Genomic DNA, 72089 nt, shown 5'->3' on the forward strand with positions numbered 1-72089 from the left:
TGCACCAACATTCGAATTATAAGGGTCTCAGAAGAAGAAGAGAAAAAGAAAGGGAGTGAGAAAATATTTGAAGAGATTATAGTAGGAAACTTCCCTAATAAGGTAAAAGGAAATAGTTAATCAAGTCCAGGAAGCACAGAGAGTCCCTTATAGGATAAATCCAAGGAGAAACACACCAAGACACATATTAAACAAAGTATCAAAAATTAAATACAAAGAAAAAAATGTTAAAAGCTGCAAAGGGAAAACAACAAATAACATACAAAGGAATCCCCATACAGTTAACAGCTGATTTTTCAGCAGAAACTCTGCAAGCAAGAAGAGAGTGGCAGGACATATTTAAAGTGATGAAAGGGAAAAACCTGCAAGCAAGATTAATCTACCCAGCAAAGATCTCATTCAGATTCGATGGAAAAATTAAAACCTTTACAGACAAGCAAAAGCTAAGAGAATTCAGCACAACAAAACCAGCTTTACAAAAAATGTTAAAGGAACTTCTCTAGGCAGGAAACACAAGAGAAGGAAAAAATCTACAATAACAAACCCAAAGCAATTACAAAAATGATAATAGGAATATACATATCAATAATTACCTTAAATGTAAATGGATTAAATGCTCCAACCAAAACACATACACTGGCTGAATGGATACAAAAACAAGACCCATATATATGCTGTCTACAAGAGACCCACTCCAGACCTAGGGCCACATACAGACTGAAAGAGAGGGGATGGAAAAGGATATTCCATGCAAATGGAAATCAAAAGAAAGCTGGAGTGGCAATTCTCATTTCAGACAAAATAGACTTTAAAATAAAGACTATTATAAGAAACGAAGAAGGACACTACATAATGATCAAGGGATCAATCCAAGAAGAAGATATAACAATTGTAAATATTTATGCACCCAACATAGGAGCACCTCAATACATAAGGCAAATACTAACAACCATAAAAGGGGAAAATGACAGTAACACATTCATAGCAGAGGAGTTTAACACCACACCTTCAGCAATGGACAGATCATCCAAAATGAAAATAAATAAGGAAACACAAGTTAAAAATGATACATTAAACAAGATGGACTTAACTGATATTTATAGGACATTCCATCCAAAAATGACAGAATACTCTTTTCAACTGCTCATGGAACATTCTCCAGGATAGATCATATCTTGGGTCACAAATCAGGCCTTGGTAAATTTAAGAAAATTGAAATCGTATCAAATATCTTTTCTGACCACAATGCTATGAGACTAGATATCAATTACAGGAAAAAAATCTGTAAAAATTACAAAAACATGGAGGCTAAGCAATACACTATTTAATAACCAAGAGATCACTGAAGAAATCAAAGAGGAAATCAAAAAATACCCAGAAACAAATGGCAATGAAAACATGACGACCCAAAACCTATGGAATGCAACAAAAGCAGTTCTAAGAGGGAAGTTTATAACAATACAATCCTACCTCAAGAAATAAGAAACATCTCAGATAAACAACCGAACCTTACACCCAAAGCAATTAGAAAAAGAAGAACAAAAAAACCCAGAGTTAGCAGAAGGAAAGAAATCATAAAGATCAGATCAGATAAAAAATAAATGAAAAAGAAATGAAGGAAATGATAGCAAAGATCAATAAAACTAAAAGCTGGTTCTTTGAGAAGATAAATAAAATTGATAAACCATTAGTCAGACTCATCAAGAAAAAAAGGGAGAAGACTCAAATCAATAGAATTAGAAAGGAGAAGTAACAACTGACACTGCAGAAATACAAAGGAGCACGAGAGATTACCACAAGCAACTATATACCAATAAAATGCACAACCTGGAAAAAATGGACAAATTCTTAGAAAAACACAACCTTCTGAGACTGAACCAGGAAGAAATAGATAATATAAACAGACCAAACACAAGCACTGAAATTGAGACTGTGATTAAAATTCTTCCAACAAGCAAAAGCCCAGGACCAGGTGGCTTCACAGGCGACTTTTATCAAACATTTAAAGAAGAGCTTACACCTATCCTTCTCAAATGCTTCCAAAATATAGAAGAGAGAGGAACACTCCCAAACCCATTTACAAGGCCACCATCACGCTAATACCAAAGCCAGACAAGGATGTGACAAGAAAGAAAACTACAGGCCAATATCACTGATGAACATAGATGCAAAAATCCTCAACAAAATACTAGCAAATAGAATCCAACAGCATATTAAAAGGATCATACACCATGGTCAAGTTGGGTACACCCCAGGAATGCAAGTGTTCTTCAATATACACAAATCAATCAATGTGATACGCCATATTAACAAATTGAAGGAGAAAAACTATATGATCATCTCAATAGATGCAGAAAAAGCTTTCGACAAAATTCAACACCCATTTACGACAAAAACCCTCCAGAAAGTAGGCATAGAGGGAACTTACCTCAACATGAAAAAGACCGTATATGACAAACCCACAGCCAATATCGTTCTCAATGGTGAAAATTGAAACCATTTCCGCTAAGATCAGAAACAAGACAAGGTTGCCCATTCTCACCACTATTACTCAACATAGTTTTGGAAGTTTTAGCCACAACAATCAGGGAAGAAAAATAAATAAAAGGAATCCAAATTGGAAAAGAAGTAAAGCTGTCACTGTTTGCAGATGACAGGATACTACACATAGTGAATCCTAAAGATGCCACCAGAAATCTGCTACAGCTAATTAATGAATTTGGTAAAGTAGCAGGATACAAAATTAATGCACAGAAATCTCTTGCATTCCTGTACACTAATGATGAAAAATTTGAAAGAGAAATTAGGGAACACTCCCATTTACCACTGCAACAAAAAGAATAAGATACCTAAGAATAAACCTACCTAAGGAGACAAAAGACCTGTGTGCAGAAAACTATAAGACACTGATGAAAGAAATTAAAGATGGTACAGAGGGAGACATATACCGTGTTCTTGGACTGGAAGAATCAACATTGTGAAAATGACTATACTACCCAAAGCAATCTACAGATTCAATGCAACCCCTATCAAACTACCACTGGCATTTTTCACAGAACTAGAACAAAAAATTTCACATTTTGTATGGAAACACAAAAGACCCTAAATAGCCAAAACAATCTGGAGAAGGAAAAACGGAGCTGGAGGAATCAGGCTCCCTGACTTCAGACTATACTACAAAGCTACAGTAATAAAAACAGTATTGTACTGGCACAAAAACAGAAATATAGCTCAATGGAACAGGATAGAAAGCCCAGAGATAAACCCATGCACATATGGAGACTTTATCTTTGATAAAGGAGGCAAGAATATACAATGGAGAAAAGACAGCTTCTTCAATAAGTGGTGCTGGGAAAACTGGACTGCTACATGTAAAAGAATAAAATTAGAACACTTCCTAACACCATATACAAAAATAAACTCAAAATGGATTAAAGACCTAAATATAAGGCTAGACACTATAAAACTCTTAGAGTAAAACATAGGCAGAACCCTCTATGACATAAATCACAGCAAGATCCTTTTTGACCCACCTCCTAGAGAACTGAAAATAAAAACAAAAATAAACAAATGAGATCTAATGAAACTTAAAAGCTTTTGCTCAGCAAAGGAAACTATAAACAAGATGAAAACACAACCCTCAGAATAGGAAAAAATAGTAGCAAATGAAGCAACTGACAAAGGATTAATTTCCACAAGATACAAGCAGCTCATGCCACTCAATATCAAAAAAATCAAACAACCCAATCCAAAAATGGGCAGAAGACCTAAACAGACATTTCTCCAAAGAAGGTATACAGATTGCCAACAAACACATGAAAGGATGCTTAACATCACTAATCATTAGAGAAATGCACATCAAAACTACAATGAGGTATCAGCTCATACTGGTCAGAATGGTCTTCATCAAAATATCTACAAACAATAAATTCTGGAGAGGGTGTGGAGAAAAGGGAACCCTCTTGCACTGTTGGTGGGAATGTAAATTGATACAGCCACTATGGAGAACTGTATGGAGGTTCCTTAAAAAACTAAAAACAGAACTACCATGCGACCCAGCAATCCCACTGCTGGGCATATACCCTGAGAAAACCATAATTCAAAAAGAGTCATGTGGGCTTCCCTGGTGGCTCAGTGGTTGAGAGTCCGCCTGCCGATTCAGGGGACATGGGTTCGTGCCCTGGTCTGGGAAGATCCCACATGCCACGGAGCATGTCCATGAGACATGGCTGCTGAGCCTGCGTGTCCGGAACCTGTGCTCCACAACCGGAGAGGCCACAACAGTGAGAGGTCCATGTACCGCAAAAAAAAAAAAAAGAGTCATGTACCACAATGTTCATTGCAGCACTATTTACAATAGCCAGGACATGGAAGCAACCTAAGTGTCCATCAACAGATGAATGGGTAAAGAAGAGGTGGCGCATATATACAATGGAATATTACTCAACCATAAAAAGAAACAAAATTGAGTTATTTGTAGTGAGGTGGATGGACCTAGAGTCTGTCATATAGAGTGAAGTAAGTCAGAAAGAGAAAAAAAAACACCGTATGTTAACACTTATATATGGAATCTAAAAAGAAATAATAATAATGTTCTGAAGGATTAGGGGCAGGAAAGGAATAAAGACACAGATGTAGAGAATGGACTTAAGGACATGGGGAGGGGGAAGGGTGAGCTGGGATGAAGTGAGAGAGTGGCATGGACATATATACACTACCAAACGTAAAATAGATAGCTAGTGGGAAGCAGCCACATAGCACAGGGAGATCAGCTCTGTACTTTGTGACCACCTAGAGGGGTGGGATAGGGAGGTGGGAGAGAGACACAAGAGGGAGGAGATATGGGGATATATGTATATGTATAGCTGATTCACTTTGTTATAAAGCAGAAACTAACACACCATTGTAAAGCAATTATTCTCCAATAAAGATGTTAAAAAAAAAAGCCTACAGGATTTGGAAGAGATTTTTTTTTGCCTGATTTGTGAGAGGAGAGTGTTTGCCTGAAAGAGAGAGTAATGGGAAAGTTCATGGGGGAATAGGAAAAGAAAAAAGAGTATGTCTTGGAAGACAGTCCCCTTTCTTAACTCCTTAGGTTCATGCAGAGGCTAAAAAGAATGGAAGGGGTGTGTGTGCGTGTGTGTGTGTGTGTGTGTGTGTGCGCACGTGTGTGTGTGTGTGATTCAGGGGCATGGAAGCACAAGCCACACCAGTGCCTATTTCACAAAGGGCCATGCAGTGTGGGGGGCAGCCCTTTTCCCTTCTATATGAATAAAACAACTTTGTTGTAGGAAAGAAGTGAGAGGCAACACTGCTGAGGGTCCAGGAGGCTCTAGCAGCCGTGACAAGGTGAGACATTTATGTACAAGGCTTCTAGAGCTGTGGACCACACAGTAAGAAGGAAGGACAGGGCAAAAGATCCAGAAAGGACTATATACGTGTTCATATGAAATTTTCCTGAGGATCTCCAGAAACAGTGAATGAGACATTGAGGGGCTGGAGTGTTTAAGTCATGCACATTGAGACAAAATACCAAGGATATTTTCTATTTGCCATAACAGTGACAGGGTAGTACCTTTAGAGTGATAAAGTTTTGAAAAACTCAGGGTCTACAATGAAGTTTTTGGAATCTAGAATAAGCATTTTAAAACGGTTCTATGATCTAATTGGCAATAAAACTAAGCTTCTGTTAGAGCACGGTGCAAATCTAATTCTATGATTCTTGGTAATTGTGAAATTAAGTTTAGTCAGAAAGCTTCATTTCCCTCTATTTCTTAAACCATGATCTAAATAAACACTGCTTTTTAGAATTAATCTCTCTTTCCCACACACACTTATAGAATTGTGATTGTTTCTCTATAGCGGCAATTATCACAATCCGATTTGGGTTAGTCTGTTATGTTTATGGCTGACTCCCCACGAGACTGTGAGCTCCTGAAGGGCAGTGACCTTGCCCTTTCATTATGTGCTTCTCACAACACCCCTTAGAAAGCTTTGCATGTTATATTCATCCATTCACTGAAAACATATATGGAATATCTGTTTGGGGCCTAACACTGTCCTCCATAAATGGTTCAGTGAATTAAAAACAAAAAACTTCTCATTTGTGGTAATGAAGCTATCAGAAAAGCTAAGATGCTTCTCCAAAAATGTTTTTTACAAGAAAGGAAATTATAAAAAATCTGTTGGAAACTTCCCTGGTGGTCCAGTGGTTAAGACTCCGCACTTCCACTGCAAGGGGCACAGGTTTGATCCCTGGTCAGTGAATTAAGATCCCTCATGCCACATGTCCAAAAAAAATCTGTTGGATCACCTTTAAATATTTTATTTAGGACGTTTGCCTCTACATTCAAAAGGGAGGTGGACCTACAATTTTCAATTTTTGTACTAACTTTGGTATTTATATAAGGTTTGTAAAAGACTTGTACCTTATGTTGAAAACATTGCATGTTTTAAAAGATATTTAATAGTTTTTACACCTCTGTATCTGTTTTTTAAGTTTAGTCAAGTTCATTGGTAAGACCATCGGGGTCCAACATGTGAAAATTTTGGAGACCATCACTCCTGTTCTCATAACAAAAAAGCTGAACAAACTAAAAATCAACAACTCTTCTTAGATCCATCAGAGAATTGAGGTAACAGAGCAAACATCTGCCCCCAAAACTGGAGAGACAGATAAATACAGAGAATCACTGTTTATTGGGAACAGAAGCCACAGGGCCCAGGAACTGGTAGGAACACATAAGTGGTAGTTGACCAATTGCTGGAGACTGAGCCTGGACCCGCTTAGAGATAAAGAAAAGAAAAAAAAAGATACAAAAAAGGCTCCTGTGGGCCCAGGAGTAGGAGGATCCCCACACTTCTGTGAGTTTTACCCTCTTGAGCCTCACCAGCTTCTCACAGTGAAGATCAGAGAAAAATCCCCTGCTGCTTCTGGCAGAGGAAGGGGAAAAGTAACTATTTTGAAATATGCCCAAAGCATTCTGTTCTCCTTAACAAAGTCCTTCTTTCCAGAGAAATGATTTTACCAGACCTTAGCTGATACGCAACGAGGGAAATGTCCAGCTCCATTTCCTTCTAACTTTTCATACGGGAGAAGGGAAATGCAAAACTCCAGTGCCTTCCTGTCTCACTGAAAGGGAGAAAAGTTAACAAGTATTTGTAAGGGTCACAGGCCAGGGCACAGACCCACGAAAAGACAGAGACCCGGTAACAGAGTCATAGAACACTTCCCCTTCACACTTACTGCCACATCAATAGGACTCCTTCATAATAACAGGGGATTATAGCTGAAAGAATTGTAATGCTCAGATTTTACTTAAGAAAGAGACTCTAAGAAAGACCAAGGGCCAGCAAATGATACAAAACAAGGTCAGTAAATGAAATGTTAACCTCTGACACCTACAGATACAGCAAACAGTAAATGTAGCCTAACTCCTAGCCAGATAAGTATAAAACCTGACAGTAAAGGTCTGTTCACTCTAGTGTTTCTGTTCAATACATCATGTCCAGCTTTCAATAAAAACTATGAGATATGATAAAAGGTTAAAAAGACAAACAACACACACACACACAAAAACCCCACAGTCTCAAGAGACAGAGCAAGCACCAGAACTAGACTCAGAATTGACTAGAATTTTAAATAATTATAATTAGGATACTAAGAACTCTAATGGAAAAGTAAAAAACATACAAGAACAGATGGATAATGTAAGCAGAGAGACAGAAAGAATCAAAACTAAATGCTAGAAATAAAAAAGTCTGTAACAGAAATGGGGAATGCCTTTGATGGCTCATCAGTAGAAACAGCTGAGGAAAGGATCAGTGATATAAGATATGAAGATATGTGAATAGAAATATCCCAAGCTGAAAGCAAAGAGAAAACAGACCAAAGAAAAGGAACAGGTATCTAAGAATTGTGGGACAATTATAAGAGTTGTAAGACACATGTAGTAGGAATACCAGAAGGTAAAGAAAGAAAAGAACGTAAGAAATATTTGAAGTGACAATGACTGAGAATATTCCAAAATTAGTGACAGACACCAAACCTCAGATCAAGGGTCAGAGAACACCAAGGAGAGAATGTAATAAAACTACACCTATGCATATTATATTCAAGCTGCAGAAAACTAACAAAAAAGAGAAAGTTTTGATAAAAAAAGGCAGAAGAAAAAGCATAAGGATTACATCAGACTTCTCTTCAGAACCATGCAAGTGAGAATAAGGGAAATATTTAAAGGATTGAAAGAAAAAAATATCATCAACCTAGAGTTCTACATCCAGTGAAATTATCCTTCAAACATGAAGAAAAAATAAAGACTTTCTCAGACAAAAATTGAGGGAATTGGTTGCCAGTAGACTTGCAGAAAATGTTAAGAAGTTCTTCAGAGAGATGGAAAATGATACAGATGAGAAAGTCTACATAAAGGAAGGAAGAGCATTAGAACCAGAACAAATGAAGGTAAAATAAAGTATTATATTTTCCTTATTCTTAGCTGCTCTAAAAGAGAGCTGTTCAAAGTAATAGTAGCAACAATGTATTGGATAATTATCACTTATGAATAAATGAAATGAAGGAAAGAAGAGTTAGAAGGGATGAGAGAGAGAAATTGGACACACTCTGTTAGCAGGTCCCTGCAGTACTTGTGAAGTGACATAGTGTATTCAAAAGTAGGCTTAGGTTAATTGTAAATGAGTATTGCAGAATCTAGAGCAACCACTAAAATAATTTACAAACAAGTATAACTGATATGTTAAGAGAGGAGAGAAAATGGAATCATATGCTGATTTACAATCAGAAAAAGTAGAAAACAATATGAAGATAACAAAGTAACAAAGGATAAGTGTGACAAGTAAAACAGGGTTAAAAATATGGTAGACATCTATCCAACTGTATGAATAATCACTTTAAATGTGAATGGTCTAAATGGTAAAAGACAGAAACTGTCAGGGTAGATCAAAAAGTACATGACTGTTCAGTAAGAAACTCACTTTAATTATTAAAAAAAATAGATTAAAAGTAAAGGGATGAAGGGGGGCTCCAGCGGCGGCTGGGGTGAGTTCCCTGCAGTGCTTATCCAGCAGCCAGCACCCAGGCCTCATGGGCAGCCTCTCATGGGGTGCACCAGGCTGCGGAGGCTGGTGTGCAGCCTGCCAGTCCTTGGCCACACCTGCTTGTGTGTCCTAGCTCTGAAGGGCCCGCCTGGGCCTGGAGCGATTCTGGTCAAAGTGAAGCCAGATGGCCTGCAGCAGTGGCTCCTTGCGATTGTGATCCAGGGCTTTGAGAGCAGGGTCCTCGGGCTGGTGGGGCCAAAGACACTGCAGGCACCAGACAGTGTCTTGGCTGAGGTCTACCACTACCAGGAGGAAGCCCTTTTACCCAGCCCTCATCAGCTACATGAGCTCTGGCCCCTGGTCCCTATGGTCTGGCAAGACCCCCATGTAGTCTATACCACAAGGGCCATGATAGGAAACAGCAACTCTGCTGAGGTTGCCCCTGGCACCATCAGGGAAGACTCCAGGGAGACTTCAACCTCCACATCAGAAGACAGCAAAAGGGGTTAACACTCAAGGACTGGTGGGAAAATGAGGCTCCCAGAAATGATCTGGACTGATTCATGAGTGTGTGGGAACATCATCCAGGCCAGTGCCTTGTGTAGGGGCCCAGAGGGAGATCCATCTGTGGTTCAGGAGCAGGGAGCTGGTGGACTGGGCGAAGGAAGGCAACCACAGCAACATCTACTCAGCCCAAACCCTCAGGCTGCTCTGACTCCCTAGCATCCACCCAGGACCAACTACCTCTGTTGGAAAGAACTTGAGCTCACACTCATGCTCTGCCCATCTGTCTCAGACCATTTCCCTGTCCACCTTCAACTTCACCCCAGGACAGAGTGGTTAGAGCAACCAACTTTATTTGCCTTTCCGCCTCCTAAACTAGAAAGAATTTGGACCAAATCCCTTCTCTACCAAAGTGCTGGACAACTTTTTGAGTGTTTCCAAATGTGGGCTTTGCCACTTCTCATTCCCCAAAGGGGGGAACGTTAAAATTCACTGTGCTGTGAAAAAATTTTAAAGTAAAGGGATGAAAGATATACAATCCTAATATGAATCAAAGGAAGCAGAAGTGGCTATATTAATGGCAGATGAACAGACTTCAGAAGCAAGGATAACTTTCAGGGATAAAGAGAATCATTACATAATGATAAAGGAGTCAATTTGCCAAGAAAACATAATAGTACTTAATGTGTATGTGCCTAACAACAGAGCATCAAAATATATGAGGCAAAAACTGACAGAATGTCAAGGAGAAATAGACAAATTCACTATTATAGTTGGAGATTTCAACATTCCTCTATCAGTAACTGACAGATCCAGGAGGCAAAGGAAAACTCAATATTGTTAAGATATCAGTTCTTCCCAATATGATCTAAAGATTCAATGGAATCTCAAACAAAATCCCAGCAAGTTATTTTGTACATGTTGACAAACTGATTCTGCAGTTTATAGTATATCAAAAAGAAAAAGACACAGAATTGCCAAAATAATATTGAAGAAGAAGTCTATAGACTGACAGTGTGACTTCAAGACTTACTATAAAGCTACAGTAATTAAAACAGTGTGACACTGGTAAAATAATAGACAAATAGATCAGTGGAACAGAATAGAAAGCACAGAAATAGGCCCACACAAATATAGCTAACTGATCTTTGACAAGGAATAAAATCAGTTCAATGGAAAAAAGGATGATCTTTTTAACAAATGGTACTGGAAAAATGAGACATCTACAGGGAAAAAATATGACACAGACCTTACACCTTTCTAAAAATGAACTCAAAATGAATCATAGATCTAAATGTAAAATGAAAAACTAAAAAACTTCTAGAAGATAACATAGGAGAAAATCTACCTTGAGTTTAAAGACGACTTTTTAGAAACAATACCAAAATCACAGTCCATGAAAGAAGTAAAGTTGATGTCAGACTTCTTTTAAAGGAGAAAAAATTCTGGGGACTTCCCTCATGGCACAGTGGTTAAGACTCTGCCTGCCAGTGCAGGGGACATGGGTTTGAGCTCTGGTCCAGGAAGATCCCACATGCCATGGAGCAACTAAGCCTGTGCACCACAACTACTGAGCCCGTGTGCCACAACTACTGGAGCCCAAACGTCTAGAGCCCATGCTCCACAACAAAGAAAAGCCACCACAAAGAGAAGTCCGTGCACCGCAATGAAGAGTAGCCCCCACTCTCCACAACTAGAGAAAGCCTGCGAGCAACAACCCAATGCAGCCAAAAATAAATAAATAAAAATAAATTAAAAAAAAAATCCTGCTCTTTGAAATATACTTTTAAAATAATAAAAATACAGGGGCTTCCCTGGTGGCGCAGCTGTTGAGAGTCCGCTTGCCAATGCAGGGGACACGGGTTCGTGCTCCGGTCCGGGAAGATCCCACATGCCGTGGAGCGTCTGGGCCCGTGAGCCGTGGCCTCTGAGCCTGCACGTCCAGAGCCTGTGTTCCACAATGGGAGAGGCCACAACAGTGAGAGGCCCTCATAAAAAATAAATAAATAAATAAATAAATAAATAAATAAATAAATAAATAAATAAAAATACAAACCACAAAATAGAAAAAAAATATTTTTAAAACCCACATCTGATAAAAAAAAATGGTATATAAAATGTGCAAAGAACTCTTAAGACTCAACAATAAAAGAGCAAACAACCCAGTTAAAACATGGGCAAAAGATCTGAATCGACAACTTCACCAAAATATATACATATATATACACACATTTATATATATATATAAATAGATAGATCTTTTTCTTGTCCCCATTTAAAACTGTAATAGAAATATCTAAAATAAATATGGCTCTTGAGATATAATTACAAAACAACTCTTTTCTCTATATATTCCTTTAAATATATGTTAAGGTATCCCCTGCTCCTGGATGAAAACTCAGGCACACCATATATTGTTAAAATTTTCTTCAGTTGTAAAATCTTTGATCCTGCAGGTTTCAAACACAGTCTGATTTTAGTCATTTAAATGTCCATTTCTGTGGGTAGGAGACAACTTTCAATCTCCTTATAGTTGTTACTTCTCATCCAGTTCAGACTTTGAATTGGTAGGAAGCCTGCCATCAGAAAGTGGGGCTTTCTTTACTTCTTCTCCTTCTAGCCCTCCTACTCATGCTCCTCTGTCTTATTGTTGATGGTCTCTGACTTGAAGTAAAGGGAAAGGACAGATGCAAGGGAGCAGGAAATTTCTGACTTACTAATACTATTGTAGTGATCTACCAACAGAACTCTGTTGACTCAGAAGATCTTTAAATCTGATTCTTTCCTTCCTGGAGCATGGTTGTGAGTGCAACTTGGGAGACTCTCTCAGGTACATTTTCTTTGATGTGGGTAAATCTGTCTCTATTTTATGGTCACTTCCCCTTTCTTGGATCTACAGGTATTCAGTAATATCTGTTGTTTCTCTATATATGGTCTGCCATTCCTCCAGAGTCTTTTTGGATGGACCTAAAATGACTTCATGCCAGCTCTCTTTTCCATGGCCCACAGTTGAACCCTCAGAATACACTTCGTTATCCTTTTCTCTGATAAGTTCCAAAAATATAGGCCATACTACAAAGCCTGTTCTTTTACTCCATCCTTAAAGCACCTAAAAAATTAGTCTCTTGCCACTTAGATTTCCCAGGATGGATTCAGATACACTGGGTCCCCTAAATTCTTGGGGTTCACATAGTAAGTTCTTTGAGTGGTCTTGTTGAAGTCTTTTTCATTTATGGGGTGGGGTTCTCCAAAAATTCTCTACATATCTCATCTCTAAATCCAACCTTTTTATACCTTTCTTTTGGGCGAAGGATGGAAGGGTCATATAATTGGACTTTGGTCACCTCCTTTGAAAATCTCATCCTGACCCAGCACCTCACCCTGGAATGTAATATGCATGGTCTCAGTAATTTACCTAAAACCATTTTAGCATCTTGTTACACGATCTTTCTTTATCACTTACTTTTATGTGCGTGTATCTCAGGGTTTTTAGATGAAACTAACACTAGTTGGAAATTAGTTAAGCAGCATATAAATTTATTTAAGGGTATTAAATAGCTCACAAAGAATGTTCACAGAGAACAACCAGATACTCAGGCTCAAGGATTACTTTACAGGAAAAACTAAGTCACAATGCAATGGCTATACTACTGAAGAATAGAAGTGCTGCTTCTTTTTGGCACAGACACCCAAATCTCACAAATCCCACTAGAAGCTGGATGCCAGACTGCAATTAATCTTTGTGAAATGCCAAAGCCAATCTTTGTGAAAAGCCAATGCCCAAAGATTGTGAGTTATTTTCTCACTTCCCAGTTAGTCACATATATCTGCCATAATCTCAAGGGATGCTGGGAATATCTATCCTGTGGATGAGGGACTTATAATGGGGAGAGTCTCCAAAGAGGAAAGCTGTCCAAAAAAGATGAATGTTCCACAAAAAGACAAGTGCCTACTTTTGTGTGTCACTTTCAAATGATAATAGCTGGATTCTTTTTAACCAGAGAGCATGGACCTTAATAGAGAAATTTATCACATTTACATTTATTGTGATGTTGGGATTATTCCTGTAACCATACTTAATATTTTCTATTTGTAACACTTTCTTTTTTTCCTTTTTTTTGTTGAATGGTTTAATTTTTGGGTTTTTTTGCTTCTGTTTGTGTGTGTGTGTGTGTGTGTGTGTGTGTGTTATCAAATTAATACATACATTAGTAACAAATCAAGTAGTACAGAAGGGTTTTTGAGAAAAATCCATCTCCTGACTTTATACTCCCCATTCTCCAGATGACATTTCTTATAATTCCAGTTTTAGTTTTTTCTAATAGTAATATCATATCTCTGATAGTTATTTTTATCTCTGTTCCTTGATCCATCAAATATACATAAATATAAGGTTTAGAAATTTCTAATTTAATTATTCCCTTAATTATTTTACATAATACTACTTAGATTTTTTGGAAGAATAGTATGATATAAGTAATGTAGATTTCTTAGGCAGGTATTAAATAGCTCAATAGGTATTAATTATCATTTTCATCATCATTGGTACTTTTAGACAACTCACTATTGACTGTTCTCCAGATCCATGTCTTCTTCCTCTTGGTTTACTTGCTGATTTTAATGGAAGATTTCTGGAATAGCCACGAGTCTTTTTCTCATGTCATTCTTCAGTACTGGAAATTTCCCCTCTATTATTCCTTTAATAATTTTTTTCTTACATCTTCTTAGCTCTCTTATCCTGAGATTTCTATTATTTGCATGTTGAATCTCTAGAATAGGTCTTTATGTGTCTTATCTTTCCTCTCATATTTTTCATTTTGTCTTTTTCTCACACCTTTTTTAAACATTTGTACCTATCATATCCTTCTAGTCTCCCAGCCCCTGCCACATTACATGTTGAGATCATCTGGGATTTGAGATCCAGATGGTTAGGTTATTTTTTATTAGATTGTGCATAAATAATTTTTAGAATTAACTAAATGTTTTATGTATTTCTTTGGACTGAAATTTTGCTTGCTTATTTCCTAGTTTCTTTGCCCTTTTTATCTCATGATTTTATTGTGCATATGTATGTCTGTACATATGTGTATTTATACTTCAGGTCTTTTTCTAAGGATTTTTTTAGAGTTTATGTGTGGCAAATTTTTTTAGACATTTTAATTCTAAACGTCTTTGGTAGGTCTTTCAAGTTTCAAGCCACTTTCATGAAGTATAGAATTTTAGGTTCAAAATCATTTCCTTCAGAATAGTCAACATGTTGCGCCAGTGTTTTCTAATATACATGGTTTTTGATGAGAAGCATGATGTCAATTTGATTTTCATTGCTTTGTAGAAAACCTATTTTTATCTTTCTGGAAACTAAATTTTCTCATTATCCTCAGTGTTTTTTAAAATTTCTCCCATGAAGTGAAATTATTGCATACATTCTGCTTCATACTAAATTTACCTCAAAAACTAAAAACTATTTTATTTTATTAGCTTTGAAATTATTTTATATCCTCTTGTTCTTAATAATTTCCTCTCCTCCATTATTTTCTCCTCTATTACAATTTCAAAATTTAGATGGAATTTCTCTTGAAATTTTTAGATTTCTATTCTATGACTAATATGACTTTTCAGAAGTATTATATTATCTCTTATTATTTTGAAAAAAAATTTAGGAGAATTACCCTGTTTAACTACCCTGATTCATAACTATCTCTCTGACAGTGATATAAGGGTGGGATAAGATATACTCCCAACTAGAGAGTTCCTGTAATTCTGATTGTGGAAGATTTTAAGGTCCTCCTGAAAGTTGTCATATACCTGGATACTTATCAGCTTCTCCCAATCACTTGCTATTTTAACTTGCCCCACGGAACCAGGTCAGAAGGGAAAAGGTAAGCTACCCAGGCATGCAGGACATATTTCCCCAATTTATCACATTCACCATTGTCCTTGTGCACCCTCCTCCTACTGAATCTTTGACTCTTAGCTTTGAATGTCTATAGAAAAACTGTCCAGGCTTCTGTATATGTCTTGATCTTCAATTATTGCCATGTATCCAATTCTATCTCCTTTATATTTGTTTAAGAATTTCTTGAAATTTCTGCTTCACTGACAGTTGTTTTACACATATTAATTATTTAATTCTTTTAAAAAATCAAATGTTGAGCAGGGGGAAGTTAGATATGTGCTCTCAGTTTGCTGTCTTAACCCAGTTTCCCCATAACACATTCAAGGATACAGTTTTTTGAGAATGATACTCTAGGTACCAAGTTCAAGTCCAATACAGTTCATTATTTTTAAAGTCCTGGAGTCTGACCAGAATGCTATAAGCATGTTGGCCAAGAACAGAAAAGGCCAGCATTTGAAATGGACTTTGGCTGAGTCTGGGATGTTATACTTGCTGTTATTTTTTTATGGGTTTTTTTTTGTCCAGAATAATTAAATAATTGCTTTCATAATGTGGATATTTAGTCCCTTTTAAAAATACATCATTTGAGTATTGAAAAGCCACTATATTTAAAGGAAAATTTGTTTAATTGCACATGAGTAATTTCATCTGCAAGTCGCATCCACACACAAAACAACTGAGCTTCAAAGGGGATCATAAAAGAATCAGAATAATTTTGAAAACTCTGATATGTTAACATTTCTTTACCTAATAATAATACTTTTAAAAAATGAAGTAAGCATTTAATAATAAAAATAAAGAATAGTATTCTAAGCCTAATTGGTTTTGTCTGTCAATGTTTTGATCATAAATTATTTAATTTTATAAAATGTTTTCCAGGTACAATAAAGAAACACCAAACTATTATGTGGTACTGTCTGAGAGGATAACTCGTGCACTGAGGTAAAAGGATAAATATCCAAAAGTTAACATGCTAGCTGAAGTCTGGAACAAGTTGAGTTTTATTTACTCAGTAAATATGATAAAATCTCACTTTTCTCCCCTCTCCCATCATTATTAGCTCAGAAAGAAGAAAAGATAAAATTAATAAATTCTAACTCTTTTTTGTCTCCAGGAGTGGGATTGAAACTACAGATTTATGACTAGAACTAAGAGGTAGTATTGTATGTAAAAGACTATTAATGATGGAATCAAGTTTAAATCTTGAGTATCAGAGTAGACAATGATTCACACATTTCTAGAGAAGAGAATGGGAATGTAAGTGACCAAATAATAAATGGATAAAAATGTTTGGAGTATGTTAGAGATCATTTATTTCAGGAACCCTTAACCAGTGGTCCGTGGATCCTTAATGGGAGTGCTTCTGAAGGTCAGTGACTCACTCGAATTTAAATACAAAACTTTCTAGATGTACATGCATTTCTAGGTGTCATCAGGTTCTCAAAATCTATGTCAGACCCCAAAGACCTATAACTTTGTTGACATCAATGATCAATGACCAAGAATCTATAAGTCTGTAGAAATCTGATCAATGACTGAGCTATGTTGGTCTCCAGGGAGCCCTGGGGTGGTTGACATCAAGACCATACATGCGTCTTGTGTTCTACCTTAAGCCATCATTTGATTCTAAAAATTTTCTTGTCAGATCTATAAACATAGAACAGTATAAATTATACTTTAGTAAGAAAATAAATCCCATAACAGTAGAGGATGTGATCTCTGCAGTAGCATTATCGTCTGTTTTCCATGTATTTTACCTTGAAGGTTTTTATATTAGCATTATTTTTATAATTTTTCTAATGCTAAAAAAAAATGCTCTTGAAAAGTGCACCATCTGTGCTTTGTCTGATTATCTGGTCCAAATGGAATGGATGTCAAATTCTGAGTCCCTTTTATTTTTATGAAAATAAAAAGAAGCTTCACTTCTAACTCAGCTAGCTTTATGAGTGAATCAGTGAGAAGTCATCTACTGCATAATCTTCCCCCTAGAAAGTGATAAATATTTACAGTATATAATAAGATTTCATGTCAAAAATTGATGGTATTTATTGTGTTTTAATAAAAGCAGATTTGAAAACATTAGTTTTATTAAACAAAAAAGGGATATTGTTTTAAAAATTGCCATTTTCATATTTGCTTTTTCTGTGGAGACCTTATACACAAAGGCAGATTTTTAGCTAACTATATTACTATGGAAATCAGCTCCAACTGAATAGAAATAGTACAAAATAATGAAAACGCTAATACATCTTTACACATTGTATTATTCATCTATCAATTACTTTCCCTTTTGTGGGACCCACTCTTCCAGGTTTGGCTGTTTAATAGTCATATTTTTCCAATATTTATTCTCAATTTCTTTTTTCAATCTTGATCCTAAGAATTAACTAAAAAAGAATATTTAAAAGGTCATGTTGTCCTTTCCTGTGCAAATCTGGGAGATAAGGATGTTACTAACGCATTTTCTAATTTTTTAAGTAAATGTTAAGGGGAACATTTGGTTCTCTTATGAATAGCTTTTCACAAACAGGTCAAATATGTTACAGGTGGTAGCAACATAGATTTTCCTTCCCAACCTGCCTAGGTCCCCTAACTCCTGAGGAAGTAGGTTTGAAAGGATTATCTCTCACCTTGGTTAGAGGATCACTTAGAAGTTTGAGTTGTAGGAGCTAATATCTCTCCTATGGTGAAAAGTCTCTTAGAGATTGATCTGGAGAAGGTAATGCTGTCTACAGCCAATGATGAGAATATCTGGTCACAAGTGACTAAATCAGAGATTATAACTCAAATGATTTTCAGTGTCTGGTACAAAATAATAAATGGCTAGTGACCACAGCTAACTGAAAAGTACGGGCTCACATAGACACTAAGATTTGCATTTTAAAACAATAGTGTGCTGGCCAGAAAAAACACATCTGTGTGCTAAATTCAGCCAGTGGGGCACCAGATTTTGATACCCAAACTACATAATATGTCAACGTTTATGAGACTGATTTTGTCCTTCCCTCTTTCACACTCATCTGTTAGTCTGCTTGTTGTCGTCTGATGTATTTCCCCCTCCCCAGCAATGTTTTTTTTTCTGGTTGTTATGTTTATTCTTCACTGAGGTTTTTTGTTTTTGTTTTCTAAATAGATAATACATTCTTGTGGTTCAAAAAGAAAAGAAAATATAAAGTGATATACAGTGGGAGCCTTTATGTGTCCAGTCCCCATCCTGAGTCCCATACCCTGACAGATAACTTTTATTACTGGTTTTGGTGCTTACACCAATGTTACTATATTTGTAAGCAAGCCAATAAATACATACACACAGATTCTTATGTTCCCTATTATAGTCAAAATATTGTATGATAAATACATATTTTTCTTGTTAAAGCCTATTGTTAGAAAACCACTTTTTACTTAAAAATAAACATATGAATATATAAAAATATATTAATACACACACACCTTTAGCATATATCTACCCTAGTCACCTTTATATATACCTATACAAAGTGTTTCCCCATTCTTTTATACAGCTGCATTATATCCCTTTGTAAAATTATATATTATCATTTATTTAACTAGTTTAATACTGGTGGATAGTCAAGTGATTTCCAAACATTTTCTATTAGAAAAGCTGCTGCATGTATCATCTTGCAGTCTGCATGCATTATTTTGCACATGTACAAGTATGCAAAATAAATAAATAGTAGAAATATGATGGCTGGGTCAAAGGTGAAAGTATTTATAATTTTGACAAATTACTGAGAAATCATATCTGTTTGAGTCAATATCTGTTCTCACCATATCTAGTCCACTGCCTTTGCAAATGAAAGGTGCTATCAAACTGTTCAATTTTTCCAATCTAGTGGTTAACAAAAGATGTTCTAGTGTAGTTTTAATGAGTATTTTTTCATATTATAAGTGAGATTGAGAGTCTTCTCGTGTGTTTTAAAGCCATTTATGTTTACTTTCCCATTAATTTCCAAAATAAACACATAAATAAAATTTACCGCTATCCTGTTTTCTAATTAATTAATCCATATTGTCATAGTAATACCACATAGCAAACAACCACAAGACCTTCATGGCAGTCCCTCACTCTTGAACTTCAGTGGTGGCCAGGGCAGCTCCTCTCCAGGCTTTGGTGGCTGAAGCAGCTCTGTTCCATATTACAAGTCAGCCTGTGATGCTCTGCTCTGTGTATCTCTCACTCTCCGCCCAAGCCAGCGGGCCAGTTGAGACCTGTTATTTCATGGCAATGGCAGAAGCACAGAGGGCTCGCTCTCTGCGCAAGCGCACTGCAAGCCTCTACTTGGATCCCATCAGCTGGTCTCCCATTTGCCAAAGAAAGCCACACTGATCAATGAGAACAAAACGCTTGTTAACTAAACTTTGGTTAATTTCTCTCCTTCCCCCCAAATATCTGAACTTTGACCCACTCTCTGCCTAAGCCAGCACACAACCCCCTTCTTTAAGGGCCGCAGGACAATAGGCTGACCTCAGAGTAAAATATTCTCTGATTTGCTGTCTGATCATAGAGATTTCTTCTGCTCCTGCACCATCTGGGCACAGGGAAACTTAAGTCTTACATGAATCCTGGGTGATCTTATGAAAATTTACATAGTTTTAATTTATATTCAAATCCTCAAATTCTATGGGTATTCTATTATGCCCCCTGGGATTAAACATAGTGGGAGATGAAGCATGGAGAAAGCAGAGTGAAAGACTCAAGGTCCCTTTGCTGGGATCCATCATTATCAATTTTCTTTTGCACTCTCCCCTTTTTCTTCACCATTCTCCCATTTCATGAAGTCTTTACCCTCGATGTTAGGAAAAACTGAAAACTGATCTCTTATTCTAATTCTTTTTATCTGGAGCCTAAAACACGGCTTCAGAAAGTCCAAACTTTTCTTTTTCTCCAGGTTTAGTGCATTTTCCTCCCTTGAAGTAATCAGTACTAAATGAGAAGTCATCAATGCCTGAACGTGGAGTAAGGAATTACAGAGGAAAGAAAAAAATAGTATCCTACGTGGATATGAGCTGGGAAATGGTTTTGTTAACATGACAGAAGTGCCTTGAGTCACCTACAGTCTCATCAAGTCTCCCATTCTCCCGGGTCCCAAGAACCTGCAACATATCTGGATGAGTTTGGGGAGGAGTATCTCTGTCAGGTAGCTAGTCAAACATGAGCGGGTCCCGCCCCATCCTGCGTGGAGTCATCTTTCCCAGGACGCTAGGAATCAGAGCATGCCCAGAGATCCTCCCTCTTCTAGTCAAGGACCACTGCTAAGTTCCCAGCCTTATCAGGACCAAGCAAGATAAAACGGCCAGCACAGGTTGGCTCAGGAGCACCAAGACTTAAAAGGTGACTCAAAGTAACCTGGGGTTCATTATGCCATATTTGTAATACATTAGCATTGTAGTTTTTACCCTCCACCCCCTGCCCCGCCCCGCCCCGCGCTGTGGGTTTTTCTTGGGTGCTTATGGGTAAGCGCCCGCGCACTAAGGGAAAGGATATATAACCTAAAATGATCTGCCAACTTGTCAGTCAAATGAGGTAGGATGCGGGGAGGGACCACCACTCTAAAAAACCCAACCTTACCTTCACTGCTGCTGCTTCTGATTTCCAGACGGCCCTGTCACATCCTTTCTCCAGAGTGTACTCTTGCTTTGCTTAATAAAACTCCTGTTGCTTGGAACTGCTCTCTGTCTCTCATCTGAATTCTTTCCCTTGAGAGGACAAGGCCCGAGGAAATTGCCATTCCACCGGTAACATCTCCATTCCCCGAACAGAGCACAGCAACATCCTGGAACGTCTCAAGTCCAAATCCTATAGGTAATAGGGTGTGGAGTTAACCTATCCCCACCTTTGCCACATTTGGCCAAATAATACCCATTTATGCCTCTCCCCTTTATTTTATTACATTTTCTTTAAATACTCAAGATACAGTTTACTGGCCGCTCAGTGTTCTGTTAATAACACCTTATTTTTCAACCCATTATTACATAATTCTCTTCCTTTTATAATAGAAAACGTTTCTGCCTCTCCAAGTCTCTGTTTCTTCATCTATAAAATGGAAATTATTATATTAAAATATAATAAGTATTATATACTTATGACCCTATAATGAGAATATGCTGAGATTGAAGATCTGATCCCATTGTGTAAATTAGAAATGACCATATAGATATCAATTATAATTAAATGTTTACAATATATAGTAATTCCTATGATTATGAAATATTAGCAAACAGATCGGAAGGAGCCACTAAAAATACAAAGAAAAACACTGGGAATGGTAGTTTCCCAAGGCCCCTCATGGTCTTTCCCTGGGGCTGTACCTACCTTCAGGAACTGTATGTTCCTGGGGTCTTGTCTCAGACAGGTGCTCCTCTAGCCTCAGTGTGCAAGTCAGTTGTCATTAGAGTAATGTGACCAGGCTCAACCAGCTGAGTTAGTTAGGGCTACAATGGCTGTCCATCAAGGCAAAACCGTCTAATGACCTGTAGCTCTGTGAGCAGCAGAGAGGTTATCACCTGTAACATGTTCTATCTGGTGTTTTAACCGGCCTGAGCCCTAAAGTCTAACCCACATTGGGGAATTCCTACCCTCCTCAGAAGGGCTCTACTTTTGGATCTGCCTCTTATTTTTGTATCTAATCTTCAGAAAGAATGATGGATTGGGGAAGGGATTGTGTGGCTTCTGTAAGTTTATATTCAACAAGAGCCAAGGAAAGGGGAAGGGACTCCTGGAGTCCAGCACAAGGTTTCCTTCTGGTCCTGGATGAGCAGGCATCCTGATACCTCCACGGCTGCTTTACACCCATCGTTGTGGGGATCACTGTGGTTCGTTTGGCCCAACGAGTGACAGAGCCATCTGTTGTCAGGGAACCCAATTCAGAGCTGTCCAGTCAGAGAACAAAACAAAAGCCAGCTCTGAATCACAGGACAGAAGAACTGCAGTCATCTGCTGATAGTTTTTCCTTTGAATAAGGTTTTCTCTGCAAGCACGTGGAAGGATGTACCTTACAGGGTCTCTGTGATTGGCTCCCAGCCAGTCTTACGCATTTTTCACAGCTGACATCAAGATAAACTAATTTTTTTTACTTAATTGACCCCTATTACTTTCATTTTCATAGCTCACCACCAGTTGATGGGATACAATTTAATATAATGCAATTCATGTTATAGCATTCTTCATAGAAAAGCATCAAGAAAAATGAGTCAAAACCTAAGTGCCCACCAGTGGGGGTGGGGAAGATGGAAACAGGACTATAGAACACAACATAAACCTAAGAGAAAAGAGAGCTCTACAAAATATAAAAAGAATTGCTGCTACCTACACTGAGAGAGAAGAGAGAATAAAAAGCAAGCTGGACAACAAGTGGTCATAATTCCTTCACTGAGATGCTTCTAAGAATTCAAGAAACCTTCCCAAAGGAGATAACATATAGCTGTGCCTTGAAGAGGTGTGAGGGAAGCGGACACCAAGCTTGCGAGGGAAAGGAAGGCTGTTCCAAACAGACGGGAAGCAAGAGCATCAGGGAGGATTGTGGAAAAGCAGACGTGCCCCCCGACGGAGACACCTGCCTTCCCCTCGCTGTCCTTCCCTCCCCCACCCCACCACCTGACGTATTTATTCATTCCTTTATTATTATATCACTTTGGACTTGCATATTTTTATTTTCTTCCGTGGATTATAATCCACTTCTAGCATTATGTATATGATATTCAAATTGTTCCTGATTTTGGACATCAGGCTTTTCTGTCCTTTTGATATGTCTCCAATATTCTTTGAGTACATTCTTACTTCCCTGAACAACACATTTTGTATTTTTTTTAAGCTTTAGGTCTGGCGTTAATCTTTCCTCCAAAGAGCCCTGGTACCTTTCAGTGGAGAATGGTATTTAGGAGCCAGTATCTGAGTACTAGCTGTGCTCATTGCTATTCATATTTCATTGCTTGCAGCCTCTTTCAGTGTTCAGAGCTAGGGGGAAACAGCAAATTCACACACACACACATTTCTGTATCTATGTATTAAAAATGATGAATTTACCTGATAATTCCAATTCCAGTGCACACATCTCTTTATTTATTCTAGCTGCCTCCCTTCCATATTTACAACTCCAACAGAGGAAAATCTGGCACCCATTTTCATTCATATATTTTCTTATCTGCTCAATCACAGGACACACAGAGAGTTGTTTCAGAATTGTTTGTCCGTACCATTGTGAAATTCATTCCTACTAAGTACAGTTTAATATTTGGTTTTTTTATTGTCAAATTTGTGTACAGTAAAATATATAAATTTTCAGTGTACAAGTCAATGAATTTTGATAAATGCCTGCATCCATGTGATTCACACTGCTATGAAGACATAGAAAGAAGGTTTTATCATTGTAGAAAGTTCCCTCTTCCTTGTAAATACCCTGCTCTAGTAAGTTAGTGTTCCGTCTTCTAGAAATTCATACATATGAAATCGTACAGTGTACATTGTTTTCTTTCTGGCCTCATTTTCTTAGTATATTGTCTGAAAGATTCATGTTGTTGTATGAGTGAAGAGCTTTTCATTTTTGTTGCTTAATATTATTCCAGTATATGAATATATCAAAATTCTTTATTCTTTCATTGTAGGCATTTGGGTTCTTTCTATTTAGGACTAGTATGAATAAATCTACTATGAACATTTCCCATAAAGTCTTGCGTGGAAATATATTCTCATTTTTCTTGGGTAAATTCCTAGGAGTGAAATTGTTAGATCATAGGAGGATATATGCTCAACTTGAAGAAGAAAAAAACTTAACAGTTTTCCAAACTGGTTGCACTGTGTTACATTCCATCATCAGTGTATGAGAATTCTGCTTGCTGTCCATATCCTTGACAACATTTAGCATCATTGGTCTTTTTTTAATTTAACCATCCTACTAAGTGTGGAGTGATAACGCTTTGTGATTTAATTGCATCTCCCTGCTGACTAATGATGTTGAACCTTTTATTCATTTACTCATTGGCCATATATATTTCTTCCTTTGTGAAGTCTCTGTTCAGGTTTTTCTTCATGGAATTGTTTGTCTTTTTATTATTGAATTGTAGGATACAAATTATTTGTTTTTTGGCAAATATGTTTTGAAAATAGTTTCTCCCAAAATCTTCAGTCATGAAGATATTTTCCTGATTTTTCTTGATATTTTCTTAGGTTTTTCTTTTATAATCTCTATACCTTTAGATTGTAAGATTAGGTCTATGATCCATCTCAAATTAACCTATGGCATGATGTAGAAGCCAAAGTTTATTTTTTTCCATGTGCATTTTCAGTTATCCAAACATCATTTATTGAAATTCCCCAGTAGTATTGTCAAAAATCAATTGACTATGTGAGTGTGGATGTATTGTCCTGATTAATGTAGCTTCATAGCAAGTAAGTCTTGAAGTTAGAAATGTAAGCTCTCCTATATTATTTTCCTTTTTCAAGATTATTTTCACTATTCTAGGTTATTTGCACTTCCATATGAATTTTAGAATAGCTTGTCAATTTCCAAAAATAAAAAAAAATCTTGCTGAGATTATGATTTGGCTTATACTGAATCTGTACAACAACTTGGGGAGAGTTGACGTCTTGACAACATTGACTCTTCCAATCCATTAGCATGGTACATCTCACACTTTATTCATGATTTCTTTCTTCTCATTAATCTTTTTCAGATTCAGTGTAGAGGTTTTTAATCTATTGCTACATTTATCCTTATGTATTTTATGTTTTCAGTGCTATTTTAAACGGAACTTTTAAACTTTTATTTCCTAAATATTTGCTTCAAGTATATTAACTTTGTATACTATGACCTTGCTAAATTCACTATTACATCTAATAGATGTTTTGTATATTCTTCAGGATTTATCACATAATCATGTCATCTGCATATATTAAGAGTTTTAATTCTTCCTTCTAATCTTTATACCTTTCACTTGCCTTATTTCACTTTCTTAAACTTCTACTACAATGTAGAACAGAAATGATGAGATAGAATACCTTTGCCTTGATCATTCTCTTAAAGAGAAAGTATAAACCCTTAAAGAGAAAAATGTGAAACCCCTCATAAATTTTCGTGCAGTCTGGGTACAAGTTTCCTGCTAGTTCTCTCCCTACTGTTCTAATATCAGCATATATGTTGTCAAAACAAGCACATACTTCCTCTGCAAATCTGTGGTTTTCTTGAGGTCAGAATTTAGGATTGAGTCATCTTTCAAGTTCAGGCACCTAGAAGAATGCTTCAAACATGTAAGAAACCCAAAAAGCATTTTTAAAACAAATAAATAACAAGATTGATTTTAAAAGAAAGGAGATTATTTCTAAGAGATAACTCTAATAAGAGCATAGGACCTTATTTCCCAAAGGATATCCCATCCAATACTTGTTCTGAGAGAAAATGCAATGTATTTACTTTTTGAAAATATGTTTTTGGACAAATAAACTTGGGGGACTCTGGATTAAAAGAGAAATCAGATTTATTTCTGTAATAGAGTAGATGGTTTAGACCTACAACTCACTTGTAGAAAATTCTATGATATGTCTATATAACTAAATTCCTTTATAATCTCCATTTCTAATGATGGGTAGAAAATAATAATGTAAACTTTCCAGTTACAGGTAACTCAATCTTTTCCAGTTTAAAATCTTCTCACTCAATTTAAAATTTAAACTCTCTTTCAAACCATTTTTCTCCTCCAGATTGTCTCCTGTAATTTCCTTTCCAAAATGGTGTCTGGAATTGGAATTAAATGATTTCTGGGTGTTCTTTTGTTGAACTCTGATCACCCAAATCTGGGAAGTGGACTTTTTTCTAACTGCATCTGCTTCTCAAGGTGTAACTCATTGCCTGTTCTCCCAGCAAAATCAAAGCCTTGAAAGCATCCAATCACCACTCTGAATACCCTGCTTTTCAGCGAAAATGTCTTTCTGCTTTACTGTTTTTCAAATGGGATCACCTTGTCATTTACTGTGGTGAACCATAGCAGATCCATATCAACTATTTTCAGTTGCTCAGTGGCATCATGGGAGAATTTTGAATTCCCTCCACACCAGACATCTGTCAAGGGAGATTCCCTTGATAAAATTCCCTGCTGTTTTTCTGCCTAAGTATGTGTATCATCTCTTCTCTTCCACTGTGGCCACCTTATATTGGCACAAGAGGTGACCTTGCAAGTCAGTGACCTTTCAGAGTTGCCTTCAGTAAAGAGAATGCACATGCCTTGGGTTTCAACTTTCCTTTCAACCTGCCTGGAGTTTTCACCTCATAGTTTTGGTGCCCCTTGGATCAAGGTCCATGGAGGTGAAGGCACTGGGTCCCTGAAGGATCCAGGCTGCATCTCTATCCTCTATGTATCCCTTCCAAATGCCTCCTCTTCCCATGATGAAAAGTATCATGTTCCTTTCTCTGTCTGGTAGGCATTCTTCATACACCATTGCTTTCTGAATAGCCTGTCAATATTTTTGTTAAAAGGACCTAGAGATTATCATACTAAATGAAGTAAGTCAGACAGAGAAAGAAAAATACCATATGATATCGCTTACATGTGGGATCTAATGAAAAATACAGAAGAACTTATTTACAAAAACGAAATAGACCCACAGACATAGAGAACAAATTTATGGTTACCAAAGGGGAAATGGGGAGAGGGAAAAATTGGGAATTGGGGATTAACATACACACATTACTATATATAAAATAGGTAAGCAATAAGGTCTTACTATATAGCACAGGGAACTGTACTCAGTATCTTGCAATAACCTACAGTGGAAAAGAATCTGAAAAAGAATATATGTGTGTATATATATATATATATATATATATATATATAACTGAATCACTTTGCTGTACACTTGAAACATTGTAAATCAACTATACTTCAATTAAAAAATTAAATTTAAAAAGAAAATAGTTGAGTTATCTATGATTCCACTAAGCCTGTGTCTTAATATGTAAATATCTTTTGGAATTTATAAATCCATTCTCTCTCAATAAACCTGGGATTTTAAGACTTTCTGGCCATGATCTTAATAGTCCCCTTCTGGAAGTTGGGTGTTGAATATTGACTCTTTCTCTTCAAATCCCTGCTATAATTATCCTAATTTTCCCTAAGGCACTGGGTGCTTCAGAGTGAGCAGGGTGGTGATCATGGGTAATGGAAGAAGCCAAAAGCACATCACTATCTTCATGTTACTCAGGACTCCTAAAAGTTTTAAGGTGCTAACAGGTTTTATGACTGCAAGTATGGAAGGTATGGTATAGCATTTTACAACTTATTTGAACACAGATCATTTCCTTTAAAGAACACTTCTAAAAATAGAGCTACCATATGATCCTGCAATCCCACTACTGGGCATATAACTGAAGAAAACGATAATTCAAAAAGATACATGCACCCCAAAGTTCATAGCAGCACTATAGCTATGAACTTTACACTTTACAATAGCCAAGACGTGGAAGCAACCTGACTGTCCATCGACAGAGGAATGGATAAAGAAGATAAGGTATACATATACAATGGAATACTACTCAGCCATAAAAAAGAATGAAATAATGCCATTTGCAGCAATATGGATGGACCTAGAGATTATCATACTAAGTGAAGTAAGTCAGAAAGAGAAAGACAAATATCATATGATATCACTTACATGTGGAATCTAAAAAAAAATGATACAAATGAACTTATTTACAAAACAGAAACAGACTCACAAACACAGAAAACAAACTTATGGTTACCAAAGGGGAAGGGGGGGATAAATTAGGAGTTTGGGATTAGCAGATACACACTACTATTATATAAAATAGATAAACAACCACATGTGCATACCACAGGGAGCTATACTCAATATCTTGTAATAACTTATAATGGAAAAGAATCTGAAAAAATTATATATATAACTGAATCACTTTACTGTACACCTGAAACTAATGCAACATTGTAAATCAACTATACTTCAATTAAAAAAAAAAGAACATCTGGCTAGACTACCACTCCACTGGAAATACTCTGAGGGTCAAAGGAGCAAAAGGCACATTGCAAAACAGGCAAAACTGAGAGCAGGGGTGCCAGTTAAAGGGTTACTTCATTTGTCCAGAAGAGAGGTGATAAAGGTCTGAACTGGAGAAATGGCAGTAGCCAGGAAGTTGAGGAACATATTCAATAGGTAGGTAGAAAACAAAGTTACATAATCTGGTGAGAGTATTCACTCTAATGAAATAGGATCCTAGATACTTCTAACAATATGCTTTATACATTTTTAAATTTCAAGAAGGCAACTAGATGAAAACCAGAGGCATATCTCCATGAAATAGATATTTATAAAATAGATGTGTGGGGCTTCCCTGGTGGCGCAGTGGTTGAGAGTCCACCTGCCAGTGCAGGGGACATGGGTTCGTGCCCCGGTCCGGGAAGATCCCACATGCCGCGGAGCGGCTGGGCCTGTGAGTCATGGCCACTGAGCCTGTGCATCTGGAGCCTGTGCTCCACAACGGGAGAGGCCACAACAGTGAGAGGCCCGCGTACCGCAAAAAAAAAAAAAAAAGATGTGGAAGGAAAACATATTTCTTTTGGGTTCACATTGAAGAGAAATTTTCCTAAGACACATGATTATGTTTTATCCTGCCCTTCTTAGTCCGTGAAATGTATCAGAAAGGTTTCCCTTGATTTATCAAGATCTTTAAATACAGACCTACCAATGGTGTGAGAAAGAGGAAACAAAAATAATCCTCAAATGAGTGGATCAGTGAAATTCTGGATCAAAAGCAATTTCAATATTTTAAGCACCAAATATTTTTCTAACATGTTAGAATATCTTTTATAAGCCTCCACTGATTTATACATTTTACTTCCTAAGCCTAGTATGATGTGTTTACCATAATGTAATTTGAACATAGGAGGAAAAAAAGAAGGCAAATTTAGTCGTAAAACCACATTCATTAATAGTATTAAATACAGTGTAATACATTTCAAATGTTTCAAATAGAACTGACTCATCAGAATAGAATGGGTGATTTTTAAAATAGAGACAGAACAACGTTGCTCTGTTTCTTTTGAGCAAGGACAGTGACAATTAGATAAAAATTACTAATAAGATGTGTTCCAGAAAATGGCTTTTTCCTCTATATCTTACATAGAGTGACGAAAAAATTACAACAGCAAAAAAACAATGAATGAAATAAATTGGGGTGTGTGGCAGATTGCTGGGGGAAAATGGCCATATTTATTTCCCACCTTCCCTTTTATTCACACCCCTCTGCAATGTGACTTTGCAGCTAAAGAATCAAAGGTGAACTCTGTTTTCCCTCCCTTTGTATCTGATCTGACTTTGCAATTTGCTTTGCCTAACAGAATTCGGTGGAAGTGACACCATACCTGTTGGAAGCCGAGGCACGTCTCTCTCTGCAGGACCTCTTCCCAGCCCCAGGTCCTCGAGCCCATGCTAGCCTGCTGGATGATAGAAAGAACATGGCAGCAGTGATGTGTCATCCCAGCTGAAGCCATCCTCTGATAATTCACCGAAACCAGCTGAGACCAGAAGCACTGTCCAGATAGAGCCAGTCCAAATTGCCAAATACAGAATTAAAGAATAAATTCTGGTGGTTGTTTTAAGCTGTTAAATTTGGGGATGGATTGCTGTTCAGTAATCAGATCAATAGTTTAGATGGTTTCTTTCCTGAACTATGTTAACCACCTCTCAGCATTCTACCTCCCTACTCTCTTTCTACTCTCATCCTACTTATATATTGCTGTCAATTTAATTTCCTAAACACGATTATTATCCTATTGCTTCTTACTTCAAAAACCTTCAGTGGCTCCCGACTGCCCTTCTAATAAAATCTCAACAAGCTTAATATGTTATGCAAGGACATTTCATGATTTCTCCACAACTTAAATGTTGAGTCTAAGCTTCTGCTCCTTTTCTTCATTCACTCTTGATTTTGTCAAGATGACTTGCAAGTCCTCGACTAGGAAGCACCATTGATTGAAGAGTCCGTTATTCATTTTGTACACATCTTACTCTACAGCTTAATGGATGGTAAGTTTCTTCTGAAATTGATTCTCAGGTAACTCATGGTATTCTAGACATTAAAATATGAAAAGATAATGTGACTGAGAATTAAGGAAAGAGTCCTCATTGTTTTCCACATGGCTCATGTGTCCGGCCTCTTGTCCCTAGCTAGAACAATTCCCTCTGCTTTATACGCTCCAGGTCTGCACATTGAAATCCTACCTACCTAAAAATCTATTCAAATAATCCCCTCCCTTAGAAATCCTCAAGCATCTTTCTCTTCACTGGGCTACTTGACCTCCCCTAGAAAATGATTAGAACCACTCATCAGGCACTTGTCCCTTCCCACTTGGTACTGGCAACTCTTTTTCTTTGCTGTTAGATTGTCTGCAGGTTGAGGGCAATCCAGCATTTATTGGCTATTTCACATTCTCTTTTTGCCATGCCAATGCAACATTCTAAGTCCATTGTCTATGAGATACTGTACAATATATATTTACTAAGCAAATAACTCAGTGAAAAGCATACATTTAATAAATCGCAGGTTTTTGACACTTCATTTTCATTCTGTCACTAATTACCCGTGTGACCTTAGACAATTTACTTAACCTCCTAGGGCTGAGGTCTCAAATGATGTAACAGATGGGATAATGGGTGTGTGAATACTTTGTATAAACTGTAAGATCAGTTGGAGGTATTAACACTGTTCCCTTTTCTGAGAAATGAAATGGTTGAACCTGATCTATTTCAAAAACAGTCTGTAAGTAGCATTCCACAGCTAGAGGATTGCAAGTCGTTGCTTTTTCCTTAAGTGCGCTGGCTCGAAGCGTGAGTTGACTTAAGCAGGCACCTGCCTCTTACAAAGCTTCTCTGGGCAGCTATTGCACCAGTGAATAGCCCTGCTGTGATTATCAGTCCAGACAGCTTCGCACCCTGTGGACAGGTCAGATAAGACCAGAAGTATTATGAGCCAATGCTAATCAGGCCTCTCCCCACCCCGACTCTGGATCAAAGGAGCCATTCTCACAAAGAAAGAGTTAGGCGTTATTACGGCAATATATATCACCCAAGAGTTTGGTTCAAAACTTTTTTTATTAGCTAAAACTTTTATTAATAAAAGTAGATTAAAAACATATTAAGAGTTCAATAGTTTAAAGACTCACCCTTAGGAAATAGGCATAGGATGATTGGTGCTGTCTGTAACGATATCCCATAATTAACACTACAGAGTCTCGAGTCCACATCTGTGCATTGAGATGGATTTTCCAGTTTGGCTCAATACCATTCAATTCAATTCACTTTGATTCAATTTATATTTGTTTTCACTCAAGGTAGCATCATGATACTGTGGGAAGAATGCAGGTTTTATCTCCAGTCTTAGAATTCAGGGGCTTCAACTCCAACTGCTATTTGTCTGACATTTGGCAATTTACCTAATCTCTCTAATTTCCTCATCTGCAAAAAGTGGTTAATATTAGGCACCTCATAATAGATACAATGTCCGCAGCACACGGATCATATCATTTTCCTCCTACTCCTTTAATTCATGTCAGTTCAATTTGAATTACGATAGCATCATTGGAACTTGAAGCCCTGCCCCCTACCTCAGAGAGGGGAGAGGGGCTGGAGGTTGAATCAGTTGGCCAGAGGCCAATGATTTAATCAATTATGCCTATGTAATGAAGCTTCCATAAAAACCCAAAAGAGTGGGGTTCGAGAGCTTCCTGGTTGGTTAACACCTGGAGATTTGGGGAGAACAGAGTGCTCAGAGAGGGTATGGAAGTTTCATACCCCTTCCCCCTACCTTGCCCTAGACATCTCTTCCATCTGGCTGTTTCTGAATTATATCCTTTTATAATAAATGGGTAATCTAGTAAGTAAAGTGTTTCTCTGAGTTCTGTGAGCCATTCTAGCAAATTAATCGAACCCAAGGAGGGAGTCTTTGGAACCTCTGATTTATAGACACTTGGTCAGAGGTACAGGTAACAACCTGGACCTGCAACCGACATCCTGAGTTGGAGGGGGTCATCAAAACGTCCAGTTTATAGCTGGTTGATCAGAAGCAGTGGTAACAACCTAGACTTGCAACTGGAGTCTGAATTAGGGGGTAGGGAATAGTCTTGTAGGACTGACATCTTAATTTGTAGACTATATCCCCAGGTAGTGTCAGAATTGAGTTAAACTGTAGGACACCCAGGTGGTGTCAGAGAATTTCTTGGTGGTTTGGGGCAACCCACTCCCAAAAATTGGAATTGGTACCAGAACCCTTTTAGTGGGCAAGTTTGTATAAGGGGCCAATAAGACCTTAGGAGACAAAAGATTGAAATGTCCTTCCCTTAGGGGTTCAAGATTATTAGAATGGCTCATGCATCAAGATGACCCCAAGTAAGGCTGGGAAGCAAATGGAAGACACTCAGGGTCCCTAGAGTGAATTTTATCATGAGGCTTGAGGTGGGTATCGGCTGTTGACCTAGACCAGGGTTAAGCAAAGTTAGAACTGTCATCTAACCTGGACGTGGGGAGCACATGAATGTGATTTAGGCGGCTATAAAAATGGGAGCCCGGTCTTATGGTGGAGTGGTCCATGAGGGGAGGGGATCTGCTGCCTGCCTGCCCTGGGAGCCACTGGGCTGAACAACAATGTCATCAGTCAGTGGCAGAGGCCTGTGCTGTGTGCAGCACAAGATTCTTCAGTTCTCTCTGCCCAAAATTCTTGAAACTAGAGCTGGGCCTGAGAACAGAACGGGCTGTGGCAACAGTACGATCAGAGGGGCTGCTGTGCGATTGGGATCAGTCTTAGCCCAAAGGATGGGCCTGGAATTCCCATGAGTCAGTGCAGCAGAGCAGGAACTAGATTAAGGTGAGACTGGTCCAGGAAGAAGAGGGACTGGTTTGTGACAGTCAAGATGGAAGCTGGATTTGCCAGGTGAGTCTTCTAGACTTCATGTAAGACTAGTAGACTACAAAGAGGCACCTTATTAAATAGCTCAGCACCCAAGGGACCTGATTCCTGGCATGTTTCTGATTGTCCTGGTCACTCAAAGATTGGAAACCAAAGCTATTCAGGCAAGTGCTTTGTGAGATCTGAAATTTCTTGACTTCGGTATATTGTGGTTTTGGACTGTGTTCATTTAGCTGAGCTGGAGCTACATTTCCCAGAATCCTGTTCCTGGCTCTAGGCTAAGGCTGGTCATCAGAAAATTCTGCAGGGGCTGGGAAAGCAGAAGTGAAGAAACAGCAGTCGTGTGTCTGCTGGAAGGTTGGTGTGAGGTCAGGGGTAGCTGCAGCTCCCGAGCGCCATCGCAGGTGCACTGGTCACCTTGTTGCCAGGGGCCAGCAGCCTAGCCGATGCCCCCACACATCCCCCAGGTCTCCCTTTTGGCTTCTCTGACGCTGGGGCCAGGATTCTGTCTTCTTCTGTGATCGTGAGCTGGCTTCTCCTGCAGACCGCTCATGCTAACAAAGTTGGAAGCCTAGAGGATGTATGACACCCCTGTGGGTTCTACTTTGTCCTCAAGGATCTCGACGTGCCCTTGCCTCCCCCATTTCACAGCCATCTTCCTTTGCCACTGTCATCCCTGCCAATGTCATGCCCAGAACTAGATGCCAGAGCAGTGGCCCTCCATAAAGTCTTTCACCAGCAACAAGAATTCTAAAATGGTCACAGCCCTATGATAAGCCGATTATTCGCTGTAACTCCTAGTGAATTTGCTTCTCTGATCAAATGCTACCTGATACCATGGCCAAAAACAAAGATTTCTGTTTCACGACTTTGGGCCAGAGATGTTGCAACCTGTCTTGGCCTGATTTCACTTGTACTGTGTGGAATATGGGTGGGGAAAGGGGGAGACTAGGGTGGGAGTGACAGCTTATGAGAAGGTTGTTGGGGGTGGGGTGTCTCAGTGTTAACACAGCAACACAGCTGACATCACAACACCAAATCCCTGCAGAGGGGAAGGAAGTGAGAAAAATGAATGGAGTGGATGGTAGCAGCTGGAGAGTGCACGCCTCAGCGAGGGGGGCCACCAATCAATCCCTCATGCCATTGTTACCAGGTGAGAATAAGGACACCCAACATCGTTCGATTCAATTCTCCTGAAAAGCTGGAAATTCACATTCCTGTGCAAAATTTCCCTGTTTTAAATGTCTGTAGCAACAACAAAACCAAAATCTAAATTTGTATTTTATTTTTAAATCAAGGTTTAAACCTAACAAATCCTGTCTAGGGGACAGATTTAATCCAGGTTAGGCATGTACCCCAGAGTCAAATTACCTTGGTTCAAATCCAAGCTCTATCACTTACGAGACGTGGAACCTCAGGCAAGTTACTTCCATACCTCCGTCCTTCATCTGAAAAATGAGACTAGTAACACCCATTTCATAGGATGTCTGAGGCTCAAATGAGTTACTAATACCTTTCCTTGTTTCTAAGACACTATTGAATGTTAGATGGACCATTAGAGAAAGAAAAGTTGATGGCTAATTAACCTCGTAGCACAATGCTGTCTGATCACTTAGCATTATTGTCTTATAATTTCTGAAAGAGCTCTTTCAGAGTTATTTTAGCACAGATTTTTTTATCATATATTGCTCTGAGCACACATATAAAGAAAATATAAGTGAAATAATGTGGTTTGGTATTCTGAAAACCTCTCTACATTATGAGTCTGACAACTCTGAATTAGTTTTCAACTCTGTTTTTCCACACAATATTATTCTTGGTGCTATTATAAACATTGGTGATGTAGCATTTCTTTAAAAAGAGCTCCCCCATTGTCTCCAGGAATTTCTCCCAAGTTGCTGACACTCCTAGTGAGAGTTTTCATGCCAACACTTTCTTGATTTTACCAGAAGATGTCAAATGGAAAATTTCCAGGCAACAGAAAGACTTGTATTCTTTTTCCAAATGGTCCTCAATTTAAAGATTGTTGGCTAAACATTCAAAGGATTTCAGTCTTCAGTTATTCACCAGGAAAAACAACAAAAAATGTTTGTGCCTATACAAACATTGGCAGCTACATAGTAACTGTTGTTTGGCTGAGGGTGGCAGTCCAAATGTCATCAATCGTACGATATTTTCCTACGTATTAAAAAATAAAAAAATAAAAGAGTGCATTCCATTTCATCCAATAGAGTCTTTGCAAAACTCTTAGAAGGCAATGCAATATCAAAGGGTTTGATAAATAAAGGTAAATAAAATCTATATAGAGGGGAAAAGTTAGCATGTCTAAAGTCTCAGTTCTATCATGAATTACCTGTATGTTCTTCCTTAAGACATTAATCTTTTTGTCCGTGAAATAGGTACAACCTGGGTTGTATTGAGTGCATGTGACAGCACCTGGCTGAATGGACAGTCACCTGTAGAATGTCGTGTTTATGTCAGTTCAGCTGATCAGAGTCTGAGGGTTGAAGAGTCAAACCTGCAGAAAGAAAGGGGCACAGCACGGAGGGGTCAAGATCGGGGTCTCTTGGGGAAGGGCAAGTCGAACCAGCAAAGCTCCTCAGAAAAGTAAAAACAAAAGACCCTTACTGTTGTTCTGGCCACAGATGTAACCTGTTGAAGTTGAGAACAAATAAGAAATCTTGATCTGAGAAGAGAGAAGATAACGAAGACAACATATCCGTAAGTTGGCAGCTCGGGTGGGGGGGTCTCAGGAAGTTTGAGTCAAAGTCTGACCAAGAATGGTCTGGCCACTGAGAATCCAGGAAGAGTCATTGAGATGTTGAGGTCCTGGGGCCCCATGTGTCCATTGAACCTGGATCCCAAAGTCCCTCCTCTGAGAGAAAACCCACACTGCCTCAGCTTTTTGGTTCTTCGTCATTTTGGTTCAGCCTCCCCCCACCCTAAGCCCTGGACCTGTCAAAACCTAGAGAATGAGGCCAGTGTCCGGGGAGAAATCAGGCCGGCCCTCTCCTATCCCACCTTCCATGATTACAAATGATTCTGCAAGCTGAACAGGGTTTTGTATATTTCACTTACAGTGATTGTACAACAGTTGTATAATAGACGTCGCTGAAGATCCAAACGTTGCTCAGAGTGTAGCATAAACGTCCACAGTGAGCTGCAAATGTGAATAAGAATGCCCCTGGCTGCATAGTAATTGGTATTATTACTGGAGTGAATGGGAAAGCCACATATGGATGGATGGGTGGGGCTGTGACAGGGCACATGCAACGTTTATTTTCTCTTGTCTACATCCGTTCTCTCAAACAACCAGCCAGAGGAGGTAGAGGAGGAGAGGTACCAAGTGGGAATGTAGTGGGGGAAGCGTGAAGTCGATTATCCACCACTCTATAGCATGCCCTTTCTGCTCCTTCCCTGCCCACGCTTATTAATCGCCATGCAGTGGATGACACATCCCCTCACTGAAAAATAATCTGTTACAAAAGGGTAGGAGGATAGATTCAGGTGAAGGGGATGGGCTGAGGGGGAGACAGGGAAGAGAAACACTTCAGGTTAATTGAAGCTGAGAATATAAAATACTCGTCTTAAAGTGTGTGCTTCAGTTATGAGAAGGAAAGTGTCGAGATCATAATGTTTTCTGTGCAGCATTCAACACAGCATGGGTGTTTTAAAACAAGCGGTAATCATTTCTCATGGAGAAATTATAAGCTGCAGCTCCGGGCTCAGGACAAGCGCCTGGGAGACTCCAGCTCCCTTTCTCCAGGGAGACACAAGGAGACACACACCGTAGTTAGCGGCTGAGTCCCTTGAACCAAATGGCAGAGTTAGTGATGGACAGAATTATATAGTTTAATTCACTCGGTGCTTTAGCCATTCAGAAAGAATTGACACAGAATTCTTCCAGAATTCTGAAAAGTAGGAGGGAAGGAATTTGGAAAATCAAACTGTCTGGCTTCTAAAGAGACGGCAAAGCAAATTGGTCAACTTTGCAATCAGGAACTTAACACACTACGGTTACAATGATTTATTTGGCAAAGCTCGCTATGTTATTTATTTCTTTTGAAGACGAACCCTTTCGAGCCTGACGCAACAACACCTCTGCCCTGTTAGTGCTTTGCTTCGCTTGCTCTCATCCTGGGTACACCCATGTGGCATCTAAATTGCTGTTAGGTCTCTATTTAAAGATTCCTTTTTACCAACAATAATTTCTCTAAAGTAACAAACAGTGCACTGTATAACACCAAGTTAAAAATTCTTGGAAATAAATGCAGAGAAATTAGTTACACTTATTCACACAGTTCTTCAAAATGGCAGCACATGAGAAGAAAGAGGGTCCCTCTCACCCTTTTTCTGAAGACCATCTTTGTTTACTTCATTCCCAAGTATTAAGAGATTGCAGGAACCATTTGCATAGGATAACTAACATATACCACATCATTTGCACGTCTGCAAGTACACGTGAGTAACCGTAATTACACGTGACACCAATTACTCTATTACTTTGTATTAAATTATAATGGAAAATTCCACTAGAGAATTGAAGCCTAATTGCATCTTAATTTGCATAATTTTGCATATTAATTACATCTCAGATGAATAATAAATTTCAGCAGATTTTTAATTTATGCATAGACACAAAAACAAGTGGAGAAATAATTTAGAAAAAAAATACCAGCAACTATTACTTAGGGCATTCAACTAATTTTGCTTAGTTTAGCAAAACAAAACTTGGTTTGTTTAATATAGCATCTTTAGGCTGATTGCTGTTTATTGCACAATATGTCAGTCTTGAAACATACGTAAAGACATGGCTTTTCTTAATTAAAAAAAGTGTTCAATTATAGCACTTTAAGTTTGGGATTTTATATTTTGATAAAACTGTCTTGAGGATAATACCATTTAGTTGGAAATATTTTTAATTGTTGTACATTTTTATTGAGGCTTAATTTCTGTTGCAGCTATTTTAAATGCAAGGGATGATGAAAAATAGAACATAAAAATATCTTGGTGAAGGAGAACACTAATAAAATATGTCAAATGCTTTCTAATTTTGAGTCTACTGTGAAGTCACCCAAGATTGTTTTAGTGATTTTGCATGAACCGTTCAGGGGGAAAAATTTCACACATTTTTGTTTTGCAGAGTATAACAATTCAGAGGACTAGCTTTTAAAGATTACTATTATTTTCTAGTTGTTTTCTTTGTTTTACCTTGCCTGCATGGTAAGCAGTAACAAATCTTGACTGCTAGAGACCTTGGTTTTAAATTTAGTCACACTTGCTTTGGATTTATCAAACAAACAGAAGGTTTATTTCTCTGAGATAATGCATTTTGGCTACACAGCTGTATCTAGGTTGACAGTCATAAGAAAACACTGACTTAGTCTTGCTGAAACGACAGTATGTAACTGAAAATTCATTTCATCCACCTCTTGCCTAAACCCAAGCCTCACTGCTTCCTACCTGCTGCCTACCCGCTGCTGCGGAAGGGGAAAGCCTTAGTTCTGCCTCCACGAAGTCTAATACTGTGATCATTTGCCAAATGATACAAAAGAAGAGGATGACAACATCCTAATAAATCAGGAAACTGTCAAGATTAATAATCTCAGCTGTCATCTGTTTGCCTATAAATGCCCTACTGGCATCAAGTATTTTCCAGTTTGTCCTGTAGTTTCTCAGTGCAGAAACTGGACTTGTGCCTGCCTGGTACCATGCAACCTCCAAGAGGCCATTCTATATGTCTTTTATCACATAAAACTGGATTCCACAGCTGTGCTGGTTCAAAAGGCTGGGAGGAAGAATTCTTTACAACACATGTCCCCTTCTCCAGTTACTGGTCACTGCTGTTATTTGCTATCTGATGGACAACACTTTGAGCTAAGGGTTTGGATTTGTCTTTGTCTCCTTATATTTCAATATTTTCTGTTTACATCCAAAAAAAGTTTGCCTTGGTCTTAGACAAACGGAGACCCATGGAAAAAATGAAGACACACCAGTGCTTCCTTTATCACATGAATTTCTATTAGAAGCTTGACTCCACTCTTGCTTTCTGTTAACCAGGTCACAGTCCTAGGAACACCTTTGATGATTTGAATGTTAAAAAACTGAAACACTTCAGCAATCAAAAATAGAACTGCATCGATGATTGCTTCCGTCCCTTTACTTTTTTGTTCAACCCTTTTGACCAAGTTCTTAACACTAAAGCGAGATTTGAGCTGGATGAATTCCTCAAAAGACCCAATCCTTCCAACATTTAAGCAATGGTTCCCTCTTGTGGCGATGCTTGAGTACTGCGGCTGGAGAAAGGCGGGGTTGGGCGGGGGGCTAAAAATCTCTTGAGATGTTAAAACGGATTACGATGAAACATACAGTATTAATCTACTTGCAGATTGTATTTGGAGGCCTTCCCAGGTCTCCCAGGCCTTTCTTACCTATTTTCAGCCAGGTGCAAGTTTTGGAATTTACTGAGAGAAGAGCAGGCAAGCAGCTTGATGACTACTGCTGGCAGTATGAGGAAAAACAAAAAACAGGAAAACACAACAACCCTTCCTTGGGGTGTAGGAGCCACATTTTAGGAAAATTTTCAAGATGATAATGTGGATGTTGGGGGAAAAAGACAGTTTCAGCTTTCACTGAAGGCTCTGGAAATTTATTTATGTATTATTTTTATTATTATTTATTTCTATTCATTATCTCCTGAGGGAACATTATTACAAGTGTAGAATTAAATCTAGACTCTGCTTGTTCTTTCAGGCATTTTATCCTCAAAGTTCATCTAAAGGCAGAGAAAAAACAAAAACAAAAACCTGACAACCAGTTACTCAAAGATGGTCTTTCCAAGCACCTTTGATATATGCTCTCAAAGATTTCTTTTGAGTCAAATTTCCCCAGGGGCCACCATCTTACGCTCTCCAAATTACTGTGATAGAGAGCATTCTTCGGATACAGCAACTGTAACAGCCCACGAATGCTTTCTTTCGGTGTTAGGCTATGCTCAGAACGGCAACAGACAAGAGATGTCCCTGAAGTAGATTGTTTCCTTCAGATCACGTTTAATGTAAAAGTAAAGTGCTGCTGGTAACAAGAGACAAGGAGTTGCTCTTGTGGTCACGTGAGCGTAAGTATCTAGGAAGAATGGCAGCCGTCCACGCAAGGTTCATGCGACGTTTTTAGTACACTTCAAAATCCTCAGTAATAAAAATGCCATCTTTCCATTCTACTCCAAGGATCCTATTTAAAGGATGAAAGCATTCGTATCTGTCAAGCCATTTCCAAGTCGCAGTCCTTCTTATTTACCACAGAGTTTATTTATTTAGAAGTTTTAACGTGGGAACGGAAGCTCAGGATGAAAATGGATACTGTTTCTGGTCGAAAGAGAGCTAGTTTCCTAGACGCAAAGGCTTAGAGATCATATAATAACTAACAACATGAACATGATTCTCAGTGAACTCCTCCCTCCCCTCCCCCAGCCCCCCCAGTTCCAGCCATCACCTCACAAGTCTCTTCCCTTCCCTGGTCCAAGGCAGCAAGGACCAGTGGCCACCTCACGTGTTTTACCACCCGCCCCCGTCTAGTGTAGACGTGCTCAGGCAGTGACGTTTTCACTATCCACCCGCGATATGAGTCAAATAAGAATTCACCTAACAGAGGAAAGTTATACATTCAGGAAATAAGACGAGAGCATCGATTTAATGTTTAGCCCAAATTCCAAAATTGAAAAAAAAGACTTCCAATAGTGAACTTTCAAAAAGAAAACTTCTGTTTCCCATGGAGGTTCTTTGCTCCCCCTTCCTCTTTTCACTGGGCTTGGGAGGTGCCCCTTTTACACACCCTTTGTCACACTCCCCAGGTTCAATGTGAGTCCCCCAGGGAGTTTGTGCCCAAACAGTTGCCCAGCACTGCTTGCCCTAGACTTTTCTTTCCGCCTTTGTGTTCACTATAACAATACAAAATTAAATGAAACACTGGGACAATCTGCCCCTACAAATGCAAAATTATTGCATCTTGTAGATAGACAGGTTGATATTTAAATCACCATCCACTGGTTTTTATAGAACATGTTCCCTCAGACTCTTAATCTCTCCCTGTACTTGTTCACTCTCTGTCTCTGTCTCTGAGATGAGCAGTGTAATTCATTAGCACAGGAAAAATAAAAATCCATTTGCCTCTTCACCTTCCTCGTCTTAGGAGAACACAGAGGTCCTTGAAAGTTCACAAAACAAATAAGGAAATAGAGGGAACTATAACCCAGAGGCACCCAGATTTTAGATTTAAAGGCCCAGGAAAATGTCAAACAAAATATTCAACGTTTGGGGCAAAAATATATTTTCTGGCTTCTAAGTTTGCCAAAGAATTTTGTTAAAAAGCTAAAAATAACCATCTAGTCTAACCATCACTTATTTAAAAAAAAGATAACTTAACAACAAAAGAATAGGTAGAACATAGTATCCAAAAATGAAAACGACATCCTCTTGCGCTGGCTATATTTAGCTTTAGAAAACAATCACTTTACTTTTCCTTGTTTTCCTCCTTTATGCTTTCAACAATTAGATCAGTTAAACTTCAACCTAGAGTAGAGCTAGTCCACAGACCAGCATCAAGGACTCACTGCCTCGCCTACCTCTTCCCTCATAGCTCTGGTCCAATGCCACCTCTTCCAAGACATCCCCTTAATTCCCCATATCACAATGAACAACTCTGCATCTAAGCTCTCACCATGCTTTGTTTTATTTTCTTCATTTTCTTTCGAGTTGGATTGGTATTTGGAGTCAGGAATTCCTATAACTTAAATATTTTTTAAGAAGCACTCCATAAATTTCAACTGGTCAAGTGAACCCAGGTGGAAAAGAAAATATGATTTATGCGAGAGTCAATTTTTCCTCCTAAAGACTAATAATTTCTTACAAGCATTTAAAAAAGGGTTAGAAATGTTAGGAGGTAGAACTGATCATAGTCACACATGCTAGCAATGAGGGCAAGTACCCAAGAAGATGTAAATTTCCCAAGTTGTTCTTTCTGTGGTCAACCTCCTGATCACGACATCACCATATGTACATATATATGGTGGGATATATAGATATCTGTATAGATATCTATATATTTTTTTGCCTTTATAAGAGGAAGTTTTATTGTTAATTATTTACCTGAATAGTTTCAGAAAGAGGAACAGATCAGCTCAGTCCAACATGATTGGCAGTTGGCAAAAATCTAGTAAAGCAAGTGTTCTGATTGCTAAGGATTTAATTTGGATGCTTTTAATACTTAGCCATCTAACACTTCAAACATAATCCAGAATAAATGCATCATCTCCCTCCCTTTCACTTTAATTCCCACCTACCTCACTTCAATATGGAAATATCATCATTAAATAAGATTCCCAGAGGAACAAGTTCCCTGGAGAGTATAGCCATGAGGACAGTGCACAAAAAGAAAAACTCAAAATAAAACTCTGTATGATAATTTACTAGTCTAAGGAAACAAAACCTTCCAATACATTAAGAAATAAATCCAGGGGCTTCCCTGATGGCGCAGTGGTTGAGAGTCCGCCTGCCGATGCAGGGGACACGGGTTCGTGCCCTGGTCCGGGAGGATCCCACATGCCGCAGAGCGGCTGGGCCCGTGAGCCGTGGCTGCTGAGCCTGTGCGTCCGGAGCCTGTGCTCCGCAACGGGAGAGGCCACAACAGTGAGAGGCCCGAGTACCACAAAAAAGAGAAAGAAATCCAGTTACAAATGTACTGATAAGTCTACATTAAGAGGTTCTAGTATAGTAACTGAAAATGGCCGGATACTTATAAGATCTATATGGATATCTATATACAGATACAGATATGTATGTATCTATATATCTATAGAGAGAGAGAGATCAAAAAATTTCTGGAAACTTGCTCTAATTAGGATGGCAACCTGTGGTTTATAAACGGGGAGGAAATTTGTATTTCTTACGGGTCTTGCTCTTGGCCGACCACTTCTACTTTTCAGATTGTCTTTGGTGAACTTGATCGCTGAGGGCTAGATTTCAGAGGCCGTTGGCTCTCGTGGGCTTGCGGTTCTTTAGAGTTAGAAAGCCTTTTGGAAGTTATCTGCTTCAATCTTCCAAAAGAGGACATTGAGACTCAAAGAGCAGAGCAAACCGCTCTTCTGACCCCATAGCCAGTGCTTTTTCCCTCAAACTATTGGATTGACAGAGGGGGAAAAATCACGTGGCAACTTGTGCTTTTTAAAAGAGAATTTTTAGAGGTAATCTAATATTTTTATATTGCATTAAGAAAGGGGGAAGGGAAGGCAGAGCAAGCCTCCAAAATCAGCAAGGTGAACCCTAGAGAAAATCTGGTTTTCATCACCAGGCATAGCCTTGGGAGCCAGACCTGGATCCAGACGAGACTCCAGGATGGATCTGTTCTTGGCAGAAACTGCTTTTTTGGGTGAGTAAGCCACCCACTAACTTTTTTTTTTCCCCCCTCCCGTCTTCTAGATAAAAATGAGTGTTTAAAAACTGTGCTAAAATTTTCAAAAACACCTTAAAAAGATTCCATTACTTAAAGTGATTTGGATAATTGTGTTCAATGGTAGCCATTATTTAAAAATATAATTAGTTGCTGAACTCAGAGAAGGAGGGAAATTTCTGCAGGTGTTTCTCATTATTTGCTATGCATACAAAATATCTGCATAAATTACCATTATTATTCCAATGTATACTAAGAGACAATAAAGCATTAACAAGCAACGAAGAACGCTGTTGACCCACACACTGTGAGAGAGGCTCGGATCGGCGGTAATAGTGTGCTGGCCTTCAGAGCTATTGCCGCACATGTGCGACTGCATTCAGGACTGAAAGAAACAATTTTGCACCTGTAACAATATTACATATGGAACGTAACTCCATCAGACAGATATTGAAAATGGAGGAGGGGGCGGAGAGAAACAACCACCAAACAATGTGAAAAGGAACAGTGTATGCTCTAATTGTTTCCAAAGCTTTACACATGCTGTAGGTGGGTATTTGGGATATTTCTTTGAGTTGAAAGCCTCTGCAGAGCACACAAATGAGGTGGGTGTTTTTTGTTGGTTTTTTTTATGTATGTGGTGCATTGTACATTTTTCTTTTATGATATTTTTAGAGTTTGATAGCAATGTCACTGTCGGTGCCGTCCAGCAGAACTTTGTGATGGTGGAACTGTTCCATATCTGCACATTCCAGTACCACTAGCTGCTAGCCACAGGTGACTATGGAGCACTTAAACTATGACTGGTGCAACTAAGGAACTGATGTTTTAAATGTCATTTTAATTAATTTAAATTTAAATAACCACATGTGGTTAGGGGCGGCTAACCTGCTACATCACAGGACAATTTAATTTCGTTGAGTTGTCCTAGTCAATAAAATAATAACTAAGGTCTTTTGAGTACTTACTATATGACAGGCACTGAGCTAAACATTATCTTATTTAATTACCGTGACAATTACATGAGGTCACCACTATTACGGCTGAGGAAGCTGAGGTTGACAGAAATTAAGTTACTTATCTTGAAGTCACCAGATTAGCATGTGAGGGAGTCAGGATATTATTTATTTATTTATTTATTTTTAATAAATTTATTTTAGTTATTTTTGGCTGTGTTGGGTCTTCGCTGCTGCATGCAGGCTTTCTCTAGTTGCGTCAAGAAGGGGCTGCTCTTCATTGTGGTGCACGGGCTTCTCATTGCGGTGGCTTCTCTTGTTGCGGAGCAGGGGCTCTAGGTGCATGGGCTTCAGTAGTTGCAGCACGTGAGCTTCAGTAGTTGTGCCTCGTGGGCTCTAGAGTGCAGGCTCAGTAGTTGTGGCGCATGGGCTTAGTTGCTCTGTGGAATGTGGGATCTTCCCGGGCCAGAGCTCGAACCCGTGTATCCTGCATTGGCAGGCGGATTCTTAACCACTGTGCCACCAGGGAAGCCCCAGGATATAATTTAGAGTATGACTTAAGATCTTTCTCTATTAAACTCTGCCTTAGGAGGCATCAGGAAACATGCTGTTGAATTCACTCTGCTTATCCACAATGAATCAACTTCTGTTGATCTACAACATGAGATCAAATGACAAGTGAGTGAATGATGTAGGGAGGTGTCATATGATGATCATTTACCATATTGATCACTGGTAAAGATTATCCAGTGATCAATCTAGTTCATAATGTTGACAAGAGGGAAGCCCAGAGGAGCTGAGTTCAAATGTATTAGTCAGTGGTTAGCAAGCAGAGAACCAAGGCCATTGAGACCTATATGTATATATTGAGTGTCCCAAACAGCGTGTCACATGGTAGATACTCACAAAATGGTGAATTTGCATCCTCTAGGAAAATCTGATACAGCGACCAAGAAGGAAGACATAGAAGACGTGCTGGGATCTGATCTTTTGCTGACAAAGAACAAATGGAAAACGTGAAGTGGAAAATGAAAGCAAGTCACTGATCATTTGATCCATAATTCTGCTTTTCATGTATTATCCTTGCTTCTTAGAAGTGGTGCTTCACCAATGTACCCTAGCCCCCTGTAATCCAAGAATTCACAAAGGCTCATCCAAGAAAGGAATGATGCTAAGAGGTTAGTCAAGGGAATGAGGAAGACAGAAGATTGGTTCAGCTTATTTTTGTCACTCTCACACTGCAGTGGGTGTTGACAAAAACCAAGGTTTTTGCTACCATAGCCTTTGTAATATTCTTAGAATTCATGTAGTCTTTTTGGGGGTTTCACATATCTACATATCTTTTGATTAGGGGTCCAGAATATAGAAGAAAACTTTTTTCTCCTCAACTGTGTACTAAGCATTTTGCACATCTAAGGTTGGTGAAATTGCCCCCATTGAAGTCCATAGAGGTTAAGTAGCTTACCCCCAAATCACAGGGTTAGTGAGTTAGAAAGCCAGGATTTGAACTCAGACCTATTGAGTTCCCCAAACTGGCACTCTATTTACTACTCTGACTGTTCCTTACTGCCGTACAGTAAGGTCTGGCTTGAAATTCTGAATATAATCTGGTCTCATTTTTCATGGTCAACACAACCAGAGCTTCAAAGACACAAACCAGTACATCAGCCTTGCCTAACGACTTGTCTCAAGATCCTCATCGACTCTGTTCCTTCCGACTAAATGAGACGCCACATTCTGTATCCCTACCCCGTTGTCTTGTGTCACCTCCCACAAAACTTCCCCAGTTTCTAATTTTTCACAGTAATTTTGCAGCTCACATGCCCCAACTTCCTCTTAGGAACAGAGTTGATGACCCCTCCCTTGACTGCCACTGCTTTTGCACCTACTGCACTGCATTATGGTTACTTGTTACCTCCACTCTGCTACTCAAAGGTGTGTTCCAGCCCTGCCCCTTTCTGGATCTTCAGTAACTGAGAAAGTGCCTGCACACCGTGGGTGCTTAAATACGTCTTGAATTGGACCAGGCAGCAAGTTCACACAAACTCTAGCCAAATACTAATAAAGCCAAGATATACCTTCTTTTCACACTGACGATATTATTGAGTGAGCTAGCCGTAACCATGTATCTTCATGATTGTGTATACATATTACTTTATCATTGTTTGCTTCCGACTCTGTTTCCCTACAAGGCGGTGAGCCCTTTACAGGGAGTATCTTATTTATATCAATGTAGCACATGCGTTAAGAGCACAGACTCAGGAGCCAACAGCCCAATGAGTCCCAAGCCCACCCCCCGGCTTCCCCTTATTAGCTTCATGATTGAATTGTACCTGGGTCTTAATTTATAAAGGCGACTGAGTGCCGAAGTGGAGAGGTTAATGCCATTGACAGAAACGAGAAGCATGGCACACCCCTCAGGGCCACAGGAGGAAACACCAGATTCAGTCAGGAGGCAGAAGAGGAAAAAGGGGTAAATCTTGATCAGAGCTTTCACGTGGGTTTCTGTGGGAAAGGCCAGGCAGGGCAGCATAAACATTTTAGAATTGACTAATTTGAATAATTCCACTAGCTTTCAGGCTATGGGGATGGCCTCTAGTTGCCTGACACCTGGCCCTGGGTTGATTTAAGGCAGGGGAAATATGGGCTTGATGTGTGAGAATTAGATAAACAGGGACCTGGGAGGAGAGGCTTGGATTGGTTGGTTTGCATATGAAAAACCTGCTCCTGGCTGAGGCCTTTGCTCTCTCTGAGAACCGGCTAGCCCAGAGAGGGGCAGCAAGATTTGTAAGATGTCAAAACGTCTTCGTCACAGCTAGTGACATGGACATATATACACTACCAAACGTAAAATAGATAGCTAGTGGGAAGCAGCCGCATAGCACAGGGAGATCAGCTCGGTGCTTTGGGACCGCCTGGAGGGGTGGGATAGGGAGGGTGGGAGGGAGGGAGATGCAAGAGGGAGGGGATATGGGAACATATGTATATGTATAACTGATTCACTTTGTTATAAAGCAGAAACTAACACACCATTGTAAACCAATTATACTCCAATAAAGATGTAAAAAAAAATAAAATAAATTTTTTAAAAAATCTTTAAAAAAAAGATGTCAAAACATCGTAAGATATAGAAAATAAAAAACATGATTAATACAGTGACTCAATTTCTTTGTCCCACTTTCCTCATTTGTAAAACGGGGATAATAATTACAACATCAAAAGGTTATAGTGAGTGTATGTATATATATGTGTGTATATAACAGTATGTGACATATAGGAAACATGATGTAAAATAAGTAATAATATTTGTCACTACACCACCTCTCACAATGTCTCCCACCAAGGAGAAGGTGCCCAATATGGACCAAAGGCATGAACGGGTGAATGAGTGAGTAAGTTCCCATGATGGTCCTCCTTAATGTTAGGCAACCAACATTCTCAATTTCTTAGAGACAGAAAATGAAACCGTAGATAAAACTGGCAGCAGAGCAGAAAGATGAATCAAGTCTAGAGAAGGAATGAGATTCCCAGCGAGAAGGCTTTGCTGCCATTTTCCTCACGTGCTTCCTCTAGTCCATCCATCTCTGTCTCAACATTTAAGGCAGACATTTGTCTTTCAGGTTTTTTTTGGCAGCTCTGCAGCCATCCTATGAAACGTAATCTCCCCCATCCATAACCCAGTGAAGGTTACTTGGACTTGTTGCCACTACTCTCACTCCCAATTTAAAAAAGCAAATTTGCATCTTCAGACATCAGCAGCATGCTACAGCCTAAGAAATAAGTGTGCGTTAGGCCTCTATATAGACTTTTCCTTTATTATCTTTACATAGCCTCTGTCTAATGGAAAATGAAGCAACAATATCCATCTCTTTCGACTGCCATTAAAATTCAATGGAATCCAATGAACTCTCCTTGTTACAAGCACAGGATTCACCGCTTCTAATGGACCTGGATCTCAGATGCATAGACATTTAGAGTTGGGGGACTGGATGGTATTTAGTCTACTCCTTAGATTTCCAAAGAAGAAAACAGATTCCAGTGTCCTGTCTGCCTTCTCTTACCAAGAATCCTGGAAAAAGGACTCATTTGTGTATATTCGGGATACCCAATAATGCCTAGTTTTCTTAAATCAGCACTTGGCCAATGAATGGAGACATCTGACTAGTATTAATACAAGAAACTTATTCAATGAACAATGAGGTTTGGAAATATCCATCTAATGTACCCTGGATGCCAAAAGCCTGGAAGAAATAATTCACATTAAAACGTGGATAAGTAACTAATCCTCTTGTTCATAGGTATAAATAGCTGTACTGAAAACAGCATTGGACAGAGTCTTTGGAGGTTCATGTCTGCCAACCTTTAGCTATGTGACTTTGTGTTCATTCTTCAAACACTCAACGGCTCTGTTTTCGTATCTGTAAAATGAGGACATTAAACCAGAGTTCGAGATCTAATGTTTCCAGGTCTGATGAGAGGGTTTATACTCAAACTTTATGGTACTTATTACCTACAGGTCACCATACGAAGTCTGAGTATCAGTGCCATTTCACACCAGACCCAAGATAGAATTAAGCAGACCACATGATAACCTCATAAATGTTCTCCCTATATACACTTATAATCTTGCTTAATCTTTTGAGGCTATTCCTATAACAAGAAGTCCAATTTAAAAATGCATTGAGTTAGAGGTCTTTATATAGCATTCATTCCCACACACTTGAAATAGGAAATGTTAGCTATTTAATTAGTCAGGTTCATAATTTAGTTTGTAAACTCAGAGACCATATCTAGGTTTTACATAATATTGATTACATGATCAGGGCTCATTAAAGGATAATAATTTAAAAATCACTTTTAAGTGTTAGCTTTTTCTAGCTAATTTGCTTTCCATATGAATGCTTCGTATTTTAACATATCATCCTTTTCTCCTGCTTATTTATTTATTTTCGCTCTAGAAAACCAGTGAGAATTCATCTAGAATGATGACAAAATTAATGGAAATTTAAATGAAAGTGTAATCTTATTGGAATTTCATTTTTGATGACATAATAATAGGCTTATAGAGCACCTTTCATCTATGGACCTCTAAGCACTTCACAAACATTAGTTAATTCACACAACAGTCCTGTGAGGTTGGCAATTATAATCGGCCCCATTATGTAAATCAGAGAAGTGTAATACAGGAGGTTAAGCTCCCCAGGCAATGGGAAAACCAGTGGCAGAGCCACAATCTTTCATATCCTCAGCATTGAACACACGAAAATGCTCGTGGAAAGCCTACCATTTTTGTAGGTTGCAACGAAAAGGTTTCTTTTCCAAAGAAACAAAGTCTCCAAGAGAGTCTAATTCTGTCACCTTTTCAGCATTCCACACGGAATATGAAAGAACTCCAAGGGTAGGGCAGGACAGAGGGGAGCTTGCCTTACAATGTGAAAAGAACTTACTATCATCAATCTCCCCACCAGGATAGGACTCCAGCCAGAAGACTGTGCTACCCACTTATTCATCAGCAAACATTCGAAGGAAAAAATATTGACCCAAATACTAGTGTGAGCATTGTTTATAAGAACATGAATAATTTATTGAGTGCTTATTGGTTAATGGGCCTTATGTTAGGTATTTTGTATATGTTACCTCCCTTAATCCTTAAAATAACCTAAGTGTATCAGTTAGCTATTGCTGGGTGACAAAGCACCCAAAACCTCAGGGACTTCAAAATACATTTACTCTTGCACACATATCTGTGGGTCAGCTGGGGGTTGGTTGCACAGGCTGCAAGTTGGATCCAGGTCTGCTCCACGAGCCTCTCCTCCTCATCCAGTAGCCAGCATGTGTTTCTCATGGCAAGCATACATTAAACTACTACTACATCCCATCTACCAATATCCTGTGAGCCTATGCAAGTTACATGGCCAAGCACAAAGCCAAATTATGGTGAAGTACCCTGTGCCCAGGATGAGGCCTGTCCAATTGCATAGCTAAACCCATCATCAGTGGGGTGGGAAAGTTTATTCCTCCCACAAAAGTGGTGGAAAAGTGTGACTATTCTTGAATAATAACCTAACCTAGCTTTATACTTATTCTTGTTCCCATTTTACATATAAGAAAGTAGGCTGCAGGCACGAAAAGCTTAGGAGTTTGAGTTTCTGTATTTCTCCCAACACTTACTCCCACAGCTGTTTCTTTTTAAGCACCAAGTATATTATAGGCTGCTTTCCCCCTCTCAGATCATCCACGCAGAAGTGACATAGACCCACCTTCTTCTCACTGGAGACTGATGATGATTTAACTTACAGGGCCATGGACCTTTCCTTTCTGGTTATGGCTTAAGCAGGGTTTAAATAGCCCTTTTTGATTCTGTGTCTACACTTCCTCATGGGACCAGAAGCACTGAGCCCTCCTCACCCCTTCATCACTAGTGCATTTAAGCCATTAAACCATCCTGCTGCGTTTCAAAGAATGATGCAGACAGTGCACAGAAAGCACCCTTTCGCTTTGGGATGTATGAATTAATCATTCCAGATAACTAGATACAGAATTCACCTAAGGTCTCTGACCTCCTCAAGATAAATATTAAATGTATCTGACTTGTTCAGTAGAAGGAATGCAAATTACCAACTGTCCCAGGGTCAAGGATCTGAGAAGTGATAAGAAGGTCACATAAACCAGCTCATGAGGTCAGGCAAGAATTTTATTACTGGTGTGAATATTACACATCATTCACTTACAGTTGTCTCCTGCCAGTCCCAGCAGGAACACCAGGAAGTGTGAGATGGGCTGGTTCAAATCCTGTACTTTTACTAGCTAGTCTTTCAACTCTATTTGCAGTCGGCAAAACCATGAACACAAGAAAAGAGAAAGATTGGCAACCTTATTAGTGTACGTCTAGCAGTTTAAAAGGAGTTAATAGTATTCAATATACTGTATTGTATTTAAAATATATGAAAGTACGAAACGGATAGAAGCTGCAACATTCCAATGTTTGCTTTTCAAATTCCGTTTTGCAGAGTGCAAGGATTCCCTGGCAGGGCTACAGGAGCAGCTGCAGGAGAAAAAAGAGGCAGAGGTACAGTGCCCTTGGACTCCCCTTACTCTGTTGGAGCAGCTGAATTTTTATGTGCTTTATCAATTGAACTCCATGTACAATTACATTTGAATAAAAGCATTCTGCTGCTTAAAAATGGTTGAAAACCATTGGTTTTGATCGTGTCTTCCTCTGCCATTATATCCATTTTTCTACACCCAAGAACAGTGCTCCTCTTAAACATGCCCGTAACATTTATTTATTGAATGTTGGCTCTTTATGTATCAGCAAAGAATGGGATTATCTTTGCCATGTTTTAACCATTTTTCTTTTCCAACACATGCCTCATTTTATTTTGATTGCTCTAATCTTTTTGTTCTCTTCCCCTTATATTCAGCCTCAAAATTGCTATTTTACTCCTAGCCTAGAGACAGGCATGTTTGATACCATTTCAAATAAATAATCTAACTGGAGATTGAAGAAGAAAACAATGTGATCTCTCGGGTCTAGGAATGGTTGTGTTTCACTTATACAAAGACTTCTGTAGCACACTCCCAGTAGAATTTCCTCTGGAAGCGTGATCACTACCTTTCAAGATAGTGGGGTTTCCTGGAGCACACGGATGGGCATCACCCAAAGGGCTCTCTCCAGTCACTTCCACTTCCCATCTCTTTTTGCTAAGTGTCATGTATGGATGAGCAAGGAGACCACAGGCACACACAGACTGCTCCTTGCAAGCCAGAACAGCTTTGTACCTATTTATATGTGTACATGGTGAGATCTCTAGTTCTGGAGCTTCATTGAGAATGCTGCAGTCTTCTCTTTTAACACCATATTCCAAGCCTCATTTTTCTCACCATATTGAGTAGTCTTACATTGTACCATCCCTCAGCTTCTTGGCCTTCACAGTTCAGAGAAGGAAGAACCAAATTTAATCTTCTACGATGTCAAGTAACTCATGTTCTCTTTGGTACCATGCCTGGTGGCAAATCTCTGACCATAGATTTAGACTACCATGGCTTTAGACTTCATGAAAATCTCCTAGCTGGTGCTTCGTAAATGGTCTTTAGAGCTGCAATCATGATGAAATTAAATTCATGATTCTTCTTGGTCCCATTTTGGGGTTGTCGAAGAAAATAAATGGGAATTATTAGATAAATGCAAATCAAAACTACAATGAGGTACCACTTCACAAGGGTCAGAATGGTCATAATTAAAAAGTCTACAAATAATGAATGCTGGAGAAGGCGTGGAGAAAAGGGAACCCTCCTACAGTGTTGGTGGGAATGTAAGTTGGTACAGCTAGTGTGAAAAACAGTATGGAGGTTCCTCAGAAAACTAAAAATAGAATTACCATATGATCCAGCAATCCCATTCCTGGGCAAATATACAGACAAGACTATAATTCAAAAAAATATATGCACCCCTACGTTTATAGCAGCACTATTCCCAATAGCCAAGACATGGTAACAACCTAAATGTCCATCGACAGAGGAATGGATAAAGAAGATGTGGTACATATATACAATGGAATACTACTCAGCCATCAAAAAGAATGAAATAATGCCATTGGCAGCAACACGAATGCAACAAGAAATTATCATACCAAGTGAAGTAAATCAGAAAGAGAAAGACAAATACCATATGCTACCACTTATATATGGAATCTAAAATATGACACAAATGAACCTATCTATGAAACAGAAACAGAATCACAGATACAGAGAACAGATTGGTGGTGGCCAAGGGGGAGGGTGTTGGGGGAGGGATGGAGTGGAAAGTTGGGGTTAGCAGATGTAAGCTATTATATATGAAATGGATAAACAGCAAAGTCCTACTGCATGGTACAGGGAACTCTATTCAATATCCTGTGATAAACCATAATGCAAAAGACTGTTAAAAAAAAAGAATGTATATATATGTATAACTGAATCACTTTGCTGTACAGCAGAAGTTAACACAACATTGTAAATCAACCATACTTCAATAAAAAAGTTGATAAAAGAAGGTAAGAAAAAAAGAAAAAAGAAAACAAATTGGAATAGTCATTATGAACCTTTACTAGTGTTCAAAACCAGGGGACGATATTGACCCTTATTAACTAAAGCATGTTTACCTTCCATGTGACACAGAGATAAGCCTTGCTGAGGTCCTACTGATATTTTAAGTTCTTCTTCCAGCACCTCATGGGCTCATGAGCAAATCCAGATTCTGCAAAACACTAGTTACTTAACAGCCTGGAGCAGATACTGTCAGTGTCCCACTCATGCCTGCACCCCTATGTGCTTTGTGCACCTTGGGCCAACTTCCAACTGCTAACCCCTGAAACTCTTTGTCTAAAGGCTTTCTCCAGTGGCCCAAAGCATGTTCCAAAAGTATGACAGGGCAATAGCTCAGAGAATTAGTGCCCTTTGGGGAACAGCCCCAGCCTATGCTGGATGGGTATAAATACTCCAGTTTGGGTTATAAATATTGCCCTTTGGGTATGACAACTCTGAGGGGCATATGTTCTACACTGGCTTTTAGAGTCCACCCCCCACCCCATGGGATTGAGTTTCAGTTGCCCATACTGGTAGCTGACTTCCCTTCTCTCACTTCCCAGATTTCCTGTTGGCATCTTCAGGAATCACCTCTCAAATAAACTACTTGCACTCAGATCCTTGTTTCAGGATTTACCTCTAACGTAACCCAAACTAAAACAGTACTCTAAGCCTCAAATCAATCATTAGTGGGGGGGGGAGGATATTAACTCTCTCATCGCTTTGTAAAGATTAAATTAGACAATATCTATATAATTCTTACCACAGAGTAGGCATTCAATATATTATAATTATCCATAGTACACCCCCCTTGCCTCCATACCTCTATTTCCTGACTCCCTATCACTTTAACCCCTAATCATTCCAATCAGGACACAGCAGCTTTCTTGCTTTCCCTCAAACATACCAAGCACACTCCCCGCTCTCCTCTTCTTTACCTGCATAGCTGTCTCCATCACTTCTTTCAAACCTTGTTCAAATGGGATCTGATCAGTGAAAGAGTTCCTGACCATCATGTATAGAGTAGTATTTCCCACAAGATCTCAGGATTCCCCCTTACCCCACTTTATTTTTCTTCATTACGCTCATCACTCTCCACTAGAACAGAAACTCCACAATGACAGAAGCCACGTCTGGTTTGTTTTCTGGTATATCCCTGGCATCTATAATAGGGCCGAGCACAGAGTAGGTGCAAAAATAATATTTGTTGAAGGAATGAATGAATAAATCTTCACAAAATTCTAAATGTAAAAGGTCTTTTTAAAGTATTCTTATCTTAAGATATATTGATGAAGAGGATCTTACCAGATTATGCCAGTGGAGCTGACTTGTACAGACTCATAAGAGCCAATTATTAAATAGTCAGTAATTTTGCCTAAGATTCTACCACAAACAAAAGTGCCTTCCTATAGGCGAGAACAGAGCTTTGCAGTAAGGATAAAGGATTACATTAATGAATATTGACATCATCCTTATCACTAAATTGGACTTTATGTATGTACTGTAGATTGAATATTTATGTCCCCCAAAAATTCATATGTTGAAAGCTAATGCCCAGTGTGATGGTACCCTAATGGGGCCTTTGGGAGATAACTAGGTCACGGGAGCACAGCCCCTCATGAGTAGGATCAATGCCCTTATAAAAGAGAGCCCTGAGAGCTCCCTTACCCTTTTACCATATGATGATGCAGCAAACAGATGGTCACCTATGAACCAGGAAGTGGGCCCTCATCAGATACTGTATCTACTGGCACATTGATCTTGGACTTCTCAGCCTCTAGAAGCGTCAGAAATACATTTCTGTTGTTTATAAGCCACCCAGTCTATGGTAATTTGGTACAGCAGTCTGAACAGACTGAAACAGTATGATACATAGAGTAGAATAATCCTCCAGGCAGATTTAGTAACATTCTCTTATGTGCTAATTGCACCATGCACACACTTCTACCATAGCTCATATGATACGAAGCTTTCGTTTTTCTTTTCGCCACGCCACGGGCATGTGGGATCTTAGTTCCCTGACCAGGGAAAGAACCCGCACCCCCTGCATCGGAAGTGCAGAGTCCTAACCACTGGACCTCCAGTGAAGTCCCACAAGTCCTTACATGAAAAGTAAGGACTTGTATAACTGACCCTATAATGCTTCCTTTTCATAGTGTCTTACAGAATGAAGTTGAATCCAACCTCATCTTGAATTTGCAGTTATTTCTGTGGACATGATGAAAATAAATAAATGGGCTCAGTCCTTTCTTGGTTTTTTTTGTTTTTTTGGGTTTTTTGCACCAATAAACTCTGCAAGGATAGGGGTTTTCAAGGTATGAATCTAGTCAGCTCTTAAGTATATGTTGACTTCTGGAGCCACAGGGATTTATCATAAAGAATGAATGAAGTTTTCAGTTTTGACCTTGCATGTCATCAATAAAAGAGCTACTAGGAGTTTAAGATTTGTCTACTTAGAGAATATGAAGCAAGGCAAGAGAGATTATGCCACAGTAACAAGTAGGCCTAGAACTTGTAGTGATAGAAATCAATACAGGTTAATTTTTCATTTGAATCTCAGTCTTGCATGGAAGATGTGGCTCTCTTGGTTGGTCTCCCCTAAGACACTTCTATCCGCTTTCCACTGGCCAGAACTTGGTCACACGGCCCCATCCTAATTGCAAGGGAAGATGGAAGAGGTTGTCTTTCTGTGTCATGTAAGAAGAAATTATTCAGATGAACCTCTAGTCAGTCTCTACCACAGTGTGGCTAAAAGATTATTAGAGATTCTACATCTATGTTAATCTTATGGGACATCTCACAACCCCAAATTACTGACAACAGCCCACTTTTCCTATGAGCGGAAGTCTCTGTTTGTTGTCCAACTAATAGCCTTCCCACTTCTGGTTGGGAGACCCTGCACCCCTCTCCTAGATATTAATTTTCCTAACCTCCCTTTATTAAACTTGGGAGTCTGAAAGAGAAATCTGGGGTGAGCTGCTGTAGATTCCCCCCCAAAACCCAGCCCCCAATTAAAAGAGAACAGGAGTAAATTCTGCCATTTTCTCTCTTGATGTGGTCATATGGTCTATGACTCCTGGAATTAGTACTGCCCATCTAATGGCAATGAGAGGAGACATAGCAAAGGTCCAGATGGTGGTAGAGCCAAAAGATGGAAAGAACATTGTTCTTGATAATAGCAAGGAGCCAATGAGTGAACTCCAGAATGTACTAGCATTGGAGCTCTTCTTATTTGAGGTAATATAATTTTTTCTTAATAAAATCTTTTTCAGTTTACTCTTTACATATTTTTAGGGTGTTTATGGTTTGATTGGCACAAGATATAGTGTTAGCCACAGAAAGGCACTTTCCATGTACCTCCAGATCGGCTCCCCTTTTTACCTAGAATGATGCCCGAGCCCTATTTCTAAAATGCAAATACATGCTCTCTCGTGCTGAAACCTGCCTGAATATTTTACCTGGAGCCTTTCTATCAGTCAATTTGGGCTGCTCTATCAGAATGCCATAAACTGGGTGGGTTATAAACAACAGAAGTGTATTTCTCACAGTTCTAGAGGCTGAGAAGTTCAAGAGCAAAATGCCGGTAGATCCAGTGTCTGGTGAGAGGCCTCTTCCGGGTTGCAGATGGCCATTTTCTCATTGTATCTTCACATGGCAGAGAGAGGAAGAGAGAGAGCTCTGAGGTCCCTCTTATAAGGTCACTAATCTCATTCACGACAGCTCCACCCTCATGACCTAACCACCTCCCAATGGCCCCAACTCCTAATTCACATTGGGGGTTAAGATTTCAACATAGGAATTTGGGGGGAGAGTGTAAACCTTTAGTCCATCATACTTTCAATCCCTGGAAGATGGATTATAGTTTTAGAACTGCTAGAGTTTGTTGCATTTTGCAGACCAAGGATAAGAGCAGTGAGGACCAGGCCCTTAGCTACATTGTTTTCTGAGCTCTAAGTGGTTGTTGTTTCCTTTTGTGCTTTTATTGCATCTTTGTTGTCCACAATCCTTCAGGACATTTGTTGTACATAACAGAGTTGTATACTGCTGTCCTAGAGAATAAGGTGAACAACTCATTCAGATTTGCTCAAGGTTTCCCCAGTTTTACCTCAGAAAGTCCCACATCCAGGATGCAGGCAAACCAGGATGGTAGGTCACCCTCCTCAGAGAATGAAGGCCAGAGGACAGGATCTGTGTGCGAGAGTGGTAATTAGATGGTGAAAGCTGATCAGAATTGAGCTGGGAGCAGTTTCACAACTAGGAGGTAACAGATACCAAGAGAATTAAAATACTTTGCTGGGCATCCTGAGTGATGCAGCACAAGTTGTTATCTTTCCTTCAGGAGAGGGAAGTCGAATGTACTATCTGAATGGTAGAGAAAAGGGTAACTGCTGAAGACTGGGAAACAGAGATCCTGATGGTGCTGATTATAACTGTTGTAAGTGCTGCTAAGAAACACAGGGCTCCCTGAGAGCATATAACAGGGCAGTCCATCTCGATGTGTCCCTAGAGATCTCCTTGAGGACATGAGTCCCGGTCATGTTGGATCTGAGGTCTTCTGGGCTGATTAGATCCTAAACATCTCTGACATAAAGTAGTGACTCCTAAAGAGTACATTTATAGTGATTTTCAGTAACTCTAAAAAGAACTTTGAAACTAGTGTTAGAATCATTATAATTCTGACTTTAGCTACTTCAAGCAGTCTTTTACAGGCCTTTCCTCCTCCTGTGAAACTAGTCTATCCTCAGAATGTGCCAGGCTTGAGTGCTTCTGCTGCTTTTCTACCCTGGGCATAAACTGTTCCCATAAATCAATTCTGCATAAGGTGTTATCTAGTTGGAGAGTTGATTCTGCCTGATACAGCTATCCAACGCAAAGGCACGGTGATGACCCTGGAGCACTTCAGATGTAGTGTAAGGACACACAGTTTGGACTCCATGAATCTCAAGGTCTTTCTGGAGTAAAGCCAGTTTCCAGAATAAACAAGAACAAAGTTACTTATAACCACAGGCAGAATGTTCCTTAAAGCCCCACTGAACTCTGTCCCTTGACTGCTTGCTGTCCGTTCAGGAAAATACACCATGCAGCTTTTTCCATGCTAGAGAATAAAGCTTTCTCCAGCTTGTCAATACAGTTCATTGTTACTGGCCTCATGTTCCCAGTAATGGATGGTGATCATGTCCCTACTAGTTCTGCTTAGAAATTATATCATTGCTGCTTACAAAGTCAAAAGACCACGAATAGAGGTTCTCTACCAGAGCAGAGTGCCCCAAAGGCATCTTTTTTTTTTTTTTTTTTTTTTTTTTTTTTTTGCGGTACGCGGGCCTCTCACTGTTGTGGCCTCTCCCGTTGCGGAGCACAGGCTCCAGATGTGCCGGCTCAGCGGCCATGGCTCACGGGCCCAGCCGCTCCGCAGCATGTGGGATCTTCCCGGACTGGAGCACGAACCCGTGTCCCCTGCATTGGCAGGCGGACTCTCAACCACTGCGCCACCAGGGAAGCCCCCAAAGGCATCTTTGAAATTCATTTTAAGAATCAGGCAGTTGAAAAAACAGGTTGCAATGAAGACTCTATAAGGCAGACACTTCTCATGTGTTCTGAACCAAATAAATCTAACCTAGATTTTAAACATTATATTTAAAAAATAATCATAAATTGCCAAGTCTCAAATGAGAAACAAAGAAACTGGATAAACAGATGAAATAAAGGAACTGAATCAACAGAGCTGAGCGTGCCTCAGGTGACTGGTGGGCTTACACAACAGCAGTGGAACAACAGAAGCCGTCCATGGGCAGAAAACCTGACCTGTTCTCGATTTCCTGGCTCTAATTTTTGATGATTCTCGGACACCATCTCTAGTTTCTCGAACTTTCACTTCAGTCTTACTTCTCATCAAGCAGTGACATTCTGAATATTATTTCAAAACAAAACTATCAAAAATAAAGGTTACATCCACCAGTCCAGCTAAATGGAACTCATGCCACAGGATCAGGATGATGCTTCTGCACAGCAGTTTTCAGAGGTCCCTAGAAAGCAGCAGACAGAACACAGCAGTATGTGAAGCATGCACCCTGAGGTCAGGTGATCAGAGTTGGAGTCCTAGCTCCACTGCTCACCTCTGTGTGATCTCAAGCAGGAGGGTGGAACGTACAGGGTAGCATATAAAACAATCTGTGGCCACAGTCCAAAGGGCTGTCTTCTTTCATGCACTTCGATGTACGTGTGCATCTTTTTCCCCAACGCAGCTGTGACTACCTTAACGTAGAAAGGTAGAACCTCTCTTCGCTTCTAAGGTGAGCTCTCCACACCAGAATACAAATAGGAGCTCAATAAATACCTGTGAGATAAAGGACTAAAAAGTTGGTAGTGGTTTAATGATTATCTGTTTCTGATCTTTATTGCACTGTATGACTTGGGAAACAAAGATAAAAATTTCTTGGGGTTCAGAATCTTTTTGAGGCAGAATAGGTGGTGGTAAGAATTGCTGTGTTTGAACCTAGTCCCTGTCACTCACTAGCTGCGTGATGTTGGGGAAGTTCCTTATTTCTCTGTGCTTGTTTCCTCATCTCTAAAATAGGAACAATAACGGTATCTACGTGACAGAGTTATTATGAGCATTAAATGAGTCAATAGGTGAAAAGTGCTTAGAATTGTGTTTGGTGCATAACAAACCTTTGTAATTGTTATATAAGTAACTTTATAGGGCTTCCCTGGTGACACAGTGGTTGAGAGTCCGCCTGCCGATGCAGGGGACGCGGGTTCGTGCCCCGGTCCGGGAAGACCCCACATGCCGCGGAGCGGCTGGGCCCGTGAGCCATGGCCGCTGAGCCTGCGCGTGTGGAGCCTGTGCTCCGCAGCGGGAGAGGCCACATCAGTGAGAGACCCGTGTAACGCAAAATAAATAACTTTATAAAATCAGTATGCCTCCTAGAACTGATGTGTCAAGTCTTTGTAACTTCTTCCCCTCCCCCAAGCTTTTATTAAATCCATGGTATATCTTACAATTAATAATATCAAAAATCAAAGAAAGACAGTAATTAAGGGAAAACAAAGGAAGAAATACAATGAGAAAAATCGCTAAAGAAAATGAAGAGAATGTGGGAAGATATACAGAAGGCAAACTCAACACCTGGCCCCTCGCTGCAGTCTGGTTGCTTGATCTTGAGAACGATAGTGATCTTGTCATGTGTACTTAGATAAGAGGATGTAGTAGCAGAGAAGAACTAGAAGGATGCCCAGTTGTTTGTGTCCCCCAGAAACCCATATGCTGAAATCCTAACACCCCCAATGTAACAGTATTAGGTGGTGGGTCCCCTGGGAGGTGATTAGGTCATGAGGCTGGAGTCCTCATGAATGAGATTAGCGCCCCAATAAAAGGGACCCCGGAGAGCTCCCACCCCACTTCTGCCATGTGAGGACATGTTCTGTTTAGAGCAAGGCGACGGCCACCAATGAAGGAGGAAGGGCACCCTCGCCAGACACTGAATCTGCCAGCACCTTTATCTTGGACTTCCAGGCTCCAGAACCAAGAGAGATAAATGTTGGTTGTTTACAAACCACTCACCCAACGGTGTTCTGTTTTAGCGGCCCAAGCAGCCTAAGACAAATTATTTAGCCCCTAAAGGCACGTGATCTGTTAAAATGATTTGGTCGCTCTTCTCCTCCACTCCTTTTTCTCCGGCACTGGTGCTTTTCGTCAGAGGTGGTCAGGAAGGAAGGAAGGCCATAGCAGCAGCAAGAAATGTAAGGGGGACCAGCTGTCTCACTGCCTTTTCTCCAGAATCCTCAGTACAAGTATTATGTCCATGACATTAAAAGAGTTGATGAAAATCCTACAAAAACTAGGTGAAAGAGACGGGGTACACTTCTATTTCATATTAAAATCATCCCAACCTTATCCTAGAAACACGTGTACAAAAATAAGCAACTTCTCTTTTGAAAGCTACAATGCCTTTACATTTTGTTTCAGTGTCACATTTAAAATGGTTCAGACTTGTCTTCCTAAATTATGTTCTATTGAAAACTAGTTCCATGGAATATTTGTTTTGGTTTTTTTGTATCTTTATACCTACCCCACCCTCATCCATGGAGTTTTAATGGCTAATATCATATTTGAGAACACTTTTTTAAAAAAATTCAATGATCAAAGAAGCAAGGTAATCATTAGTAAACCAAAATTAACAAGCATCTTTCTGAAGAAACTTTTCAGGGTTTCTAATTGTCAACAAGCATTGCCCATCCCCTAGAAGGAGATCCTATAGGCCATTTTTTGCCAAATGTATTGATAATTGACCACATAACATTTACAGCATTTTCCCTCACAGGGCATATGGCAGATATGGTTTAAGAAAACATTACAAAGGGCTGCCTCAAACAGTATTTTATTCCTATTTGCTGCCACCCCAGTGAGGGGTGACAAGACCTGAAGGAACACAGTACCCTGGGTCTTGGATCCAGGCGTAAACTGGGAAGAGCTCTTCCTGAAGAGCCGGCAGCCAAGAGAGGCAGCAACCATGGAGCAATTGCTAGAGAAGATGGAGCAGCCTTTTGAAGTTGATGGACAAGGGAGTGAAATGGGCTGGAAGCCGGAGCTATGGAGGTCTGGTCATTGTTTAGGAGGTGATGAATGAGAACCACAGTGACCAAAGTTCTCTCTTATTAGCTGGTGGCTTGCATGACCTTGCATAGTTGTCACAAAGAGCTAATGCAGATGAGGGATATGCTTCCAGTTCTGGAAAGCCAAGAAGAGCCTGAATGCATCCCAGAGAAATAAATCATGGCACTACCTCCTTTGCTTTCATTGCATTTGGGGTTTTAAAGGTAAAAGGCATACTTATTGTTCATACTTGGTTCAGCCCAGCATAGGAGGGTAGGAAAAAGACTGGAAATCCAGTTCCGAACACCAATTTTTTTTAATTTTTATTTTCAATTGGAGTATAGTTGATTTACAATGTTCTGTTAGCATCAGGTGTACAGCAAAGTAAGCCAGTTATACATATACATATATCTATCTATATATACCATTTAGGTTATTATAGAATAGTGTATAGAGTTCCCTGTGCTATACAGTAGGTCCTTGTTGGTTATCTATCTTAAATATAGTAGTGTGTGTATGTCAATCCCAAACTCCCAGTGTATCCCTCCCCCCATTATTATGTGTGGGCGATGCAACGTCTCGTCATCCAACTCTCGAAAGATGAAAGGAATGTGCAAAGTCAAGTACAAACCATGGCTTCCCAAGGAAGAGGATTCTATTCAGCCCAAAGTCAGTTAATCTCTTAACGTGTTTTCCTGTGCTAAGTGGTATTTCACTGTAGAAGGTGTCTGAGCGGCACTCACTGGATTGCCACCAGCCTCCAGAGCTGTGGGGAAAAAAAATGATCATTTATGTATCTGGGTGGCTTATCAGGGAATGTAGAAGAATTAATGTATTTATTCTCTCTTCTGAGATTAAATGTAATTGCTTTAAAAAGATAATCACGCTATTGTTTGAATTGTATGCATTTCTTATGAAGCACTAATACATTTTCCTGTAGTCTGACAAAGTGTATGGTCTCTTATCCTCGTTTCCCTGTGGATAAATACTTTGTTAATTAATAAAGCATTATACGAGCACTTAGTGTCTGCATTTAACAGTGCAAGGATTTCATTCAGATTATGTTAATAGATTGTTCACCTTATTTCTTGCATTAATTACAACTTCTTTCTGCGGTTTCATCATAAGAGCATTGTCTCTGTGAATACAGGGGGCTTTTTGGATTACATTCTTGTTTGACTACTGAAGTGATGCTAGGAAAATATTATTATATTGAGAACTGCTCTCTAGGACTTGGATCAAAAGACAGAAACAGAGATTCAATTATTTCCAAATCTTAGAGGCGACACAATTAAAGTCTGCCTTCATTGAGGTGAAATCAAGCAATTTGGGACTTTCTCTGGAACCCACAATATCTTAGGAACAAATTTATGAAACTGGTATGCCACACCATGATACCTTAGGCATAATTATGAGGAAAACATTAAAAAGGTTTCCTCCTAGTAATGGATAAACGTGGAATTCAGATGAAGCAAATAGGTGGAGTGGGTATGAATCTCGGGCCACGGGTGTACAGGAAATTTTACTTTTTTTCCCCTCGAATCAACTTAGTTCTGACTCATCCTGCTGTGCTGCCGGGAAATTTAATCACAGTTATGATGTGACCACCCCTGCCTGGTGTCACACAAAAGTTCCGGGCTCTTTGGTAACTTCTAGAAATGAGGAAAGCTCTGGTCCATCAGTCACCAGTGCATCACCCTTACCACTGAGGCACCGTGGGCCTGGCTCTGGGGGTCCATTCGTGTCTGACTTTGCTGTGTCTGTGCTCCAGCCGTTTGCCCTGTTTTGGAAGGCTGGGCATCTCTTGTGTCCACTCCAAAGAGGCGCCTCACCAGCCACCCTTCGGAAACGCTTTCCCTCATCCATCTACAGATGGAGCAGCGCCACCAGGAAATAAGCCCACTCCCACTCTCCTATTCTCTGCTTCCATTTCCTTCTTTTTTTTTTTTTTTCTTCTCTAGGAAATATTTCCCTCCTTCGTGTCTATTGCTTTAATAGCCATGTATCACCCACCACCACCCCTTCTCTCGTTGCCCTCAGAAGTGCTCTTAGCATTATTTTTTCAGGCTTTTCCTAGTGGGGAAGACTAGTTCCAGGGAACTGAAGATTCTGCCAGGTTAAAACAGCTCAGAGCTCTATTTGCAAAAGCATTGGCTATGTGCTAAGAATACAGGTGAGAGGAATAGACAGGGCAAGCCTTATGACCTTGGAACACAAACTTTACAAAACAGAGTTCTATTGTCATGATTTCACGTCAAAAGGCAGAAACAGTTTATAAAGATTAAATTAACTAGTTTGAATTCAGAATGTGCAAAGGCTCAGATTTGATATTCTAGATGATGACGTGGTAAAGCATTAACATTGGATGGTTTATCTAAGTGCACTTGTTGATAGAAATGATTGTTATTTTCATTTTGTTTCTTAAATATGCTCTTGAAGCGTAACTCCTGAAATGAGAAAGCACATTTTCTTTCCTCCCTTTTTACGCCCACCCACACTGTCATCCTCCCCTCTAGGTCCTTCTATTCCAAGGCCTTCAAGATGGACTCAGGTCCATACGCAGTCTCTCTCGCTCATGACCACCCCTTGCCCTCTGTGTCTAGACTGCTCCCCTATCCAGAGTGGTAGACTTAGCAGATAAAAATACAGAACAGCCAGTGAACTCCAAATTTCTGATAACAATGCCGACTTCTTAGGTATAAGTATGCCCCATGCAATATTTAGGACAAAATTATACTATGTCTTTGTTGTTTATCTGAATTTCAAAGTTAACAGAGCTGTCTGCATTTTATCTGGCAACCCTACTCCTATCCCCAGGTCACTACGTTCTTCTTTTTTTCCCAACCTCTCCAATCTCCCCTCACAAGAAAATTGCTCCATTGAAAGAGCCATTGCAGTAAATGTGAAAGAATCTTCAGAGAAAGGCACTTTGGTTGAATACCCCAAAATCTCTGATGGATTTCTCAACCTGTGCTCCCAGGCTGGGAGCTGCCTGAAAAATAGGAAAATGGCCTCAAGAGGTACAGTCGAACAGCTTCAGGATTCCACATTTATGGTAGAAATAAAGAGTCAAGATAAGGAATTAAAGTTTAGGTTAAGAGACTGTTTGTGTCCCATAAGAAAGAAAATTTAAACAGCTTCTGAGAATCAGACATTCTGAAGTCAGGAAATACAATGAAAACTCTTTCACAGTGCCCTTGAAATGAGAGTTTGGGTTTTTTCCAACTTGACAGCACTTGATAGAGTTAGGAAAGTAGGTTTGCTCCTTGAACAGGTTCTCTTTAGAAATCATCTCTTTGGACTATGAAGGCCCCTGTTACAAAGAGAGGTGTGACTAGAGAGGCAAAGGTCATTGAATTCGGCAGCTGTGCTCTGTCAAACACTTAATGTAGGTGAAGCAAAGGCCAAGCAGAGGATTGTTCCTATAGGAAAACAGATGGAAACGTATAGGCCGGGCTTTACAAAGAAGAGTGAAAGGACAAGAAAAGTAGAGGCTTTTATTTTGAGGCAAAATAAGAACGGCATAGGATATGGTCCTTCTGGTTCAAGAAAGCCTCCAAGATGCTTTCCAGTTGAACCTTTTTCTGAGCATTCTAAGGATATTTCATAAATGGCTTTTCTTAAGCTGTTGCTTATTAAATCAAATCTGAATTTGGCAAAGTAACAGCAAGAGCTAGGGGAAAGCCAGTAGATGATGCATTGATGCGGCCTTGAAAATAATTTTCAAGTCTTACTCAACAACAAAATTTGGTTATATCCCACTTCATATGGAATGATTTCATTCCTTTGTTTTCCTAATCAGCCCACCTTCTACAATAGCCTTTTAAGTCAGCATTAAATTTATCAAAAGGGCATTCCTTATTATAATTAATTCTAAGAGATAGAAGAATACCTTCTTTAGCAAGCACAGAGTGAGGAACACTGACATTCAATCATATTTATACAGAAAGAAATGTATTTATTCAGGAAAAAGAGACTGTAGAATGAGGCAGATCTGTGTTTAAAACCCAGCTACATCATTTACTAGCTTTGTGATTTTAAGTGGATCCATTGATCTCTCTGAGTCTCTTTCCTTAATGGTGATATGCAATAATAATGTCTCACATACATGACAGTTGTAAGAATTAAAAATAATACTTGTAAAGTCCTTGACACATAATAACACCTACCATTTAATGAGGTCTATTAAGAGGTCCCGAAGCTCGTAAAGAATTGCTAAGATTTCTTAGATAACATTGCCCAAAATGTGTTGGGAACACATGAGTTCTTACAGATGGGTCTTATAAAGGGATTCTATTATCAAATAAGTTTGGAGAATGCATTCTATAGGCACCCATTAGAAATTGGTAAAACACTCATTTTTTTAAAGACTGAGAATCTCTGCAACTAGGAAATCTGTTTAGCTTTGTTCAACACTGAGTTTTCCAAGCTTAAGAATCTGGTAACCTTTTATGGGGCATCAACAGGAATTCCAGTCTCAGGCAAATCTTGCTTCTTGCATCTAAAAAGAAAGCAAATTCATTGATATTTGTTTAGTGGAGGGTGTATTTCCCACTTATGTTGATCTTAACACTGTTACCTTACTTTTTCGCTGATTTCTTTTTAACCTCCAGTTTTAATTCATGAAAAGGAATTTGGAGGAAGTCTCACTTATTAAAAATGTACCAAATTACATACATACAATGGAATACTACTCAGCCATAAAAAAGAATGAAATAATGCCATTTGCAGCAACATGGATGGACCTAGAGATTATCATACAAAGTGAAGTAAGTCAGACAAATACCATATGATATCACTTATATGTGGGATCTAAAATATGACACAAATAAACTTATCCACAAAACAGAAACAGACTCACAGACATAGAGAACAGACATATGGTTGCCAAGGGGTAGGCGGAGTGGGGGAGGGATGGAATGAGAGTTTTCAGTTAGCAGATGCAAACTATTATATATAGGATGGATAAACAGCAAGGTCCTACTGTATAGCACAGGGAAATATATTCAGTATCCTGTGATAAACCATAATGGAAAAGAATATATATATGTATAACAGAATCATTTTCTGTACAGCAGAAATTAACACAACATTATAAATCAACTATACATCAATAAAAAAATATAAAAAAATTTTAAATGTACCAATTCATTTTCTTACTGAGCAACTTTTCTTGTGCAACTTTTAAGTTTAAAAGTTTGTTGGCTGGTCTTCCCTGGTGGCGCAGTGGTTGAGAGTCCGCCTGCCGATGCAGGGGACACGGGTTCATGCCCCGGTCCGGGAAGATCCCACATGCTGCGGAGTGGCTGGGCCCGTGAGCCACGGCTGCTGAGCCTGCACATCTGGAGCCTGTGCTCCGCCACGGGAGAGGCCACAGCAGTGAGAGGCCTGCGTACTGCAAACACACACAAACACACACACACACACACACAAAAAAAGTTTGTTGTCTGACCAGATCCATTTCTTGAAGGAGCTGTTATATCTACAACCAAGAAAATGCACTGATCCTTTGCCTCATGAAACGAACATGCTACATTCCCAGCTTCTGTGAATATCGATCCTGGATGTCCACACCCATTGAGGCTTCTTCCACAGCACATCCCCTCAAATTCCATCAGCTTCTGCTTTCCCTCCTCTCTCCTCCTAGGCCATCACTTCCTCATCACAGTATAATCATAATCCACCCTTTCATCTGTTTTGTCCTCAAAATGTACCTCTTCCCCAGCCAGGCTTCCCATGAACACCTGTCTATAAACAGCATTTCTACAAGCATCTGAACAGAACGTGGATGAACCAAGCCATGTCCCTTCCTGGCTGGACCTTTCATGGTCCATCCAGCATCCGCTTGACTCCCCCGCTTCCTAGAGCCCCAACAGAAAGATCCTCGCCTGATCTATCCCAACTTCAAAAGTTTGATCCAGACATGTTTAATATCCCAGAAGCACATTGTTGGTAACTAGAGAGTCCAGTGTTGTTGGTAATACATATGCAGAGCAACAGCAACAACTGTCCCATGGATGGTAAAGTACAGATAACTTGTTCTACAAGACAATGACTTATCTGTTAGCAGACCGATAATACAGTCTAACTCGTGTACTGTTTTTGGTCTTTGGAAGAAGTAGTCTACTGGTAATAACCCAAAAGCTTCCAGTGTGCTCCCATGGAGACTATTTGAGCATTTCATACCTGACCATTATGCAATGAGCCCAGAGATCAACGGCTCCCATCCCACAGGCCTTGGGGAAAGTGCCAGTTGTGAGATGCAGCCGGAGCATTCATCTCATGAGCTCGTTTCCTAGAACCCGGAGCCATCAAACAGCCTGCTGCGTTGGCAAGGTCTGCCTCAGTGTGTCCAAGCCCAGGGCCGTGGCAGGGAAAGGGCTGAGGTGTTTTGGCACGAGGGATGGAGAATGGTTTCTCAGCACCTGCCCGCAGTGTGCTTGCTTCCACGTGCTGTGACAAACACCTTGACTTTTTTACGACTCTCTAAAATTATTCCTCAGCCCAACATAAGGCTTTAAACAAACAGGAATATGGATGAACTCCTTGAAGAGTGAAACATAAGACCCCTCTTAGAGCGGAATGCAATATAACCTCTCATCAGCAACCTTTGGTTGTGTTTTTCATGTTGTTCATTTCATAAATATGAAAGCTCGTTATTATAAAATGCAAGTGCAGGTTTTTCCTTCAAGTTTCAGCTTCCCAGAGCAGAGGCTTTGAATAGAAAGTCTAGTGATAAGAGGTAACACACAGAGCACTTTTCCAATACAAGCAGCCTTCTAAATATTTCACATGTAGTGACCACCTTCATCCTCATAACAATCCTATGAAATAGATACTATTGCTATTCCCGTTTTAGAGATGAGAGGTGAAGTTAAATAACTAACTATGGGGACTGAAGCTTTGTGTTTGACCGTGAGCAGTTACAGAACTGATCGTCCTACTGGAGTGAGGAGGGAGCTGGTGAGAACAAAAAAGGACTTGAGGTTGACAGGAGGAGACTGACATTATCACTGCCTAAATGATAATTATAGGAAAAGCATTCTACTCATGTTTGGCCTCAGTTTCCCTGTCTGTAGGATAAACATATGTTCCTCTTTCCCCAGAGTATTTGAAGACATATTTTTTTGTTTTGGTTTGGTTTGGGTTTTTTGGAGGTACGCGGGCCTCTCACTGTTGTGACCTCTCCCGTGGCGGAGCACAGGCTCCGGACGCGCAGGCTCAGCGGCCATGGCTCGCGGGCCCAGCCGCTCCGTGGCATGTGGGATCTTCCCGGACCGGGGCACGAACCCGTGTCCCCTGCATCGGCAGGCGGACTCTCAACCACTGCGCCACCACGGAAGCCCTGAAGACACATTTTAAAGCATCATGGAAACCCATGACAATCACTATGGATAACATGGCGGCTACTAGTAATAAGTAACTTAAAGCTATGGAAATGGAAGAACCACTTAGAGCATCAATCTCTGTGCAGTACTGTGTCTCCTGCAGCTAGAATTAGGAAAGGGCTCAGAGCACTCTCTCTGGGACCATTCAGAGGACAGGACTCCGGATTAAATTCTTAAGGAAGGGAGGCAGTCTTATTTTATTCAGAGATATTTTTCTAGTTGGGGCGAAATATTAGGTTGAGCCAAATGAACTTGTCTATATTCAACCACTTTTGAATTAGAAAAATGACAATTTCATAAGATCAGTCTAATATAAAGCCCTACTTTATGGGATTCCTAGGAAAAAGCATGTTTGATTAGAAGGTAAGTTTGTAACAAGTCTAGTCTGAAATATCTAGCCCAAACGAACTAACCTACATCAAACCTACGGCAACCCTGAATACATGATGGAGAGGTGAATATGTAAACTGTATGCATCTGTGGAAATTTGAGTCATTCTCGAGATCAGAGCACAGGTGATACACTTGGAAACCTAGGAGTTTTGTCTCCACGCCCAGGCTTCAGAAAGCTTGGCATAACGATGCTCATCCTTTTTAGCAGGAAATTTTAAACACAAATCTGCCAGACCTCTTGCAAAACAAACAAAATGAAACAACAAATACTCTTCCTAGGATTCTGTTTTTTTTTTTTTTTTTTGGAATGACAGTGAGGTAATGTAATGGAACTCTGTAATGCACTTCTACGACTCGCTTCGTAATCTGTGAGATATCCCCGCAAAAACAGATTCGGAGTTGCTCCAGCTCATGCTGTTGGTTTGGACTAAGACGGGTAGTACAAACGCGCAGAAAATTTTTTTGATAATGAAATCTGGAAATGCATTTGGAAGACCCTGAGCAATGTCATTGGTGCTTGTTTGATACTGCAGGGCCATCAGCATGAAGTGGAACAGCTCTGCCTTTAAAGTGCCTGGCAAAAAAGGAGCATGTCTCTGCGTCTCGGGAGCACAAGCAATAAACATGCTGTTACTGTAGATTCCATTTTTTATAGCAGAGATTAATAATGCATGACCATGCATTTCTTATTGCCATTCCAATGAATTTCCAGAATACTTTTAATTCTAAATGAAAAAAGTTGCGTTTATATTTTCAGCGTTGTCATGTGTGTGCTGTTCAGGTAGTAAGAGATACAGAGACATACAGAGAAAATACAAATTATGACTCTTGGAAGAGTCACCTCTCCATCCGTAGACATTTTTTGGTGTCTCTAGAGAGATCAAAAGTGTCACTGCACAATTTTCAGGAAGTAAGAAAAGAACAAAAGCATAATGATGTTATAGCTTCCTGGGAATTTCATTACTTAAAACAAGTGAATTGTGCCGGTGAGCACAAGAGAAAGGTTTCCCAGCACTCCTCCAGGAAACCCCTGAGAAATCAAAAACTGACTCTGGGGCTTCCCTGGTGGCGCTGTGGTTGAGAGTTCGCCTGCCGATGCAGGGGACACGGGTTCGTGCCCCGGTCCGGGAAGATCCCACATGTCGCGGAGCGGCTGGGCCCGTGAGCCATGGCCACTGAGCCTGTGAGTCCGGAGCCTGTGCTCCGCAGCGGAAGAGGCCACAACAGTGAGAGGCCCGCGTACCGCAAAAAAAATAAAAAAAAACTGACTTTGAAATGGCTGCCCTGGAAAATGTCATTTATGTGAGGGTGTATGGTCACCCTGACATGCACATACACATACACATACACACACACATACACACACACACACACACACACACACACAATATATGCACCAATCAAATGCAGTAGCTAAGATAATCTTCCTGCAGTCAAGTTCTTAAACTGGGAAATTCATTTTTTAGTTTATAAGTCATTCAACCTTACACTTAGACCCCAGACAGAAAATTATGTTCAGGAGGTGCCCCTGAAAGTCGTTCTGTTTGCTGTTAAGCTTAGCCAGCTACGCAGTTGGGTGAAAAGTATTTCCTGTTCCATCGCTTGGAGTGTTGAGTAAGTGCTACCACTTCTTCTGTCTCTGTTTCTGGTCCCTTCTCTTCTTTATAATGCTACCCTAGATGTTTAATCCATTTTATTTTTAGAAGTTAGACAGTATCTTCTCCAAACGCCCACCACACACCACAGCATAGGTGGGCCTCTAATTGCTTGAGACCAGTAGAATAGTAGACACCTATCTCTAGGGTCCATTCCTCAGAAATTGATTTTATAAAATGACCTTAGGGGGACATACCCTGCTGTGAAATAATTTGAG

The 72089-nt window shown here is 39.5% G+C and overlaps 1 pseudogene; it reads left to right on the top strand.

Moving 5' to 3' along the window:
* The first annotated feature begins 9027 nt into the window (after positions 1 to 9027).
* LOC115863510 (uncharacterized) lies at positions 9028 to 40409 on the top strand (annotated as a pseudogene).
* The last annotated feature ends 31680 nt before the right edge of the window (positions 40410 to 72089 follow it).

Source organism: Globicephala melas, chromosome 4, assembly GCF_963455315.2.
Source record: "Globicephala melas chromosome 4, mGloMel1.2, whole genome shotgun sequence".
NCBI classification, from domain to species: Eukaryota; Metazoa; Chordata; class Mammalia; order Artiodactyla; family Delphinidae; genus Globicephala; species Globicephala melas.